The sequence below is a fragment of the Lactuca virosa genome, chromosome 7 (assembly GCF_052849685.1).
Source record: "Lactuca virosa cultivar CGN04683 chromosome 7, Lactuca_virosa_CGN04683_v6, whole genome shotgun sequence".
Classification (NCBI taxonomy): domain Eukaryota; kingdom Viridiplantae; phylum Streptophyta; class Magnoliopsida; order Asterales; family Asteraceae; genus Lactuca; species Lactuca virosa.
The window spans coordinates 261,769,290-261,841,378 of record NC_136432.1 but is presented as its reverse complement, the minus strand read 5'-3'; the positions used below and the strand labels follow the sequence as shown (position 1 = coordinate 261,841,378).

Here is a 72,089-nt window from a genome sequence, read left to right as displayed (position 1 = left end):
TCACCGCTATAGTGGTTACTATAGTGGTTAATTGTTGGTATAACAGATGAACTTCTCTAAACCTAGGGGAACAAGTTTGAATTCACAATTTCTTCATATAAAACCTTTGGAGTGGGTCTTCAAAATTTCTAATTTCACTGCTACATTCAATCACTATATCATATATCAATGGATTGTGCATGCCTATTTCGATAATTCTAAGAATCACACCAGCCTTTCCTTTTTTTTTTTCCAAAAATATTGGCAAGTATACACCATCTAAACCAATCAAATCAAACCATGTATCTGATCATGACATCATAAAAACACAATCCCAACTTAATATGATTGGTCTCCTGTCGGCATTGCTGTCATTGGAATTGGCCACTGTTATCGACATCAATTTCTCCGACACCACCACAGCCGCTGCAAGTACCACCATCCTTACGATTTGGAGTTTGATCCCTTCTTTGTCTGTTTGCGAAATCAATTTGGAACCGTAAACTTCCGACGTCCATTGTTATGGCTGTCCAAAAGGTTTATACAGACTCATCAAATTTGCTGTTTTTTTTCATTTGAAAGGGAAGAAAGGATTCTGCACAACCAAATGTGATTTAGGATTTGATTCGGATGTCATGGATTATGATATGAGGAAGTGGAGATAGTGTCATATTAAAGGAGGCAGAACATCTGTGAATTTGATGACAAGGCAAGGGGTACCCCATTTTTTCTAAAATGACATTTAAATCCAAAAAATTGATTTTATGCCCATATAAAATAATTTAAGGGATCGTTTACATTACCCTATATTCATTTCACGTGTATCCATGCTACAAATATGATCACTCATAATTTAGTTATTAACCATCAAATTATTTTTTTAATCATACATGCTTGTACATATACACTATATCTACATCCCACATCAATTTTGCCAAAAAAAAAAAGTAAAATAATTCAAGAAAGTTACTTCCCTTAATTTGTTTTGTAATTCAATCTTCAAGCCCTGATCTGCCTAATTATTAGGGCTGAGCCTGACCTTCAAACCATGTTTCATCTGGAGTATAATGGAATCGCTTGGACAAACCTTATGACCTTCGACCACCTCGACATGGTAATAACAAATGATTGCTATCGCCACCATTTTCATCTGAATAAAACCCATTTCCTTACCCAAGCATGTTCGTGGCCTCGCATGAAACGCTGTAAACTTATAAGATGGTACATATTTTATCCCTCCTTTTCCTCCGGAAAACCGAAGCGAACCACGTCGCCCTTCCCTTGCGAGCTGCCCCGTGTCCGAGCAAGTGAGTCATCCGAAGCGCAGGTCCAATCCTAACCCAACGCGTGCCCCTCCCCCTCGCCCTCGTTGAGCTGCGTGTCCCTTCCCCCTTCGGTCCGAAGCCTCGCCTATATAAAGGGAGGTCCGAGACCTCCCGGTTTAGTTTGGAAATTTCACACTTTTTACCCCTAAATACATTTTTAAGCTATTCCAACATCCCCGGAAGCCCCGATGTTGTTGTTGTTGTTGTTGTCATCTAGCGGAGTATAGATGACGAGCACGGAGCTTTCTAGACAGTCCAGTGGAACGCCAGCAGGCTCGCAACCTGTAGGTGTTGGTGAACTATATGTTCGCTGGTGTACTCCATCCCCCTCATGGTTTCCTTAAGAACATGTATGGATGATGAATCCCCTTAGCAGTTGTGTCCATCCCGATGATGATCCTTAGGCTAGGTCCCTTGTGATAGGTGTTTAGGGACGTAACGTGAGGATAACGGGAACGGGTAATCATGGTTATTGTTGGTTGATGAAATTAATAAATTTATTATTTGTGGGTTGAAAACCCTATATGCTCACCAGGCTCCCAAGCCTGACCCACTCAGCTTTTTATATTACAGGTAGTGGACCTAGAGCATAGTTTGGATGATGAAGAGGGATTTTTGGGTTATAGGCCAATAGTTGTAAATAACTGTTGTAAGGCTTAGGATGTACTGTTTATGCTTTTGGTCTGTATCGGAACTTGACATCCCGAGGTTTTGTTATATAATGAAAATACATTTCTTTAAGAAATGCTTTGATAAATTTTTATTATATTTTGTTTTGGGAAGAAATTCCGCAACACCTTTTGGAAGATTACTCTGATTTTATTTTAAAAGCATAAACTAAATTGGTCTTTTCTGGCCGAGAAATTTGGGGATGTCACAGCTTTTCATCAAGAATATTTGCGTAAACCTACTCTGCGTGATACCGAGAGATTATATTTGGCTCATGAAGAGAGGCATGGATTTCCGAGAATGCTTGGCAGTCTAGATTGTACGCGTGTGGCTTGGGAAAATATCCAAATGTATGGCGTGGTCAATTCACTCGAGGAGATATAGGTGAACCACGTATAATCCTAAAAGCTGTCCCATCTCAGGATTTGTGGATATAGGCATTTGTTTTCTAGAGTCGCGGGGTCTAACAACGACATTACCGTTCTTGGCCAATCTCCACTTTTCAACGATTTTTGGACCGACAAAGCACCTGATATGACGTTCACGGTGAACGGACATTCGTATAAATACGGTTAATACCTTTGTGATGGGATATACTCGGATTATTCTACACTTATGAAGACATATTCAGTTCCTCGAAGTGAAAAGACAAAGTTGTTCACAAAGAGACAAGAATCAGTGAGGAAGGATATCGAGAGGGCATTTGGAGTCCTCAAGCAGACGTGACATGTAGTGAAATGCGTTACACGACTTTGGGATAAGGAAAGAATTAAAAAATGGTCCTAGCATGTATTATAATGCATAATATGATCATTGAAGATCAAGGTCGAGCGATTTGCACGTATGATCCGGACGACGTTGTCATCCCGCTTGAAGACTTCATACCCGGAACGAATGAATTTTTATAACGAGTTGTTGATATTCATAACAGCGAAACGTGTTTCAATCTTCGAGAAGATGTCGCAGATCAATTATACCAAGTCAACATGAACGAATGTTATTTTATTTTAGGTTATTTAAGTTAATGTAATGTTTTTTTATTCTAGGTTAATTAACTAATGTAATTTGAAGTTGTATTTTTATTTTCATAATTAATGAAAAACTAGTTAAAAAAATTCAATTTTATTTTAATTTTCAAAAGATGTAATCTTATTATACTTTTGAATTAAAAATAATAAAAAAATGATGTGGAATTGAATGGTTAGTGGTGAGTATCTCATAGGTTTAATGGTGGTGAAGTGACACTAACCGCTATAGTGGTTATTATAGTGGTTAATTATAGGTATAACGGATGAACTTCTCTAAACCTAGGGGAACAAGTTTGAATTCACAATTTCTTCTTATAAAACCTTTGGAGTGGGTCTTCAAAATTTCTAATTTCACTACGTTCATTCACTATATCATATATCAATGGATTGTGCATGCCCATTTCGATAATTCTAAGCATCTCACCAGCCTTTCCTTTTTTTTTCCAAAATTTTTTGGCAAGTATGCACCATCTAAACCAATCAAATCAAACCCTGTATCTGATCATGACATCATAAAAACACAATCCCAACTTAATATGATTGTTCTCCTATCGGCATTGCTGTCATTGGAATTGACAACTGTTGTCGACATCAATTTCTCCGACACTACCACAGCCGCTGCAAGTACCACCATCCTTACGATTTGGAGTTTGATCCTTTCTTTGTCTGTTTGCAAAATCAATTTGGAACCCTACACTTCCGACGTCCATTGTAATGGCTGTCCAAAAGGTTTATACAGACTTATCAAATCTGCTGTTTTTTTGTCATTTGAAAGGGAAGAAAGGATTCTGCACAACCAAATGTGATTTAGGATTTGATTCGGATGTCATGGATTATGATATGAGGAAGTGGAGATAGTGTCATATAAAAGGAGGCAGAACATCTGTGAATTTGATGACAAGGCAAGGGGTACCCCGTTTTTTCTAAAATGACATTTAAATCCAAAAAATTGATTTTATGCCCATATAAAATAACTTAAGGGATCATTTACATTACCCTATATTCATTTCACATGTATCCAAGCTACAAATATGATCACTCATAATTTAGTTATTAACCATCAAATTATTTTTTTAAACATACATGCTTGTACATATACACTATATCTACATCCCACATCACTTTTGCCAAAAAAAAAAAAAGTAAAATAATTCATGAAAGTTACTTCCCTTAATTTGTTTTGTAATTCAATCTTCAAGCCCTGATCTGCCTAATTATTAGGGCTGAGCCTGACCTTCAAACCATGTTTCATCTGGAGTATAATGGAATCGCTTGGACAAACCTTATGACCTTCGACCACCTCGACATGGTAATTATAAATGATTGCTATCGCCACCATTTTCATCTGAATAAAACCCATTTCCTTACCCAAGCATGTCCGTGGCCCCGCATGAAACGCTGTAAACTTATAAGATGGTACGTATTTTATCCCTCCTTTTCCTCCTGAAAACCATCTCTCCGGCTTAAATTCCATGCAGTCCTTCCCCCATAGCCATTCCATTCTTCCCATGGAGTAGAACGACAGAATAATCTTGCTGTTCTCATTCACTGCATGTCCGCTTGGAAGGACGTCTGCCTCATATGGCGACTTGTGCTCCAAAGCAACAGGGGGATACAGCCGTAATGCTTCACATAAACCTCCGTGAAGATAAACAAGACTCTTCAACTCTTTTACACCCAAACAATATTTCCAATCTGAACTACCAACTTGGTTCTCAATCTCCGTTCGGATCTTGCTCTCTATGCTAGGATTTTGGGCAAGGAGATAGAAAAACCATGAAAGAACTGTGCTTGTGGTGTCTCTCCCTGCAATCATCAGATTCAGTATCGTATCTTTTAAAAACCTTCTCGAGTCCCCTGAAATCCCAGTTTGTCCTTGGAAACTTGTCATCAAAGATTTTAACAACCCGGTCGTCTCCTCCTTCTCTACTCTTCCATCATTACCAAACTCTTCTTCTTTCCGTGACAAGCATTTATAAATAAATTCATCAAAAACCTTACAAGCTTCGGTCAACTTCTTCTCCTTGCCCATCCCGAATCTCTGTTGCAACTTCCAAACTCTTTCCGGCAACACATGCCTCCACAGAAGAGCTTCTTCGGCATCAGTGAAGGCCTTCTCGCACGCATTATATGGTAAATGGACGGACAGGGTTTCAGGATCATAATCTAAAAGTAATGCACAGATAGCGTCAAAAGTAAACCTCTGAAATATTTCCTGCAAATCAATGGCTTGCTGATTATGGGAGACCAAATCCAGGAGAGGGAGAAGCCCTTTCTCGATCTTGTTCCTGATATTTTTTTCCAGGTGAGAGTTGAAGTCTGGGTGTTTGAGTAGAGACATGGTTGTTTTCCTTTGGATTTCCCATACCTCGTGATCTGAGTTAAAGATCCCATCTCCAAGGATATCAAAAATCTTATGGAATTCTGGCCCCTTAGGATAGTTTGGGAAGTTCTTGCTCAACATGTAGTGAATATTGGTGGGGTCCGAGGTGACAAGCATATCCATATTGCCAAACCGAAGACCTTCAAACATGAAAGTACCATGGTTCTGTTTGAGAAGATCAGTGGCGAAATCATGGACTCGATAAGCATTCAGAATGAGATGGGGGGTCATCCCAAAAACGGGCCAATTTGTAGCAGGATGGGACCTTCTCCTGTAAAGGAATACGAATACGGAAATAGAAACAAACAACAAAACTGAGAGGAGAAGCATACCGAGGCTATAGAGCAAAGCCAGTGGATTCTGTTTAATGTTTGATATCTAGCTCGCTTATAAAGGCAAGGAGATATGACAGGTTCCTGAGATTCTCAATTATGTTCAAGTACTATATGAATTTTCATTTGAACCGCTTTTATTTATATAAAGGTTAGATTATATACCTTTAACATTTAGCATTTTAATTTATTCATTTACTATTTAACATTTAACATTTTTATTTTATTCATTTACTATTTATTTAATTTCTTTAAACTATTTTCATTCTCTTAAGTTTCTATTGACTTATGCATAAAGTTGGTATTATTTGTTCGTAAATTAGACAACAGTATAATTATATTTAATTTTTGTTAACATTCGTCATTATCTTGTATTATATAAGATCAAAAAATATATATAAAAAAAATTTAGTGCAACCAAGAGTGTATGTAAGGTGTGTGTTTTACTTTTTGAGTGAGAAAACATTTTATTCTTTTTTCTTATATTGTGTCCCTTTAAGATAAATAGATATTGAGTGAATGGAATTTTTATTATTTCTTCTTATATTCATCAACTTTTAATCAGTCCCTGTAAATTTAATCAGTCTCTTTTCATTACTAAATTAAATCCAAATTAATTCTTGATCAATACCAATTAACTAATATGATTCCTCAATTAATATATTATACTTATAATATATTAATAAATCACAAATAACCACTTTCTCAAAATTCATCCTATCAAATTGCTTTGGAGAATGCAACCCATAATGGACCATGCTACTATCAGGTCAAGTACATACCAATTATAGTTATGAGCTTAGACATCTAATCCAACTGTCTCCCTCTTGGATAAGTCTAATAACTATAAATGAAAGCACGACTTCAAAATCCGATTAGCAATCATAGTTCTCAAAAGCCATTGTCGATCTCTGACGCGTGCTTTAAGATAATGAATCATATAATCCTCTGTTCTTCAAGATATCATGCGGACAAATACATGGAACATAGTCATACTTATTGTCTAGCAGTTTGTTTCCCGATTTCTGATTTGTTTGACATAGAACTTAATTGAACACATCAATTGAGTCCTGACCGGGGCCGGCACATAAGTCAAAACAAAATCATCGAGGGACTCAAGATATCGCTTTTAGTCCTCTTAGGATAAAAGGAACATATAAAATTCGACTTATATGCTTGTACTAATTACTTGTTAAGTCATACACAACAACACGTTTTATAACATCAAGTTACTGATGCGTTTTCGCACTATCCATGTACAACCAACTCGTAATCAACAACTCATATATCTTGGTTTGAAGACTATACGATATTATCGTCTCACAATCACCCGTGATAAATTCCATGAAACGATTCATATGAGCGTGGGTTTAATCTAATACTCAAATCTTATTTCGAGAACACTCATGAATGTTGCAGCAAACCTTTTCTATGTCTAAACACTTAGACAATCTACAAGCCAATTCATGACAGTCTAATCTCATAGCCTACTTTAAAAGTATGATCGACTGTGGATGGTTTGAATAATCTTATCATTCTGGAAGTCAAAACATGCAAAAAATGAAACAATAGTAAACGATTGACATAAGATAGTAACTTTACTAAAAAATAAAACACATTTTATTTAATTATCAAATGTCAATTACATTTTATCTATTACAAGTTTCTAAACACTATCTAATCATTAAAATTAATATCGTCCTTCAGCCTAATACTCCTAGCATGTTGTAAGAGCTTAATCCTAGTCAGTCTCTTCGTAAGGGGATCTGCTGGGTTCTCCTATGACTATACCCTCTTTACTACGAGGAGTCCTTCTTCTACTTGATATCTTATGAAGTGATATTTTATGTCGATGTTCCCACCATGATCCCTCAGTTCCTTGGTTAAGGCGACCACACTCTCGTTGTCACAGAAAATCTCCATAGGCTCCTTTACATCTGGTAAACTCCAAGGTCTCCGATGAAGTTCTTTAGCCATATCACCTCATTCGCTGCTTCCCTTGCTGCTATGTACTCTGATTCGCACGTTAAATCAGCTACGGTCTCTTGTTTAAAACTTTTCCAAGTTACTGCTCCTCTATTCACGGTAAACACCCAGCCCGACTGAGAGCGGAAATTATCCCTGTCGGTCAAAAAACTGGCATCACTATACCCTGTCACTCTTAAGTCATCACTCCCACCAAGGGTAAGAACCCAGTCCTTAGTCCTCCGTAGGTACTTAAGAATGTTCTTAACTGCAGTCCAGTGAGCTTTACCAGGATACCCTTGATATCTGTAAACCATGCTCAAAGCAAAGGCCACATCAGAGCGAGTACATGTCATAGCATACATGATCGAGCCAACTGCAGAAGCATATGGTACTCGACTCATTTCTGCTATCTCAGCATCAGTACTCGGGCTTTGATTCTTACTAAATTTGGTATTGCTCAGGATTGGCAATTCACCTTTCTTGGAATCCTCCATGTTGAAACGTTTCAACACCTTGTCCAAGTAGGTACTTTGACTAAGTCATATTAGTCTTTTACTCCTATTTCTCAATATCCTTATCCCTAGAATGTAAGCAGCTTCCCCAAGGTCCTTCATAGCGAAACACTTTCCAAGCCAGGACTTAACCTCCTGCAAGGTTGGAATGTCGGAATGTCGTTTCCTATGAGAAGTATGTCATCTACATACAACACCAGAAAGCTAACTATACTCCTACTAGCTTTGACATATACGCATGACTCATACTCGCTTCTCGAAAAACCAAACTCTTTGACTTTCTCATTGAAACAAAGATTCCATCTGCTAGGTGCTAGTTTCAATCCATAAATGGATTTCTCAAGCTTACACACTCTATTAGGGTACTTTGCATTGATAAAACCCTCTGGCTGACTCATGTAAACATCTTCAGCCAACTTCCCATTAAGGAAAGCGGGTTTGACATCCATTTGCCATATTTCATAATCATAAAATGCAGCTATGGCTAGCATAACCCTTATAGATTTAATCCTTGCTACTGGTGAGAAGGTCTAGTCATAGTCAACTCTATGAGTTTGAGTAAATCCCTTCCGCAACCAATCGCGCCTTATATGTGTGTACTTTCCCATCCATGTCGGTCTTTGTAAAGCCCGTTTTTCGAGGCTAAGCATTAATTCGATGATGTAATAGTCAAGGTCAACCATTGTAACCTATTTTAAAATAATAAAGATGAATTACTCGAATATTATGTGAATTATGTGATTTTATGTGATTATATACTTGTTTGTAAAGATATAATGAAAATAAGCGTAAAAAATAAAACAGTAGATAAACCCGATATCTATAAAGAAAGTTGTAGTGGTCGTGACAACGATTGCGAAGATATAAAGAACACCGAAATCCGAGTTGTAACGAAGAAGTTATGACCTGTCGAAGTTTCGCGACAAAACCGGCACGACGCTGTGTGACGTAAAAAGTGAGTTTACGATAAAGTGATTTTTCGCCTTAGTAATCTAAACGAAAGTCGTAGTATACGTTAAACCGGGAGCATGCATAAAAAGAACGTCCAAATCTGACTTCGTGTGAGGAAGTTATGAATTTTCTAAAGATTTGTCATAGCAGTGTACAGCTCGGAGTTCGAATTTTAGATCGAGCGATTTTTATCCGACACAACCTAAATGATAATTTAAGATCTCATTAATAGGAGTTCAACGATAAAAAGACAGTCGAAAACGGAGTCCGTATGTAGAAGTTATGAATTCTACACATTCGTTTAGCAGTGTAATCTTCTCATACTATTAAATTTAAAATCGGTCGAGAATTAGCCGATGGACTCTAAACGAAAGTTGTAGAACATGTTCCCACCTATGCGTGGATATAAAGAACGTCGAAAACGGAGACCTATGCGAAAGTTACGGGGTTTAGAAGTCGGCAGGGTGGTGCAGCGAAATGGGCGACGTGGCGCAATCTGAGCCATTGCATTCTCCGCACCAGATGACGTAACGTGGCACCAACTCGACGAGTTGGACCAGCAACTCGACGAGTTGTGGGCCAGAAACTCGATGAGTTCAGCACTTTTTCAGCCTATAAATACCACCCGAGAGTTCCTTCATTTTTCACACTTTTTACCCTTTCTTTCCCTCTCTACTCACTCTGTAAACCTCCCAAAACATCCCCAAAAGCCTAGGAAACTTCCCTAGCACCTGAAGAAAGCCCTGGAGTGCCCAAAAGCTCCGAGAAAAAGAGTTTTTCCTTCAGATCTAAACTTTTTATTTTAGATCTGAACTTTTTCCTTTTGATCTAGACTTTTCTCACTTCAGATCTAAACTTTTCAGAACTAAAGTATATATATATATATATATATATATATATGTATGTGTGTGTGTGTATTTTACTTGAGATCTATGATGTATGAAAGATTTAAACTTCGTTTTCATATCTGAATTGTATATTTGTTTTATATTTAAAAACATATTGGGTAAAGCATGGGTAGATGTAATAGGTGGTGTGTGATGAAATAAAATGACGAGAGGCCTCGGTTTGACGATGATCCAATCATCTAGCGGAGTATGGATGACGACCACATACTTTTCTAGACATTCCAGTGGAACGCTAGCAGGCTCGCAACATGTAGGTGTTTATATTAAGTACGTGCTCACCAGTTGTACTCCATCCCCCTCATGGTTGCCTTATTTGACATCAATTGTTGAGGTATCCCCTAAGCAGTGTTGTCACCCCAATGAAATTCTTTAGGCTAGGTCCCTTTTATTAGATGCTTTAGGGATGTAAAGTGAGGATAACGGGAACGGGTAATCTGGTTTATTTGGTTTGTTGATATTAATAAACTTATTTATTGTGGGTTTGAAAACCCTATATGCTCACCAAACTCCCAGCCTGACCCACTCAGTTTCTTATATTACAGGTAGTGGCAAGAGCATAGTTGGTTTAACTGACGAGAGATTATGGATTTTAGGCCAGTAGAAAATAAATAGAATGTTGTAAGGCCTGTGTTGTTTTTTAGGCCAATTTTGTTTTGTGGCCTAGGATGTCTTTTGGTTTATGCTTTTAATCTGTATCGATGCTGACATCCCGAGTTTTGTAATACAAAGAAAATACATTTCTTTAAGAAAATACTTTGATTAATCTTTATCATATTTTGTTTTGGGAACAAATTCCGCAACACTTTTCTTTGAAAGATTACTCTGATTTTATTATAAAAACATAAACAAAATCGGTCTTTTATGGCCGTGAAATTGGGGATGTCACAGTTGGTATCAGAGCATTAGTTTAAGCGAACTAGCAATTTGTAGGATTTCTATACTTAAACTTAGAATGCTAAGCGATGATCATGAGATGAATGTCTTCCATATTTTAGACACAAGCCCTAGTTTATTTTAGGAAAGATGTCTAAAATGCTTTTATGTGCTAAATGCTTTATGTTTGCCTTGTATGCTATTATTTGTTAGGATCTATGGTCTGTTGCCGACCGGATCTGGAAACCTTATGTGTTCAGGATTCTAAGCATATGACTACGATATTTGAACTAGCATGTAATGTTTCGAAGTGATAAGGAGGATTTAAACGCCTATCGTAAATAAAGATCTAAATTCACCTAATTTGGTGTATAGATCGAAATGGCAAGAACCTGAAGCGGAGCTGGAAACACGAATGAAAACAGGAATCAGCAGCCTCTTCCCCAAGTGATTGAGCAGGTTTCGATAGTAGGAGCTGCACCTGAGCTAGTCACGATGGCTGGAGTACAAGCCATGATTCGGGCTATGATGGCTGAGCAGAGGGAAGAAATGAGGAAACTGTTGCTGAATAACTGGGATGAACCTTCGATGCCTATTGAACCACCATAATTGAATGACAGACAGTCATACGAATGGAACGACAGTAGGACCGTTGGTCAAGCTGACCCGCCAGTGATTTGGAGGAACAACCATGATGAAGGAGTCGAGAGGAACGAATGCAAATATAAGGACTTCACAACTTGCAAGCCATCAACTTTCATGGGGAAGGAAGATCCAATTAGAGTCATGGACTGGATATCGGAGATGGAGTTGGCCTTCATAACATGTGGTTACAAAGGAAAGCTACAAACCACATTTGTCGTGCGTCAGTTCAGGGGTGGCTCTATTCGCTTGTGGAACACTCTGGGGAAAACCATAAGCCCCAACGAGCCCCTGCAACTGAATTGGGCAAAGTTTTTGGTGCACTTCAAGTGCAAGTACTGCTCGGCCCAAAATCTGCTTGAGCTAGAGAACCAGTTCCTGACACTAAAAAAGGGAAGTATGTCCATTGATGAATACACCAATGCTTTCACTGCAAAATGCAGTCTGCTTTGCGCATCGTTCAAGACGAGCTGACGAAGGTTGATAAGTATGTAAAGGGACTTCCATGGGAGTACGTTGTGCCAGTCCGCCAGGCACCTACTCTGGAGGCAACTATCTGGGCTGCCAAGTCTGTTGAGGAGATGATCAAGGGGAGAGTCGCCAACAAGGTTGAGGTTGGCGAAAAAAGGAAATTTGAGGGATCTGCAAGGTCCAACAAGAAGAACAAGTCTGGTTCAAGGAAGTCTGGAGGAGGAGGAAACGAAGCAAAATGGTGCGATAAGTGTAAAAAGAAACACATCGGGAAATGTATCGAGGAGGTGACCTGCTCCAAGTGTGGGAAGACAGGACATTACGCCAACGAGTGCACCGCCAACAAAAGGGTGTGCTATGGGTGTCACGAGGAAGGGAATATTTCGAAAGACTACACGAAGAAGAAGGAGGCAACAAAGCCCAATGTCCCACTGAAGACGAAGGTGAGAGATTTCCAGATGACCTTGGAAGCCGCAAAGGATGCATCAGATGTCGGTTCAGGTACCTTTCTATTAAATGGATTGCCTGACAATATATTGTTTGATTCCGGAGCAAATTACTCCTTTATATTGTTGCGTTTTGAGCACTATAACACTCCTATGGTGCACATGCAACCCAAAATGCTTTGGATCTATGTTTTCTCTAATTATATGCATATTTTCAATTTTCCAAAGCATATATCCTAACTACCATACAAATTGTCAAATGAACAATACAACTAGTTAGATTACTTACCTCTTAGAAGGAATTGTAGTTCTTGACCTTTGAAAGCTTGAGCACCTCAAGTGTGATGCCTCTAATGGTTCACAAACACCAATATGAAAAAGGAGGCTTGAGAGAATAAGTTACTAGCACACAATTAATATCACTCTTCAAGAATCTCGTGGCAACCGATTTTGGTCATGAGGGTGTGCTTTTATAGTGTAGCAAATGCTAGGGTTACACTTTGTAAACCCTAATAACCTTTCATATTACATAGGATCCATGGGTTAACCTCCATGGATCATCCATGGATTATCTCATTGGTTTAGTCCATCTTAAATAACCATGGATCATTAGCCCACACTATCATTGATTTACACAATCAATCCCCATATGTTTATATAGTCTCTTTTGATCACAAAATTAATTCCAAATTAATTCTTGATCAATACTAATTAAATAATATGATTTCATATTAATATATTATACTTGTAATATATTAATAAATCATAAATAACCTTATTCTCAAAAGTCCATCATATAAAATTGCACTAGTGAAGGAAACCCAAAAGGACCATGCTACAATCAGGACATTATAGTTATGGGCTTAGACACCAAATCCAACAGTCTCCCACTTGTATAAGTCTAATAACTATTGCTGGCAATGTGACTTCAGGATCCGACTTAGCAATCGTAAGCTTTCAAAAGTCGTTGTCGAACTCTGACCTACTCAATGACGAGTCCTTCAGATAAAGGATCATATTATTCCTCTATTCTCAAGATATCTATGCTGACAAATACATGGAACATAGTCATACTTATTGTGCTGTAATTTGTTTCCCGATTTCTGATTCGTCTGACATAGAACATAATTGAAAACATCAATTTAGTTCTGACCGGGCCCGACATATAGTCAAAACAGAATCATCGAGGGGCCCAAGATATCGCTTTTAATCCTCTTAGGATAAAAGGAACAGATAAACTTGGACATTATATGCTTTCACTAACTACTCATCAAATCATGCATAATGACACGTTTTAGAACATCAAGTTACTGATGCGTTTTCATGCCATCAATGCATAAGAAACTCGTAGTCAACAACTCATATATCTTGGTTTAAAAATTATATGATATTATCGTCTCACAATTACTCGTGATAAATTCCATGAAGTAATTCAGGTGAGCGCAGGTTGAATCCGACACTCAAATCTTATTTCAGGAGCACTCATGAATGGTGTAGCAAACTTTTGCTATGTCTAACGCCTTAGACAATATACAAGACAACTCATAACAGTCTTCTTTCATACTTACTTCCAACATATGATCGACTGTGGATAGTTTGAATAATTTTATTATTCTGGAAGTCAAAACATGCAATGTGAAACAATAGTAAATAATTGACACAAGACAGTAAGTTTACTTATAAATAAAACTCCTTTCATTTAATCATCAAATGTATATTACAATTTAGCTATTACAAGTTTCTATTTATCTAACCACTAAAGCTAATATCGTCCGTTAGCCCAATGCCCTTGCATGCTGCAAGTGCTTAACCCTAGTCACTCCCATTGTAGAGGGATATGTTGGGTTGTCCTCTGACGATATCCCCTTTACCACGAGGTGTCCTTGTTCTACTTGATGTCTTATGAAGTGGTACTTTCTGTCGATATGCCTGGATCTACCATGATCTCTCGGTTCCTTGGTTAAAGCAGCCGCCCCTTCATTATCGCAGAAAATCTCCATAGGCTCCTTTATGGATGGTATGACTCCAAGGTCTCCAATGAAGTTTTTCAACCATATCGCCTCCTTCAATTCTTCGGTTGCTGCTATGTATTCTGATTCGCACGTTGAATCAGCTACAGTCTCCTACTTGCAACTTTTCCATGTTACTGCTCCTCCGTTCACGGTAAACACCCAGCCCGACTGAGAGCGGAAATTATCTCTGTCGGTCTGAAAGCTGGCGTCACTATACCCTGTCACTCTCAAGTCATCACTCCCACCGAGGGTAAGGACCCAGTCCTTAGTCCTCCGCAGGTACTTAATAATGTTCTTAACCGCAGTCCAATGAGCTTTACCAGGATTCCCTTCATATCTGCTGACCATGCTCAAAGCAAAGGCCACATCAGGGCAAGTACAAGTCATAGCATACATGATCGAGCCAACTGCAGAAGCATATGGTATTCTACTGATCTCTGGTATCTCAGCCTCTATACTTGGACTCTGAGTCTTACTCAGTTTGGCATTGCCTTGGATAGGTAAGTCACCTTTCTTGGAGTTCTCCATGCTGAAACGCTTCAACACCTTGTCCAAGTATGTACTTTGACTAAGTCTTATTAGTCTTTTACTCCTGTTTCTCAATATCCTTATCCCTAGGATGTAAGCAACTTCCCCAAGGTCCTTCATAGCGAAACACTTCCCAAGCCAGGACTTAACCTCTTGCAAGGTTGAGATGTCATTTCCTATGAGTAGTATGTCATCTACATACAATACTAGAAAGCTAACTATACTCCCACTAGCCTTGACATACACATAGGAGTCATCCTCGCTTCTCGAAAATCCAAACTCTTTGACTTTCTCATCAAAACAAAGATTCCATCTGCGAGATGCTTGTTTTAATCCATAAATGGATTTCTCAAGCTTACACTCTCTATTTGGGTACTTTGCATCGATAAAACCCTCTGGCTAACTCATGTAAACATCTTCAACCAACTTTCCATTAAGGAAAGCGGTTTTGACATCCATTTTCCATATTTCATAATCATGAAATGCAGCTATGGCTAGTATAACCCTTATAGGCTTAATCTTCGCTACTGGTGAGAAGGTCTCATCGTAGTCAACTCCATGAGTTTGAGTAAGGCCCTTCGCAACCAGTCGTGCCTTATATGTGTGTACTTTCCCATCCATGTCGGTCTTCCTCTTGAAGATCCATTTTTACCCGACTGTCTTACGACCCGGTACATTGTCAACCAAGTTCCAAACGTGATTGTCATACATGGACTGAATCTCTCTGTCCATAGCCTCTTTCCACTTTGCAGACTCGGGGCCTGCCATGGCTTCCTTGTAGTTGTTAGGTTCATCCAGATTTACCAGTGTGCTATCACTGATAAATGTATCACCTTCAGTTGTTATATGAAAACCATATAGCACAGGTGGAACACTAACTCTACTGGAACGCCTCAGAGGTACGAACTCGTCGATTGGTTCAACAGGAGTTTTTTCCTCGGGTTGAGTGGTAGTGGTTGAGGTCCCTTCACCGCTTGACTCTTGAAGCTCTTCAAGTTCAATTTTCCTCCCACTGCCCCCTTAGCATATGAGTTCTCTCTCACGAAAGACTCATCTCCTCGCAACGAAGACAACATTGTCACTCATTCAATAGAAGAGATATCCAAAGGAATTTTATGGGTAGCCGATGAAAATACATCGCTCACTACGAGTTTCGAGCTTGTCGTGAGTCTCGTGTCTCACAAAAGCCTCGCAACCCCATAGTTTGATGTGGTCTAACGAGGAAACCTTCCCTGTCCACATCTTGTGAGGTGTTTTGGAAACCTTTTTGGTAGGGACTAGATTAAGGATATGAGCGGCAGTCTCAAAGGCATACCCCCAGAATGAGATAGGTAACGAAGCTCGACTCATCATGGAACAAACCATGTCTAGCAAGGTTCGATTGCGCCTTTTAGCCACACCATTAAGCTGTGGTGTCCTAGGTGGCATCAATTGTGAAACAATTCCACATTCTTAAGATAGTCTAGGAACTCGATACTAAGATACTCTCCTCCACGATCGGATTGTAGCATCTTTCTCTTCCTGCCCAATTAATTCTCCACTTCTTGCTTAAACTCTTTGAACTTTTCAAAGGTTTTTGACTTATGCTTGATTAAGTAGGTATAGCCATATCTGTTGTAATCATCAGTGAAAGTCATATAGAAGCGGTTAGCATCCCTTATGGCAGTTCTGAATGGTCCACACACATCAGCGTGTATGAGATCCAATAGACCTTCACCCATCTCACAAGTACCAGTGAAGGGTGACTTGGTCATCTTTCTAAGTAAACAAGATTCGCAAATATCATCCGACTTCAAGTCGAATGAATCCAAGACTCCTTCCTTTTGGAGTTGGGCTATGCGCTTCTTGTTGACATGTCCAAGACGACAATTCCACAAGCATGCCTTATCCAAATCATTAGAAGAATCAATGTGCAACACATTATTTCCTAAGGTATCTACAACCATTACAGTTTGATATATACCATTGCAAGGTAATGCTTCAAAATAAAATACACCATTGTAATAAGCATTAATACCACCAATTTCATTATTGAAAGAAAAGGTAAAACCTTATTTATACAAACTGTGAAAGGAAATAATATTTCTCGCCATATCGGCCGAGTAACAACAATTATTCAAATCTAAATTTAAACCATTACTAAGCAATTAAGAATATACTCCAATCTTGGTTACATGCGACACCTTCCTATATCCCATGATTAAGTTTATCTTCCGTGCTCTACATCCCTACTTCTTTTTAGTCCCTAAAAATCAGAACAAATGTGAAATTCACAACTTGTATCAAGAACCCAAGAATTAGCATGTGATGAGTTATTAGATTGAATAGTGTAAATACCTACAAAGGAGGACTTAATCTTGCCATCCTTTATGTCCTGCAAGTACTTGGGGCAGCTTCGTTTCCAATGCCCTTTTTCATGACAGTGGAAGCACACTGCATCCTTCGGATTGGAAGAGGGATTAACAGAACCAACTTTGGTACCACTTGAAGAGGATCCATCAAGAGACTTTCCCTTATGGCTCTTGGAGGGAGCCTTCCTCTTCTTTCCCTTATCATGTCCAATTGCCAGAACAGGGGCAGAAGTAGTAGTAGTAGGAGTACACACAACCAACTTGCCTTTCAAGTTGCTTCCTGCAGTTATTAGAAGGCCTTGAAGCATGCTAAGAGTGACCTCCTCCTTGTTCATATGATAGGTCATACGAAACTGATCATAACAAGAAGGTAAAGAGTGTAGAATAATATCTATGGTCAACTCTTCATCAAAATTGACATTGAATTTAAGCAAGCGGTCCACAAATCTCTGCATCTTTTGCAAGTGGGTCGTGATGGGTTATCCATCCTTCATTTTGGTTGTGATCATGGAGGCAATGATCTCATACCTTTCCTACCAAGCACTTTGATTGTATCTTTCCATCAAATATTGATACATTTCAAAAGGATAGTAGTCCTCATAGGACTTATGCAGCTCAACAGTCATGGTAGCAATCATTAGACACGACACCTTTGTCGCATCCCTCTCATGAGTAGTATGTTCAGCGATTTGTTCGGGAGTAGCAGTAGTGATATCAATATACTTAAGCTCTTTATCTAGGGCATATTCTGGTTACTCATAGCGAATAGCCATTCGGATATTTCAAATCCAGTCATTGCAGTTCGAGCCATCGAAAATGACCCTCCCACACAGGTTCATGAGGGAGAAAGAGCCTGAAGGGATTGGGTTGGAAGCATTGTTTGGGATAGACATCTGGAAAAAGAAGAACAAAGTTTAGGTTAGATTATAATCCTTAATATTACACCCCAAATGAAATATTAAGGCTAGGACCCAACACAATATTCTACAATTGCGAAAAGGGATGCCATAATCCAATTGTAAAATATTTGAAGGTAGGTAAATAAGGATTTACCAATTTCCACCATGAAAACCAAAATAAATTATTAATTTTTAATTGGATTGAAAATCCTAGATCCTTTGAGATTCATTGAACTTTTCAATGACATGTTTAAATCTCGATTATGCCCTTCAAGTTTGTGACTGGGATGCCGAGGATCACAAACAAGGTGTGAATAACCATGCAAACTAGCTTGGTATACTCGATGTTACAAGTCACCTAATCAATATGCCGGTTAACCACACACGCTCCATCGATCTATGATTAACATGAAGCTACCCTTTGCCACACATTGTCAGTCCCAGATTAGTGTGCCGGTTAACCACACACGCTCTACTAACGACTTAACAAGGTGCAAAGTGTAATTTCATGGACTAGCACCATTTTCACATTTTCCTAAAGTAATTAAGATTGGGAATTTAATAAAAGTTACTTTTAATGAGGGAGAATTAATGTCCTATCGTACCCGTTCGGCTAACAACCCTCCACCAGTCAAGGAAGCGGTGGGTGAGAGTGTACACCCATTAAACCTCCATTTTATAGGCAGTAACCTTATACCCCCTTATAGACTGGCTTCGTGAATGAGGCCTACTAACAGTAAGACTAACTTGTTATATATATATATATATATATATATATATATATATATGTATATATATATATAAAGTTATAATATTATAAGGTATCAGGGTTGAATTTTAACTTTTAAAACTCTAGGGTTTGGAATTAAAGTTTCATTAGTGAGACTTTACAAATTCCAAAACTTGAGGGCAAGTTTTGAAACTTGTCAAAACTCTTCATTTCTATAACTTATGAGTTTAATGCATTTTTAAAGATGAGACCATTCATTTTCCATAACTTGAGGACAAGTTATGAAGGTTTTTAAAATTCATTTAGATTAATTTATCAACAACTAAAATTATCATATAATTCAAGATTGATCTAGCTAAACTCATAAACAAGATAATATCAAGTCAACAATTTGCAAGCAACTTTGTTTATCATATAAATCAACAATTATTTTGAAAACTTTGACAATTATCTTGTGATTGGATGTGCATAATCACTTCCATATCATAAAAAAATTTAATGATGTAAAACAGTTTGTAGTAGTGATTCCAATCCAATCTAGGCCAAGAAAATTCGAAATTCTGCAACCAGACCATGGACTCGATGAGTGCATGAACTGACTCGTCGAGTTGCCCTTGTTACTGAGTGGACTCATTGAGTCAGCCAGTGGACTCGGCAAGTTCATCAGTCAGAGGCCAAGAATTCGATTTTTTTCAACTTTGAATAACAACAAGCATCAAATATAACATAAAACAATCCTAGGCTCTGATACCACTGTTGGGTTTTCAGCACTATAACACTCCTATGGTGCACATGCAACCGTAAATGCTTTGGATCTATGTTTTCTCTAATTATACATGCATATTTTCAATTTTCCAAAGCATATATCCTAACTAGCATACAAATTGTCAAATGAACAATACAACTAGTTAGATGACTTACCTCTTAGAAGGACTTGTAGTTCTTGACCTTTGAAAGCTTGAGCACCTCAAGTGTGATGCTTCTAATGGTTCATAAACACCAATATGTAAAAGGAGGCTTGAGAGAATAAGTTACTAACATACAATCAATATCACTCTGCAAGAATCTTGTGGCAACCGATTTTGGTCATGAGGGTGTGCTTTTATAGTGTAGCAAATGCTAGGGTTACACTTTGTAAACCCTAATGACCTTTCGTATTACTTAGGATCCATGGGTTAACCTCCATGGACCATCCATGGATTATCTCATTGGTTTAGCCCATCCTAAATAACCATGGATCATTAGCCCACACTATCATTGATTTACACAATCAATCCCCATATGTTTAATTAGTCTCTTTTGATCACAAAGTTAATTCCAAATTAATTCTTGATCAAAACTAAGTAAATAATATGATTTCATATTAATATATTATACTTGTAATATATTAATAAATCATAAATAACCTTATTCTCAATAGTCCATCCTATCAAATTGCACTGATGAAGGCAACCCAAAAGGACCATGCTACAATCGGGTCAAGTACATCCCGGTTATAATTATGGGCTTAGACACCAAATCCAACATATATCACATAAATTTGGTGGAAGAATAGCATTGCCTATAGAAAAACTTGATGATGCTCTAGTTGTAGAAGTTGCCAGTGGCAAATTCATACCTGTTAGCGGTTGCATTAAGAATATCGTCATTGACTTGAACGAAAAAGCATTCCACGAGGAGCTGCTACCCTTTGAGTTGAATGGTTTCGACATTGTACTGGGAATGGATTGGCTTAGCGCCAATGATGCAGAGATACTGTGCAAGAAGAAGATAGTAAGGGTAAACCCGCCTAGAAAAGAGTCATTTGTGGTGTATGGGGACAAACACAGATTAAATTCTGGAATCATTTCCCTGATGAAAGCCAAAAAAATGTTTGTCTAAGGGATGTACATCATACTTGGAATTTGAGATCGATGCTAAGAACGAGAAAAAAGAGATGCAAAGTATACCAGTGGTGTGCGACTATCCGGAAGTCTTTCCCGAAGATCTTCCGGATTACCCCATGATAGACAAGTAGAGTTTCGAATAGACTTGTTACCAGGAACGACACCAATAGCAAAAACACCATACCGATTAGCACCAATGGAGATGAAGGAGCTTATGACGCAACATCAGGAGTTGTTGGACAACAGTTTCATTAGACCTAGTTCATCACCCTGGGGAGCTCCGATGTTATTCGTGAAGAAGAAGGATGGAAGCATGATGATGTGTATAGATTACAGAGAGCTGAACAAGGCAACCGTGAATAACAAGTACCCATTGCCAAGGATTGATGACCGGTTCGATTAGCTGCAACGTTCGAGCTGTTTCTCAAAGATCGATCTTAGGTCAAGTTTGATGCGCTTTAGTATAATATAACATCCTATGGTGCACATACAACCCTAAATGCTTTGGATCTATGTTTTCTCTAATTATACATGCAATATTGTTCCCAAATCATTAAGCTTACAACTAGCATGCAATTGACATAAACAACATAATAATGAGTTATAGAATTATCTATTTGTTGTAGCTTGTAGAACTTCTTGAGTTTGGCCTTTAAGAACTTATTCCCCCAAGTGTTGCACCTCAAATGGAATCACATAACACCACCAACAATGGAGGAACTTGAGAGGAGATTACTTGCACTAAAAATGGGCTAGCCCTCTTGTGTCTCCACTTATGTGCCGATTTTGGTAGCTATGAGGCTTCTTATATAGTGTGACACAACTAGGGTTACACCATGTAAACCCTAATGTGCATGACTTTCCACATTCCTTAGGCTCGATGGGTTTTAACCTCCATGGAGTATCCATGGTTCACCACATGGGTTTAGCCAAACATAAAGAACTATGGATCATAAGCCCGCTTTATAAGAATGAATGATTTACACAATCAATCCTCATATATTTAATTAGTATCTTTTGATCACAAAATTAATTCCAAATTAATTCTTGATCCATACTAATTAAATAATATGATTTCATATTAATATATTAGAACATATAATATATTAATAAATCATAAATAACCTCTTCTCAATTATCCATCCTTCAGATTATTTCGGTGCCATACAACCCAAATGGACCATGCTACTCTCGGGTCAAGTACATACCAAATATAGTTATGGACTTAGACAATAATCCAACAGTCTCCCACTTGGATAAGTCTAATAACTATTATTGCAAGTACGACTCCACAACCCGACAAGCAATCGTAGCTCTTAAACGTCGTTGTCAAACTCTGACCTAGTCAATGACGTGTCCATTAGATAAGGGATCATATATTCCTCCATTATAGATATCATATAGACTAAGACATGGATTTGAATCATTCTCTCTGTCCATCCGTTGTTTCCCGATTTCCGATTTATGACGACTGACTAATTAAACAAATCAAATCAGTCCAGGCTTGGCCAAGCACTTCGGGTGTCATCACTAAATCATCGAGGGGCCCACAGATATCGCTTTTATCCACGTGGGGTGAAAGGAACGGATAAACTTCAACTCAAATGCTTGCGTGTACTTACTCGTCAAATTACACACAACGATATGTTTTATAACACCAAGTTACTGGTGCGTTTGCATATGTCAATGTGCAACCGACTTGCAACTACAACTCACATGTCTCCATTTAAAAAATATAAGATATTATCGTCTCACAATCACTCGTGATAAAATCCATGAAGTGATTCAGATGAGCGTGGGTTGAATCAAATACTCGAATCTTATTCCAGGAGTACTCATGAACACTGCATCTATATCTAAAACACCTAGACAAACTATAGACCCATTCACGACAGTCTTGCCTCAATACCTACTTCCAAAGTATGATCGATTGAGGATGGTTTGAATAACCTAGTTATTCGGGAAGTCAAAACATGCAAAGTGAAACACAAGAATAATCGAATCCAATATGGTCTCAAAACTTATGAATATAAATAAAACACCTTTTATTTAATCACCATATTGATTACACATTATTCATTGTATAATGTTTCGATTTAATCAACTTAATACTTGAATTAAAACAATAGTTATGCCATGCTCCAAGCATGCACACTATGTTTGTCTATGGTCCTGACTTTGTGAAATTGATCAATTGAAAAACATTTCAATGATGCTCATTTCATAATTCCAAATCTTTTTATCGCAAGTGTAAGAATTCCAAATTCTTGTCACTGCTAGGAAGTGTTCGATTCTAAACTATCATGCAATGATTCTTCTGTAATGTCTAGGTACCAAAAGTCACAGAGACTTGACCAACGATATTACACAATATTCCTTTGGAGATTGTTACAAGACAATACCATGAAAATGAAGACTCAAATTCAAAGTACATTCCTTTGAACATCCTTCTTGCATAAAAGTTTCTAACTTTCTCATCTTTTCTTCAACTCCCAATATTGGAACATTCCATATTTTCCATACGACAACTCATTATTAATAGACTCTTGTCTATTCATAATAATGTCAATATGGTCCATCCATTACTATACTTCCAACTATCCTTAAGCGACCAATCTTTAGTGAACCTTAGATTGTCCTTAACAGTTGTTTAACCACTTTAGTCATATTCGGTTCTATTCCTTTTTCCCTCTTGATGCCCTAGGCATTTGAAAAATTAGAACACGAGAATATTATAGAATATGCAATCGATCATATACCCGAAGCATATGGGACACGATACATAATGTCTAACATAAAGAGATGATACTCAATCAACCTTTTGCTATAATATTTCTATTTGCCATGTTCTCACAATTCGAATTATGAAGAGGGATGCCGTAATCATAATCGAATTTTTGAAAATGCAATTAACACAATCTTGAATTATGACTAAATTTGATTAAAATCTCACAATCTAAGATTTTAAATTTAAAATGAAGTATAAATTCCTCTCCCTTAATTATAGCAAAACAACCTTTCAAACCCTGCAACTTTGAAAATTGAAACTTTTGTTTTCTATAATTAAGATTGCTAACTTGAAACACTTACCATAATTGATTATGCTCCCCCTAGCATAATAATTATTGTCTTACTAGCATAACACTTATGCTCCCACTAGCTTTGACATGTACCCAGAAATCAGGTGGACTTCTAGAAATCAATACTTATTGACTTTCATTACCAAAGTTCAGATTTCAGATACGAGATGCTTTGATAAGACTTTATCTAGGCTTCTCAAAATCATACACCTTTCCTTAGATAGCTCACATGTGTGTCTTAACAATTTTAGAACTTACAACAATAAGTCTCAAATGTTTAGACCTTTTGCCATTTCTCACAATTCGAATTATGAAAAGGGATGTCGTAATCATAATCGAATTTGAGAATGCAAATTCCACAATTGCTATCTCCTTAAAACCTTCTTAGTGAAAGCGTTTCCTCACAATCATATTCATGAATTCGAGAGAAACCTTATGACACTTAGATTTTATGGTGTATGTGTTCCTATCCATGTGAATTTGTCATAACCATAATCACAAGACAAGGTTAGTGACAAATCCAAACTCATATGCACTGAACTTGTTCAATCTTAATTTCTTGCCACCTGGCAGCACAAGGGCCTACCATTGCTTGCTAGGTTGTTATGCAAACAACTGAGAACTCATAGAACTCACATGCATAGTTAACTCTTAACGGGAATGGGCACAGAAACAAGAAAATGTCAACACAATAGTTTATAAACCTCAAGACGTGTGCTAGTGATAAACAATAGGTTTTGTTCTTTATTAGTTGTTGAAAATTTTTAAGATCTTTAAGACTCCCACTGACCTCTTGACATATAATATTCTCTTGTGAAGAACCATTCCTTGACAATCAAATATTCAAGAGTTAGTGTGGATTCTTATCAGGACAAACACTTCACACAGTTGGTCTTAGTTGGTCTTTTTCTTATCCAAGACATCACAACTTATCAATTTCAAATGTACAAGAGTAGAAAACATTTTACTCTACATTTGATAAGTGTTATAAACCTTTCTTAAGATTTTGTCACTCAAGGCTCGATCTTGGAGTATAACTCTAAGACTCGATTTTGGAACGAAGTATGACTCATCTTCTTGATTTAACCATTTCAACAATTCACGATTCCTCTTCTTATCCATATAAATGCACTAAGATATCCTTAGAGGATCAATTGTGATATGGTTTTCAGAATCATTAAGATGATCATAAAACACGATACTAAAGTACTCTCCCATCTTTTCTGATTTGAGAAACTTTTATCTTTTTGCCTAATTTGATTCTTGTCATTCGTTCTGCCATACATTGAAACTTTTCCAATGTTCAGAATTATACTTAAACTTGTAAGGATAGCCATATTTAGTAAACTTTAGTAAATCATGACAAATAGTCTTATCGTTCTTTGTGGTGGACCTGACCATCACACAACCAAGTGCATTTGATTCCCTAGTCCTTCACTTGACTCACATATACATGTGAACAAGCAGTTAGTCTTAATTTCCCAATGACGAAAATTCTCATTTATCATACAATACAAGTTGCATGATTCCAAGTTTCTATCCAACTGAAACTTGGGTGATAAGAATCTTTCCTTATTTGGCAAATTCTCGACACTACCACAAACGAAGGAATCAAATCCATTGCTATCAATGGAAACACATAAATAACAATTTTCACAAATCCTATTGTAAGGAAACTTAAAATAAAATAAATTTCAAAAAAATTTCTTTTATTTATAAAATTGCGGAAAAACTTTTCCTTACAATGCAAATACAAATGAAAACTATGTTGTTATGTATTCCTAAGCAATCTATCATAACTCTTAATCAGCAACTCAAAATTCTGATCATCGAACCATGCGATCGAAATCCATCTATTCACGATCAGAATCAGCTTACTCTTCCTTTAAGTTCCCTTTCATTTCTTCGATTCTACACAACATAAAAATGCGACCTAGTCACATCATGTATTAAGAATCTCCAAATAGGAATGTAATAGAGGTAGACAGTGGTCTTTACCTGAAGTAGAGTCATACACTCTGACTTTACCATCCTTGTGGTCTTTCAGGTAAATACGGCAGCTTCGCAACCAATTCCCCTTCTCTTGGTGATAGAAACATATGGACTCTTTGGGAATGGTACACGGGACAATTACAGACTCATCCTTTCCCTTTCCCTTGGAAAGAGAAATCTTTTTCTGGACTTCCAATGTTTCCATTGTCAATGTCCATGGAAGTTTGGGAAGTAGATCTTCCAACAAAATTTTCTTTACCAGTGCGCCAAATCATTGCTGATTCAGCAGCAACAAGCAAATAGGTAAGATCAATAAGGGTCATGTCTATTGGATTAGGTGACTAAGTTCATAACTATTTGTGGAATGTACTTGGCCCGGTTGGCATGGTCTATTTGGGTTGCAACACTTGGATAGACTAAATGAGAGAAAGGACACTTATGGTTTATTAATATATTATAAGTTATAATATATTAATAAGATTATTTAATTAGTATTGATCAAGAATTAATTTAGAATTAATTTGGTGATCAAAAGGAGACTAATTAAATATATGGGGTTTATTGTGTAAATCATTCATTCTTAGATAGTGGGCTAATGATCCATGGTTTATTAAGTTGGGCTAAAACCCATAAGGTGCTCCATGGATAGTCCATGGAGGTTATAAACCCATGGATCATGGAATATGAAAAGCCATGCACATTAGGTTTTACATGGAGTAACCCTACATGTGGAACAATATATAAGAAGCTCCATGGCTAGCAAAATCGGCCACTAAGAAAGAACAAGAGGGCTAGCTGATTTTGAGTAAGTGTGGACTTCTCTCAAAGTTATTCCAAGAGTTGTGGTGTTGTGTGAAACATTTGAGGCATCACACTTGAGGTGCTAGGCTCACAAGGTTCTCAAGGAATCCAAGCAACAAGAAAGGTATGTTCTCCTACTAGCTTTTATGTTTCAAAGTTCCCCATTCCATTCTAATTAGGTTAAGAACCTTGGAAAATTAAATTTGCATGTATCTTAGTAAAACATAGATCCAAGGTTTCTAGGGTTGCATGTACACCTTAGGAGTGTTAGAATGCTCAAAACCCTTCAGTGGTATCAGAGCCTAGGCTTGTTTTCTTGATACTTGATGCAAATTGTTGAAAAAACTCAAGATTTCTGCATTCTGCTGAGTGAACTCGCCGAGTCTGTGGGGGGACTCGACGAGTCCATGTGTTACTTCATCCTACTCGTCGAGTAGGTTCTTTCACTCGACAAGTAGGAGGCCCTGAATGCATATTTTCAAGTTTTGCTGCTGGAAATGGACTAGAAACATTACCCTAAACTGTTTTGGCTTATAAATCTTGCTTTAGATGGTGTAATGGTTATGCTAATCCATTTACAATGGCTATTATCATAATTTCATGTTTTATATGTGTTTATATGATTCTTGAAATGTTCATAAACTTATGAGTTTTAGTAGATCATAGGAATTATTTGCAAATTGTTTGTTAGTTAATTTTTTATCATTATGTGTTTTAATGGAATCCATAATTAGTCCTCAAGTTATGGATTACCAAAAGTCACTCCTTTTAAAGTCCATTAATGAACACATAGGTTACATAAAATGAAGAGTCTTCATTTTAATAAACTAATAACTCATAAGTTATGAAGTTGAAAAGTTTTGAATAGTTACAAAACATGCCCCCAAGTTTTGGAACATGTAAAGTCACTTTAGAAAACTTTAGTTCCAACCCCTAGAATTTTAAAAGTTAAAATTCAACCCTTATACTTTATAATATTATAAGTTAATATATATAAATATATATATATATATATATATATATATATATATATATATATATATATATATATATATATATATATATATATAAGATCAAGTCGTTTTACCGTTAGTAGGCCTCATTCACGAAGCCGGTCTATAAGGGGGTATAAGGTTGTTGCCTATAAAATGGCAGCTTAATGGGTGTCCACTCTCACCCACCGCTTCCTTGACAGGTGGAGGGTCGTTAGCCGAACGGGTAGGAAAATGACTTTAAATCCTCATTAAAAGTATGATGGTTAAAAAGTAACTAAATGGTTTTATTAATTCCCAATCTTAGTTACTTTAGGAAAAATGTGAATACGGTGCTAACCCATGAAATTACACTTTGCACTTTGCTTAAGTCGTTAGTGGAGTGTCTATGGTTAACCGACACACTAACCTGGACTTAACAAGGTAGGCAAAGGGTGGCTTAAGGTTTATCATAGATCGGTGGAGCGCGTGTGGTTAACCGACACATCGATTAGGTGATAAACATTAAGAGTACCAAGTAATTTGCATGGTTAATTCACACCTTGTTCTTTGATCGTCGGCATCCCAGTCACAAAACTAGAAGGGAACATTCGAGATTGAAACATGCCATTGAAAAGTTCAATGAATCTTAAAAGAATCTAGGAGTTTGAAAACCAATTAAAACCTAATAATTTATTTCGTTTTTCATGGTGGAAATTCGTGAATCGTCATTCACCTACCTTCAAATATTTTATAGCTTGGATTACGACATCCCTCTTCTAAGTTATAAAATATTGTGTTGGGTTCTAGCCTTAATATTACATTTGGTTGTCTTATTAAGGACTATCTTTATATCTAATCTAAACTTTTCCTTCTTTCTTTTCAGATGTCTTCCAACAATGATGCTTCTGGCTCAAACCCTACCGGCTCCTTCTCTCTCATGAACCTTTGTAGGAGAGTCATCTTCGATGGTTCCAACTTTATGGATTGGATCCAGAACATTAGGATGGTCACTCGTTACAAGGACAAGGAATATGTCCTCGACAAGGAGCTTAAGGAACTTGATGAGTCGTCTGCTACTCCTGAGGAGATTGCTGAATACCGGAATCATGAGAGAGATGCCACCAAAGTGGCATGTATCATGTTGGCCACGATGACAACCGATCTCCAAAAGTCCTATGAGGAATATTACCCTTTTGAGATGCATCGGGACTTGATGGACCGCTACCATCAAAGTGCTCCTCAAGAGAGGTACGACATCATCTCCTCCATGATAACAACCCGGATGAAGGATGGTGAACCCATCACGAGCCACATGCAGAAAATGAAAAGCTATGTGGATCGTTTGCTGAAATTGAATGTGAACTTCCCCGAGGAGTTGGCAATTGACATCATTTTGCACTCCTTACCTTCGTGTTATGATCAATTTCGGATGACCTATCACATGAACAAGGAGGAAGTTATACTCAGCAAACGTCAAGGACTTTTGAAGACCGCGGAAAGTGGTCTTAAAGGTAAATCGGTTGTTACCACTCCTACTCCTACCGCGGCCCCTGTCTTGGCAATCGGGAAAGGTAAAGGGAAGAAGAGGAAGAGCCCTTCGAAGGGTACCAAGGGAAAGTCCCTTGATGGTTCCTCTTCGAGTGGAACCAAAAGAGGCTCTGTCACTCCTTCTGCGAACCCTAAAGAGGCTGAATGCTTCTATTGCCATGAAAAGTCGCACTGGAAGTGAAACTGCCCAAAGTACCTGCAAGATGTTAAGGATGGGAAAGTGAAACCCAACCATGCAGGTATTTACACTATTGTCTAATAACTCACCCTATTCTAATTCTTGGTTCCTTGATACAGGTTGTGGTATTCACATATGTTCTGATTTGCAGGGACTAAGAAGAAGTAAGAATGTGGAGCATGGGAAGATAAAATTAATCACGGGGAATAGGAAAGCTTCACCTGTCACCAAGATTGGAGTTTATTCTTTGTTGCTAAGTAGTGGGTTAACATTAGATTTGAATAAATGTTGTTACTCGTCTGAAATGGTGAGAAACATTATTTCCTTTCATGGTTTGTACAAACAAGGTTTTACCTTTTCGTTTGATAATGAATGTGGTGGTATTAATGCTTTATTTAATAATGTTCTTTATTTTAAAGCATTACCTTGTGATGGTGTATATGAAACTGTGTCGGTTGTAGATAACCTAGGAAATAATGTGTTGTGTATTGATTCTTCCACTAGCTTGGATAAAACATCATTATGGCTTTGTCGTCTTGGACATGTAAGCAAGAAACGCATAGGCCAACTCCAAAAAGGATGGAGTCTTGGAGTCATTTGACCTAAAGTCGGATGATAGTTGTGAATCTTGTTTGCTTGGGAAAATGACAAAGTCACCCTTCACTGGTACTTGTGCTAGGGGTGAGGGTTTGTTGGATCTCATACATACTGATGTGCGTGGACCCTTCAGAACTGCCACAAGGAATGTTAACCGCTTCTGTGTGACTTTTACTGATTATTATAGTAGATATGGATATGTCTACTTAATCAAGCATAAGTCAGAAACCTTTGAAAAGTTCAAAGAGTTTAAACAGGAAGTGGAGAATCAGTTGGGCAGGAACATTAAGATGCTTCGATCCGATCGAGGTGGTGAGTATCTTAGTACAGAGTTCCTTGACTATCTTAAGGAATGTGGGATTGTCTCACAATTGACACCTCCCAAGACATCGCAGTTGAATGGTGTGGCTAAGAGGCGTAATCAGACCTTATTGGACATGGTTCGTTCCATGATGAGTCGAGCTTCGCTACCAATCTCATTTTGGGGGTATGCCTTAGAGACTGCTGCCCATATCCTTAATCTAGTCCCTACAAAGAAGGTTGCCAAAACACCTCTCGAGATGTGGACTGGAAAAGTTCCCAATCTAGATCACATCAAGATTTGGGGTTGCGAGGCTTTCGTGAGGCGCGAGACTCACGATAAGCTCGAACCTCGGAGAGAGCGGTGTATTTTCATCGGCTACCCACATAAATCTTTTGGTTACCTCTTCTACAGACCCAGTGATAATGTGGTATTTGTAGCAAGGAGAGGAGTCTTTCGCTAGAGAGAGTTCATAAGCCAAGGAAACAGTGGGAGGCAAATTGACCTTGAAGAAATTCAAGAGTCAAATGGTGAAGGAACCTCAAACCCTATCAATCAACCTGAGGAGGAAACTCCTGTTGATCCGACTGACGAGTCTGTACCTCTGAGGCGTTCCACGAGAGTTAGGAATGCACCTGAGCATTACTATGGTTTCCATATTACTGCGGAAGGTGATACACTTATCAGTGATAGCACACTGGCAAGTCTGGATGAACCTAATAGTTACACGGAAGCCATGGCAGGCCCTGAGGCTGCTAAATGGAAAGAGGCTATGGACAGCGAGATACAGTCCATGTATGACAATCAAGTTTGGAACTTGGTTCACAATGTACCAGGTCGTAAGACAGTCGGGTGCAAATGGATCTTCAAGAAGAAGACCAATATGGATTGTAATGTACACACTTATAAGGCACGACTGGTTGCAAAGGGCTTTTCTCAAACTCTGGGAGTTAATTATGATGAGACCTTTTCATCAGTAGCAATGATTAAGTCTATTAGGGTTATGTTAGCCATTGCTGCTTTTCATGATTATGAAATATGGCAAATGGTTGTCAAAACCGCTTTCCTTAATGGAATGTTAGCTGAGGATGTTTACATGAATCAGCCAGAGGGTTTTGTCAGTACAGAATACGCTAATAGAGTGTGTAAGCTTGAGAAATCCATCTATGGATTGAAACAAGCACCTCGCAGATGGAATCTTTGTTTCAATGAGAAAGTCAAAGGGTTTGGCTTTTCGAGGAGCGAAGATGAGTCCTGTGTATATGTCAAGGATAGTGGGAGTATAGTTAGCTTTTTGGTATTGTATGTGGATGACATACTACTCATAGGAAATGACATCCCAACTCTGCAGGAAGTGAAGTCCTGGCTTGGGAAGTGTTTCGCTATGAAGGACCTTGGTGAAGCTCCCTATATCCTAGGGATAAGGATTTTGAGAGACAGGAGTAAGAGACTAATTGGACTTAGTCAAAGTACCTACTTGGATAAGGTGCTGAATAGGTTCAGCATGCAGAATTCCAAGAAAGGAGAGTTACCGATCCAGAGAAACGCCAGATTGAGTAAGACTCAGAGCCCGAGTAAAGAGGCTAATATAGGTGAGATGAGTCGAGTACCGTATGCTTCTGCTGTAGGCTCGATCATGTATGTTTTGACTTGTACTCGTCCTGATGTGGCCTTTTCTTTGAACATGGTCAGCATATATCAGGGGAACCCTTGCAAGGCTCACTGGACTGCGGTAAAGAACATTCTCAAGTACCTGCGGAGGACTAAGGACATGGTCCTTACCCTCGGAGGGAGTGATGACTTGAGAGTAGTGGGGTATAGTGATGCTAGCTTCCAGACTGATAGGGATAATTTCCGCTCTCAGTCAGGCTGGGTATTTACCTTAAACGGAGGATCAAATACTTGGAAAAGTTCCAAGCAGGAGACAGTGACTGATTCAACTTGCGAATCAGAGTATATAGCAGCAAGCGCGGCAGCAAAGGAGGCTATATGGCTAAAGAACTTCATTGGAGACCTTGGAGTTGTACCAGCTATAAAGGATCCTATGGAGATTTTCTGTGATAGTGAAAGTGCAGTTGCCTTAGCCAAGGAACCAAGGGATCACGGAAGATCCAGACACATCAACAGAAAATACCATTTCATCAGACATCAAATAGAAGAAGAACTCCTCGTGGCAAAGAGGGTATCATCGGATGAGAACCCAACAGATCCCCTCGCGAAGGGACTGGGTAGGGTTAAGCATCTTCAGCATGCGAGGCGCATAGGGCTAAAGGATGATATTAGTTTTAGAAATTAGATAGCTTTCAAATTTGCAAAGTGTAATTGACATTTGATGATAAATAAAAGTTGTTGTTTATTTATAGGTAAAGTTTTGCCATCTTCTGTCAATCATTTACTATCATTTCATTTTGCATGTTTTGACTTCCAGAATAATTATGTTATGGTATATCATATTATTCAAATTCTCCACAGTCGGTCATATGTTGGAAGTAGATATGAATCGAGACTGTCATGAGTGCTCATAAGTTCTGAGTATTGGCTTGTAGATGTCTAAAGTGTTGGACATAGCAAGAATTGCTACAACATTCATGAGTGCTCATAAGTTCTGAGTATTGGATTCAACCCACGCTCACTTGTATCACTTCATGGAATTTATCTCGAGTGATGTGAGACAGTAATATCATATAAGTCTTCAAACCTAGAGATATGAGTTGTTGACTATGAGTTGGTTATACATTGATTGTATGAAAATGCATTGGTAACTCGATGTTATAAAACGTGCCTTTGTGTATAATTCAACAAGTAGTAGAACAAGCATATGAGTCGATGTTTATCTGTTCCTTCCTGGATTAGAAGCGATAATTGGGACCCTCAATGATTTTGTTGTGACCTATGTACGGGGCCTAGTCAGAACTAAATTGATGTCTTCGATTAAGTTCTATGTCAAACAAATCAAAAATCGGGAAACAAACTGCTGGACAATAAGTAATACATTGTTCCATGTATTTGTCCGGCTGATATCTAGAACAGAGGATTATATGATCACTTATCTTAAATGGTGTATCATCATCATCTCAGTTCCGCGAGACTTTGAAAGAGCTGCGATTGCTGATCGGTTCCTGAAGTCATTCTTGTAGTTATAGTTATTAGACTTATCCAAGTGGGAGACTGTTGGATTAGGTGTCTAAGTTCATAACTATTTCTGGAATGTACTTTACCCGGTTGGCATGGTCCATTTGGGTTGCATGGCATTGCAACATTTGGATAGACTAAATGAGAGAAAGGACACTTATGGTTTATTAATATATTATAAGTTCTAATATATTAATAATATTATTTAATAAGTATTGATCAAGAATTAATTTGGTGATCAAAAGGAGACTAATTAAATATATGGGGTTGATTGTGTAAATCATTCATTCTTATATAGTGGGCTAATGATCCATGGTTTATTAAGTTGGGCTAAAACCCATAAGGTGCTCCATGGATAGTCCATGGAGGTTATAAGCCCATGGATCATGGAATATGAAAAGCCATGCACATTAGGATTTACATGGAGTAACCCTACATTTGGAACACTATATAAGAAGCTCCATGGCTAGCAAAATCGGCCACTAAGAAAGAACAAGAGGGCTAGCCGATTTGGAGTGAGTGTGGACTTCCCTCAAAGTTATTCCAAGAGTTGTGGTGTTGTGTGAAACATTTGAGGCATCACACTTGAGGTACTAGGCTCACTAGGTTCTCATGGAATCCAAGCAACAAGAAAGGTATGTTCTCCTACTAGATTTTATGTTTCAAAGTTCCCCATGCCATTCTAATTAGGTTAAGAACCTTGGAAAATCAGATTAGCATGTATCTTACTAAAACATAGATCCAAGGTTTCTAGGGTTGCATGTACACCTTATGAGTGTTAGAATGCTCAAAATCCTTCAATGTCGTGGTCTGTCACATAGTAGTCCTTAATGAACTCACTATATGACTCGGGAAGTGATTGAAGAACCCAGTCAACAGCCAATTTCATTTCCAAGACGCGAACACATACAGACTTTCCTTACTGCCAATAGGGCTTTGAGTGACCTTGAACTTGTGGGTTAGGGAGAATTATTGTAGAAGGTAGAGGAAGTGAAGTTCCACTACAGTACAAATAAGGGATTAATCTTTCACCTTGATTGTCTTGTGGAATATCATCTTGATGAGGAAAGCTTTTTCCAAAAGATTTTGGAAGACCATAGTTGTCTGAACTAGACATCTACACGAGAGAAATTCAAGTTTAGTTAAATGACGATTTACCAATTTCCACCATGAAAAACGAAATTGAACATTAGTTTTTAAATGGACTGAAATTTCTAGATCCTTTGAGATTCATTGAACTATTCAATAGTATGTTTAAATCTAGATTCTGCCCTTCAAGTTTGTGACTGGGATGCCGAGGATCACAAACAAGGTGTGAATAACCATGCAAATTAGCTTTGTACACCCAATGTTACAACCACCTAATCAATGTGGCGGTTAACCACACACACTCCATTGATCTATGATTAACATCAAGCTACCATTTCCACACACTGTCAGTCCCAAATTAGTGTGTCGGTTAACCACACGCGCTCCACTAACGACTTAACAAGGTGCAAAGTGCAATTTCATGGGTTAGCACCATATTCACATTTTCCTAAAGTAACTAAGATTGGGAATTTAATAAAGTTTAGTTACTTTTTAGTTATCATTATACTTTTAATGAAAATTATGTCCTGTCAAACCTGTTCGGCTAACAACCCTCCACCAGTCATGGAAGCGGTGGGCGAGAGTGGACACCCATCAGACTGCCATTTTATAGGTAGTAACCTTATACCCCCCTTATAGACTGACTTCGTGAATGAGGTCTACTAACAGTAAGACTGACTTTACTCTTATACATACATATACATATATATATATATATATATATATATATATATATATATATATATATATATATATATATATATATATATATATATATATTAAACCTATAAGATTATAATAGTATAATGGTTAAATTTTAAACTTTTAAAATTCTAGGGTTTGGAACTAAATGTTTCAAAAGTGAAACTTTACAAATTCCAAAACTTGAGGGCAAGTTTTGAACTATTAAAAAACCTTTGGTATCCATAACTTATGAGTTTAATATAGGCTTTATGAAAAGACTTTTGATATTCCATAACTTGAGGACAAGTTATGAAGTTCATAAAAAGATTTATGTAAAAGACTCTTCAAGTTCCATAACTTGAGGACAAGTTATGGAGACTTAAAACCATTTTATGATGACATTTAAAAATGAGGCTTTTCACTTTCCATAACTTGAGGACAAGTTATGGATTTCATCAAAAACATTTAGATCAAATATTGTAACTAACAAAATCAAACAATTTGTCTATGATCTAATTAAACTCATAAGAACAAGACAATTCATATCAAACAAATTTCATGTAATTAGCCTAATCATATAAACTAATACAAAACATGAAACTTTGACAATTATCTTTTATTTTGGATGAGAATCAACATTACCATAACAACAAAATCAAATTTTATGAACCAAAACATTTTGTGGTAATGATTCTAGTAAAAAACAGGCCATAAAACTCGAAAATATGCACACAGGGGCACCAACTCGTCGAGTACATGAACTGGACTCGCTGAGTTGCGCAGTTTCTGAGTGGACTCGGCGAGTTCACTGTCCAGAATGCATAAACTTCGATTTTTTTTATTTGAAAACCAATAAAACATAAAGTATAATGGAAAACAACCCTAGGCTCTGATACCACTGATGGGTTTTAGTATAATACAACATCCTATGGTGCACATACAACCCTAAATGCTTTGGATCTATGTTTTATCTAATTATACATGCAATATTGTTTCCAAAGCATTAAGCCTACAACTAGCATGAAATTGACATAAACAACATAATAATGAGTTAAAAAATTACCTCTTTGTTGTAGTTTGTAGAACTTCTTGAGTTTGGCCTTTAAGAACGTAGTGCCCCAAGTGTTGCACCTCAAATAGAATCACACAACACCACCAACAATGGAGGAACTTGAGAGGAGATTACTTGCACTAAAAATATGCTAGCCCTCTTGTGTCTCCACTTAGGTGCCGATTTTGGTAGCTATGAGGCTTCTTATATAGTGTGACACAACTAGGTTTACACCATGTAAACCCTAATGTGCATGACTTTCCACATTCCTTAGGCTTCATGGGTTTTAACCTCCATGGAGTATCCATGGGTCACCACATGGGTTTAGCCCAACATAAAGAACTATGGATCATAAGCCCACTTTATAAGAATGAATGATTTACACAATCAATCCTCATATATTTAATTAGTCTCTTTTGATCACAAAATTAATTCCAAATTAATTTTTGATCAATACTAATTAAATAATATGATTTCATATTAATATATTAGAACTTATAATATATTAATAAATCATAAATAACCTCTTCTCAATTATTCATCCTTCATATTGTTTCGGTGCCATGCAACCCAAATGGACCATGCTACTCTCGTGTCAAGTGCATACCAAATATAGTTATGGACTTAGACACTAATCCAACAAGGTTATCATCAGTTGAAGGTGAGGGAGCTGGATATTGAGAAAATCGCATTCAGAATGAGGTACGGACACTATGAGTTCTTGGTTATGTCGTTTGGACTAACCAATGCTCCAACAAGACCATGTACTCGATTCATCCCGGCAGCACAAAAATGTATAGGATCTGAAACCCTACTACTGGTGGCCGACGATGAAGCTCGATGTTGCAAAGTATGTGGCCGAGTGTGTAACCTGTGCGAGAGTTAAGGCACAACATCAGAAACCATATGGGAGTTTAGAACCTTTACATGTACCCATGGGTATATGGGAAGACATTACCATGTATTTTTATCACTAAAATGCCCAAAACGAAGGACGGTCACGACATGATTTGGGTGGTCGTTGATCGGTTCACTAAAAGTGCACACTTCATAGTAGCTAATGAGAGATGGTCTATGATCAAGCTCGCAAATGCTTACATGAAGGAGGTAGTAAGACTTCATGGTGTTCCTTTAACAATTGTATGAAACCGTGATAGCCGTTTCACGTCAAGGTTTTGGAGGAGTCTACAAGTGGAATTGGGTACCAAGTTTTGTTTAAATATAACCTACCATCTGCAGACCGATGGTCAGAGCGAAAGGACGATTCAAACACTTGAAGATTTGCTGAGAGCATGTACCCTGTAATTCCAATGTAAATGGGATGCACATTTATTTCTGGTAGAATTTTCCTACAATAATAGTTTCCATTCGAGCATCAAGATGACACCTTATCAAGCTTTGTATGGAAACAAGTGTCGTACGCCGTCTTGTTGGCTTGAAGCTGGAGAAAAGCAGTTTATGGGCCCCGAGATTGTCCATCAGACTGCTGAAAAGCTGAAAATAATTAGGGAAATGATGTTAGCAGCTCAGGATCGTCAAAAGAGTTATGCTGACAAGAAGAGACAACCGATGACATTTAAAGTTGGAGATTCGGTTTTGCTTAAAGTTTCACTGTGGAAGGGGATTATAAGATTTAGAAAAAAAAAGTTGGGTCCAAGGTTCATTGGACCATTCAAAATTCTTTAGAGGATTGGGAACCAAGCCTACAAGCTAGAACTACCAGAAGAACTAGATGGTATTCATAACACTTTCCATGTGTGTTATTTGAGGAAGTTCACGGGAGAAGTTCCCGACATAATTCCAATTTCCGAGTTAAGGATGGATGAAAACAAGAGGCTAATTGAAGAACCGGATGCGATTGTTGACCATAAGACGAAGAAGTTGCGACACAGGATGGTCGACTTAGTGCTCGTGCAATGGACACATTCGAATGTGCCAAATCTCATCTAGGAAACGGAGAGTGACATGATGAGTCGCTATCCACATTTGTTTGCAGATGCATGATTCCGGGACAAAATCATCCTAAGGGGGAGAGAATTGTAACGCCCGTATTTTGGGGCTAAGCATTAATTCGATGATGTAATAGTGAAGGTCAACCATTGTAACCTATTTTAAAGTAATAAAGATGAATTCCTTAAATATTATGTGAATTATGTGATTTTATGTGATTTAATACTTGTTTGTAAAGATATAATAAAAATAAGCGTCAAAAATAAAACGTTAAATAAGCCTGATATCTATGAAGAAAGTTGTAGTGGTCGTGAAAAGGATTCCAAATATATAAAGAACGCCGAAATCCGAGTTGTAACGAAGAAGTTATGACCATTCGAAGTTTCGCGACAAAACCGACATGACGCTGTGTGACGTAAAAAGTGAGTTTACGTTAAATTGCTTTTTAGCCTAAGAAATCTAAACGAAAGTCGTACTATACGTTAAACCAGGAGCATGCATAAAAAGAACATCCAAATCTGACTTCGTGTGAGGACGTTCTGAATTTTCTTAAGATTTGGCATAACAGTGTACAACTCAGAGTTCAAATTTTAGATCGAGCAATTTTTCGCCGACACAGCCTAAATGAGAATTGAAGATCTCATTAATAGGAGTTCAACAATAAAAAGACAGTCGAAAATGGAGTCCGTATGTAGAAGTTATGAATTCTACACGGTCGTTGAGCAGTGTAATCTTCTCATACTATTAAATTTAAAATCAGTTGAGAATTAGCTGATGGAGTCTAAACAAAAGTTGTAGATCATGTTCCCATCTACGGGTGTATATAAAGAACTTCGAAGACGGAGCTCGTATGCAAAAGTTACGGGTTTAGAAATCGGCTGGGTACTGCAATGAACTGGGTGACGTGGCGCAATCTGAGCCATTGCTTTCTCCGCACCAGATGACGAAACGTGGCACCAACTCGACGAGTTATAGACCAAAAACTCGTCGAGTTCAGCAGTTATTCAGCGTATAAATACCACCCAAGAGTTCCTTCGTTTTTCACACTTTTTACCCTTTATTTCCCTCTCTACTCACTCTCTAAACCTCCCAAAACATCCCCAAAAGCCTAGGAAACTTCCTTAGCACTTGAAGAAAGCCCCGGAGTGCCCGAAAGCTCTGAGAAAAATAGTTTTTCAGTTTGAAACTCTGCCCGTGCAGAGCCCGGTTTTCAAGAAAACCTCCCGGTTTCGTCGAAGCGAAGCGCTGTCCAAGTTGGAATCACCACCTTATCAAGTGAGTGTATAGTCACTTTGATCATACACATAGATATGAAGTATTTTATGTAAATTACGTGCTATGTGTATATATATGTTATCTGTTTACTCGAGATCCATGTTGGATGAAATATCTAAACCTCTTTCTTTTCAGATCTGAACTTTTTCTTTCAGATCTAAACCTTTTATTTTCAGATCTGAACTTTTTCCTTCAGATCTAAACTTTTTCTTTTAGATCTGAACTTTTTCCTTCAGATCTAGACTTTCTCACTTCAGATTTAAACTTTTCAGAACTAAACTATATATATATATATATATATATATATATATATATATATATATATATATATATATATATATATATATATATATATATATATATATATATGTGTGTGTGTGTGTGTGTGTGTATTTTATACTTGAGATCTATGATGTATGAATGATTTAAACTTCATTTTCATATCTGAACTGTATATTTTTTTATATCTAAAAATATATTGGGTAAAGCATGGGTAGATGTAATAGGTGGTGTGTGATGAAATAAAATGATGAGAGGCCTCGGTTTGACGATGGTCGAGTCATCTAGCAGAGTATCGATGACGACCACAGACTTTGCTAGACAGTCCAGTGGAACGCTAGCAGGCTCGCAACCTGCAGGTGTTTATTTGAACTACGTGCTCACCAGTTGTACTCCATCCCCCTCATGGTTGCCTTATTTGACATAAATTGCAGAGGTATCCCCTAAGCAGTGTTGTCACCCCGATGAAATTCTTTAGGCTAGGTCCCTTTTATTAGATGCTTTAGGGACGTAAAGTGAGGATAACGGGAACATGTAATCTGGTTTGTTTGGTTGGATGAAATTAATAAACTTATTTATTGTGGGTTGAAAACCCTATATGCTCACCAGGCTCCCCAGCCTGACCCACTCAATTTCTTGTTTTACAGCTCCGCATCATAGTTGGATGAACTGACGAGAGATTATGGATTTTAGGCCAATAGAAAATAAATAGAATGTTGTAAGGCCTCTGTTGTTTTTTAGGCCAATTTTGTTTTGTGGCCTAGGATGTCTTTTGGTTTATGCTTTTGATCTGTATCGATGCTGACATCCTGAGTTTTGTAATACAAATAAAATACATTTCTTTAAGGAAATGTTTTGATAAATCTTTATCATATTTTGTTTTGGGATCAAATTCCGCAACACTTTTCTTTGAAAGTTTACTCTGATGTTATTATGAAAGCATAAACAAAATCGGTATTTTCTGGACGTGAAATTGGGGATGTCACAGTCTTCTTCTTGAAGATCCATTTGCATCCAACCATCTTACGACCTGATACATTGACAACCAAGTTCCAAACTTGATTGTCATACATGGACTGAATCTCGCTGTCAATCGCCTCTTTCCATTTCGTTGACTTGGGGGCCTGCCATGGCTTCCTTGTAGTTGTTAGGTTCATCCAAATTTACCAGTGTACTATCACTGATAAATGTATCACCATCTATAGTATTACGGAAACCATAAAACTCAGGTGCCATTCTAACTCTACTCGAACGTCTCAGAGGTAAGGACTCGTCAATTGGTTCAACAAGAGTTTCTTCCGCGGGTTGAGTGCTAGTGTTTGAGGTTCCTTCATCACTTAAATCTTGAAGATCTTCAAGGTCAATTTGCCTCCCACTGTCCTCTTGGCATATGAGTTCTCTCTCGCGGAAAACCCATCTCCTTGCAACGAAGACAACATTGTCACTCGGTCTATAGAAGAGATACCCACAGGACTTCTGCGGGTAGCAGATGAAAGTACATCACTCACTACGAGGTTTGAGTTTGTCGTGAGTCTCTCATCATACGAAAGCCTCGGAACCCCAAACCTTGATATGTGCTAACGAGAGAATCTTCCCTGTCCATATTTTGTGAGGTGTTTTGGCAACCTTCTTAGTTGGGACTAGATTAAGGATATGTGCACTAGTTTCTAAGACATACCCCCAGAATAAGATAGGTAACGAAGCTCGAATCATCAAGGAACAAACCATATCCAACAAGGTTCGATTGCACCTCTCAGCCACACCATTAAGCTGTGGTGTCCTTGGTGGTGTCAATTGTGAAACAATTCCACATTCCTTAAGATAGTCGAGTGATATGTGCATATTTAGTCATGTATTTTGTATAGAATATTAATACCTTTTGACTATTTTATTGCAAATATGGAACAAAAGGTGCTTAATTACGTTTAAATTGTATTTGCAGCCTAGAAGAAGTGCTCGGAAGCAAAAGGAAGCGGATATAACAATCGGGAGCTCGGGAAGTAAAAAAAGAGGAAAAAGTCAAAAATCTTGAAGCACTCGGCGAGTCAATACCCCGACTCGACGAGTCGGATCGAACATTCGCGAAGCAATAGAAGTCCTTGCCGTACACGGAGTTTTAATGAAGGACTCGGCAAGTCGACCCATGGACTCGACGAGTCAACCCTGTTTCCAGAAGTCTATAAATATGACATGCCTGCCCGAAACAAAGGACTTCTCTGGAACCCTTGGAGGCCAAGCTACGATTAAGAACACGGTGGAAGCTCTGGAAAGTGAAGAATTGACCCTACATTCGATTTTGAGGAGGATTAAGGCAAATTCTAGTTACTCTTATTTAAAGTTTTGATTGAATCATGTTTAAACCAATGTATTTTGTTATTGACTTTGTTTTTGCTGTAATTATGAACTAAAACCCTTGTCTTCTGTTTAGGGTAGATGATTTTGTGAATATCGATTGATTTTATGGTTAGGATTAATTTAATTTGGTGATATTGTTTTGTTAAGCTTGTTAAAGAACCTTATAGGTTAATTACAACTATTTTCAGTTAATTAACCAGGATATTAAGTTGCATGAACATTTCTTAATTGCTAATTCCGTATGATTTATGTGAGAACATTGTTATATGCCTAGGAATAGCGAATGTGAAACTAGGGTTAACTAGAAAATAGAAAAATTAATGTGTGAGCTTGTGTGACGAACCATCAACAAGAGGTTAATTGAACGACCAATTTAATTAACCACTACAAGTCTTACTTAACCCGAATTAATAAACTAGGAAATTCATTAATTTAGACAACTGGCCACTGCTTGAATTAATCTGTTTTCTAAGGACTAGTAATAGCGAACGTGAACCTAATCACCTTAATCGGTATCCAAAGAAAAACTAATCCATTACATTTACCATAAAATCAACCATAGGATCAAATTATTCGAACCTAAACAGAAGTCTCTTTTACTATTTAATTTGGTTAATTTTTTCTTGCTTAGCTGTTAGTTGCTTAGTTTAAGTGTTCGTTAAGTTTCTAGTCTTGTAAAACTAGAGAAAATCCTTATATTTTATTATTGTTTTCTTTAGATAATGTAGTAGTTAGATTAATTACCGTTCCCTGAGTTCGATACCCTGCTTGCTTAACTATAGCACCAATAGACAGGTACACTGCCTTTTGTGTGTCTAATTTACATTAAAAAAGTAGGAATAAAACTAGTTAGTTTCACGCGCATCAAGTTTTTGGCGCCGTTGCCGGGGAACGGTTCAAAAATTAATTCTAATTTCTAGTGTTATCGATCCTTTGTGTGAGATTTATCTTGCACAAAGTTACTGCATTAGTAATTTAGTTATTAGGATTACGTATTAGGTTTGCTATTTTTTAGTTTTTGTTAAATTTTTTTTATGTCTTAACCTTGAACTCGACGAGTGCAGTCGAAGCTACTCGACGAGTCCAAAGCGAATTCCCAGTTTCGTTTTTAGTTCATTTTTGTTCTTTTTAAGCGTGTTTTTTGTTTTGATTGCAGTACGTTTATGACCAGAGGAGGAGGCACACCTTTGATTCCCCCACTTGAAGACCCGAAAGCTACTCTAAGGAAAAACAAAAGCAAAACCGTTGGAGAATCCGCAACATCGAAGAATCCACCGTTGAAGAATCTCAAATCTATTTTTAGCAAGAAAAACGGCAAGAAAGTAGGAGAATCCAGCAACACGAAGGAAAATACCGAGTACGAAACCGAAAAGGAAGAAAGCGAATTTAAAGAAGGAAGCGACATAGATGGCGAACTAGCTAACACCATGGCTAACATCGATGAAGTTCCCATGGGTGAATGGAAGAAAAGGATGCGTGACGACACCGGCCCAGGACTCGTGCAACCCGCGATTCCCGCAACTGCTACCTTTGAACTTAAGGGCCACATAATTGTTCAACTTAAGGAAATCCCATTCTTCGGGAAGAATCATGAAGATGCATACAAGCATCTTGACGAGGTCAATGACATAGCCGACTACTTCAATGTTCCTAATGTGAACCGAGACACCGTATTGCTTCGTATGCTACCAGTCACATTCAAAGGAGCTGCGAAAGATTGGCTGAAATCACTCCCCCCAGGATCCATCACTACTTGGGCTAAGATGCGTGAGGAATTTATTGATCAATTTTTCCCTCTATCAAAGATAGGAAAGTTGAAGAAAGCCATATCAAACTTTGAGCAACAAGCTGGCGAATCACTTTATGAGGCGTGGGAGAGATACAAAGGCTTACTAAGGAACTGCCCACATCATGATCTAAATAGTCAACAAGAAGTCTCCATTTTCTATGACGGAGTAAACGTGACAACGAGGCAGCTCCTTGACTCACAAGGACCACTCAAGAAGAAGCCACCCCCGGTGATAAAGCAACTAATTGAAGAATTCTCTAAGAACTCTAGAGAATATCACAACCCAAGGAATGGCACAACTCGAGGTGTGGTGAACTCAATTACCGATGATATGGAAGCAATGATGGAAAAATTGGAGAGCATGGACCGAAGAATGACTAAGATGGACCAATTCATCCATGCCATTAGAGTGGGATGTGAAAATTGTAGAGGGCCTCACCTTACTACAGATTGTGATCTTGAAGAGAACGGGAACAAGAAAGCTCATGTGTGTTATTCAAGCGGTGATAGATATGATGATGATGGCGAAAACCTAAGAAAGAATGGCTACCATATGATGAATACAAAAAGGAAAAGGAGGAAAATTATAAGTAGAAAGAAAGGGTTTTTTTTTATCAAAAAGTGGAGTCGGTGCAAGAAAGGAAATCTGATTTGGAGGACATGCTCAAAAGATTTGTAGTTGCATCCGAGAAGAGACATAATGAAACCGACGCTGCAATAGAAGAGCAACGAAATATGTTAAGGGATCACCAAGGCATGATTAAAAAACACCACACAATGATGATGGATCAAGAAACTCTGCTAAGGAATCAGCAAGCATCTATTCTGAACATTGAAAAACAACTAGGCCAACTTGCACTACAAATAAACGAGAGACAACCGGGTGGACTTCCTAGTAATACCGAAAATAATCCGAGAGGTGCACATATAAATATCGTGACAACTAGGAGTGGGAAGATTATTACTCCTATGACCCCTATTCAGCAAGAAGATCCGAAACTGGTACAATAGAAGGAAGCAGAAAAGCAAAAATCGCTGAAACACGACTCGACTCGCCGAGTCGAAGACACCGACTCAACGAGTCCCCCACTTGAACAGAAATGAGAGTCTCATGTTAAACTCTATCAGCCTCCGTTACCATTTCCAGGCCGAGCTAGACAGGATAAGCATGATATAGATTATCAAAAGTTCCTGGAACACATCAAAGCCCTTCAAATTAATATACCCTTCATTGAAGCAGTTGCACAAATGCCCAAGTATGCCAAATTTTTAAAGGAGATTCTTACGAATAGAAAGAAGATGGAAGAAGTGAAGGAGGTAGTTCTCAATGAAAATTGCTCAGCCGCCATGCTGAACAAACCGCCTAAGAAGAAAGGTGACCCGTGTAGTCTGACCTTGCCCTGGCAGTTCGGAAATTTAGCAACTATACATGCATTGGCTGACTTAGGGGCAAGTGTAAATCTCATGCCATATTCATTTTTTAAGAAACTAGACCTTCTGGAGCCAAGGCCAATTCGAATGGCAATTCACTTATCTAATAAAACGGTGACGTTTCCAAGGGGGATATGTGAGGACCTATTGGTAAAAGTTGATAAATTTGTGTTCCCAGCAGACTTCATAGTTCTAGACATGGAAGCGGATCCTCAAGTCCCGATCATACTTGGAAGACCTTTCCTTAATACCGCGAGTGCTATAGTAGACATGCGAGATTCTAAATTTACCCTTAGGGTGGGGGACGAATCAGTTACATTTGGAGTTGATCAAGCCATGAAGCACACAAGGTTTAGTGATGATAGGACATTTTCGGTGGATATGTTGGAAGAATTAATGGAAGAATGGAAGGAAGACAAGTCAAACAATTTTTCCACTGCCTTCAAAGACAATTTTGATGCTGAAGGGGACATAAGGGAAATAGAGATACTACTTGAAGAAGCTGAATAAAACGAAATACTCATAAGTGCAGAAAACTCGACTCGCCGAGTCAGATACACCGACTCGACGAGTCCGATAGAGAAATCGCGATCACACGGGGATTTTGGCATGGACTCGACGAGTCACCTACCTGAACTCGACGTGTTTAGTGTACAAAATACGAAATCAGACCTTAAAACTTTACCAGATCATTTGGAGTATGCATTTCTTGAGGATGGTGATCAAAAACCTGTTTTTATAGCTTCTGACCTCTCCAAATCTGAAAAAGAAGAGTTAGTTCATGTCTTAAAGAAAAGAAAGCGTGCCATTGCATGGAATATCACCGACATAAAAGGAATAAGACCTTCTTATTTCTCTCACAAGATCAACATGGAAGAAGGAGGAAAGCCAATAGTGCAACATCAAAGGCGGTTAAACCCAAACATGCAAGAAGTGGTCAAAACGGAGGTAGTCAAACTATTGGATGCGGGGATCTTTTATTCTATTTCCGATAGTCTATGGGTTAGTCCCGTTCAAGTGGTGCCCAAGAAAGGAGGAATGATGGTAGTGACAAACGAGAAGAACGAGCTCATTCCAACTCGAACGGTAACCGGTTGGCGAGTGTGCATCGATTATCGAAAGCTAAACGATGCCACTCGTAAAGACCATTTTCCCTTACCTTTTACTGATCAAATGCTTGAAAGATTATCTGGCCATAGTTATTACTGTTTCTTAGATGGATTTTCGGGATACTTCCAAATACCCATAGACCCAATTGACCACGAAAAGACTACTTTCACTTGCTCGAGTGGGACTTTTGCTTATCGCCGCATGCCTTTTGGGTTATGCAATGCGCCCACGACCTTTCAAAGATACATGAAGGCAATATTCCACGACATGGTGGAAAAGTTTATGAAAGTATTTGTGGATGACTTTTCTGTTTTTGGATCTTCCTTTCATGATTGTCTTGCTAACCTTGACTTGATGCTTGCTAGGTGCGAAAAGACCGATTTAGTTCTGAATTGGGAGAAATGTCACTTTATGGTAAAAGAGGGCATAGTATTAGGTCACAAGGTATCCAAGGCGGGGATTGAGGTGGATCGGGCAAAAATTGATACAATTGCTAAATTACCTCCACCAACTAATGTGAAGGGCATTAGGAGTTTTTTAGGTCACGCGGGTTTTTACCGCCGTTTTATAAAATATTTTTCTACAATAACTAGACCTCTAACTCAATTACTTTTAAAATATGCACCTTTTAATTTTTCTAAAGAGTGTCTAGCGGCTTTTGAAATTTTGAAAGATAAGTTAACAAATGCCCTGATCATTATTGCCCCGAATTGGAACTTGCCTTTTGAAATAATGTGTGACGCAAGCGACTTTGCATTAGGAGCTGTACTTGGCCAAAGGGTTGATAAGCACTTTCGACCCATTTATTATGTAAGCAAGACTTTAAATCCAACCCAAGAAAACTACACCACTACCGAAAAAGAATTACTAGCCGTAGTGTATGCTTTTGACAAATTCCGCCCTTATCTTATTTTATCTAAAACCACTATTTTACTGACCACTCTGCTATTAAGTACTTGTTTTCCAAGCAGGATGCAAAGCCAAGAATGATCCGATGGGTGCTTCTATTACAAGAATTTGACATAGACATCAAGGATAAAAAGGGGATGGAGAATGTAGTTGCTGACCATCTATCTAGGCTAGAAAATCCAGAAAGGGACAAGATAGATAATATGGGTATTGAAGATGACTTCCCGGAAGAATACTTGATGGTGATTGTGGATGAGGAACCGTGGTATGCAGACATTGCAAATTACTTGGCTGGTAATTACCTTCTAAAAGCCCTTACCCATCAACAAAAGAAGAAGCTCTTTTCCGAAATAAAATATTATTTTTGGGATGAGCCTTATCTTTTTAGGAGTTGTGCGGATGGAATCATCATAAGATGTGTTTTTGGCAAGGAAAGTCGGGACATATTAGAGCATTGCCACAATGGACCTGCAGGAGGACATCATGGGGTACAATACACTGCTAAAAAAGTGTTTGATACTGGTTTTTATTGGCCTACTATTTTCAAGGATGCTGCTACATACGTGAAGGAATGTGGTACTTGCCAAAGAACGGGTAATATATCGGCAAGGAATGAAATGCCTCAAATGAATATTCAAGTTTGTGAAATCTTTGATGTGTGGGGTATAGATTTCATGGAACCATTTCCTTCATCCAAAGGCAACAAATACATACTCGTGGCGGTCGATTATGTGTCAAATTGGGCGGAAGCGCAAGCACTACAAACTAATGATGCAAGAGTTGTGGTTAAATTTTTAAGAAAATTATTCTCAAGATTTGGAGTGCCTAAAGCATTAATTAGTGATAGGGGAACCCACTTTGCTAATGATCAACTAGCAAAAGTGTTGTAAAAATACGGGGTACGCCATAGATTTTCAACATCTTACCATCCACAATCAAATGGACAAACAGAAATTACAAATAGGGCACTAAAAAGAATATTGGAGAAATCGGTGGGGCACAATAGAAAAGATTGGGCGGACAAATTGGATGATGAACTTTGGGCATTTAGAACCGCATTTAAAACACCCATTGGAACCACACCTTATAGACTAGTGTATGGTAAAAATTGCCATTTACCTGTGGAGCTTGAACATAAAGCCTATTGGGCCTTGAAAACATGCAATTTTGAGCCCCATGAGTTGCGTGCAAATCGACTTTTGCAAATGAATGCCTTGGAAGAAATGAGGAATGAGTCTTATACTAACTCGTTAATTTATAAGGATAAGACCAAAAGATGGAATGATGCAAGGTTGAAGGAAGGTCAAAAAGTGCTATTATACAATTCAAGGCTTAAGCTCTTTCCGGGAAAATTACGCACTCGTTGGACCGGGCCGTTTTCAGTATAGCATGTCTATCCTTATGGAGTGGTTGAGTTATGGAGTAAAGATGGGTCAAGCTTTAAATTTAATCGGCATCGGGTTAAGAAATACGAAGAAGGAATGCCACAAGATGAAAGACTTGAAGAAGGGCTGGACTTGGAGGCAACCACTGACACGTAGAGCGGGAATGAGTCCAGCTAAAGACTCCTTAAAAAGAAGCGCTTAACGGGAGGCAACCCGTCAATAAAGTTTGCTTTCTTTTATCTTTCTTTTTAGTTTTATTTTGCGTTTTTTTCGTATCTTAGGATTTGTCTATCTAAATCTTCTTAATTGTATAAAATTATTGCTTGAGGACAAGCAAGGTCTGAGTGTGGGGTGTGGTGAATAACATGTAAAATGATGAATTTTTTAAAATAAATGACTCGACGAGTCCTTACGAAGCAGAAAGTTGTAAACGCGATCTGACTCGGCGAGTCCGTTTACTGACTCGACGAGTCGAGTTAATTTACTGAAAAAATATAATTTTACAATTCTATAAAATTAGGGTTTTTACCCTAATTGAAAAACACTTTCATTTTACACAGCCGACACACCCACTCGACGTGCCACATTCTCTCCAAGCAACCATCTTGATTCTCTTGATTCCTTCTACTTTCTTCCAACAAGGTAACATCTTTTACTTTCGATCTTATTAAAGCTCTAATTTTTGGCAGAATAATGGCCTTAGTATGTTGAAAACTCGATTTTTACTTGATTTAGATTCTAGGGTTACGGATTTTTGTTTAAGTAGAGTGTTCTACATGAAATTTTTTGTGAAATAATACTTGATATGCATCCCTAGACAAACCGCTGAATTTTTTTTTTGAGTTTTGTTGGATGATTTGGTCGAAATCAGTCCCTGAATACAGTCTAGTTTTTTTTAACGTTTCTGTGCTTTCTGGTTTGTGTTTGTTTTCATGTGTTGCAGAATATGTTTTCCGGGCGGGGGCAATGTTCTCAAGGTAGCCAAGGGGATTTCCCTTGGTTAAACTTCCCAAGAATTCAATCTAAATCAACAATGTCCCGATGGAAAAAGAAATTGGTGGAGATTAGAAAGAAAGAAATCTATGTACCTAAGGCAATCAATTGGGAGTGGCTGGGTCAAGTTCGGTATGAGAAAGAATTGGCCCCGTTTTTGGTCAAAACATTTATACATAACAGAGTATCCATCACTTGTGATGGATGGAACCAGTTATTCCGTATCCAATAACCGGTGTTTCAGGAGTTGTGTTAGGAGTTCTTCTCAACCATCAATTTTAATGGAGGAAATGATTACTATAATCCGGGAGTCATTACCTTTTGCCTTGGTGGCGAGTTCCGCCAATGTAGCATGGTGGAGCTTGCTTGGAGATTGGGTATATATGACCAACAACTAGTAAACACTGGAGGTTTTGGTACTTTCTTGGAACATGCTCTCAAAACATTTCCAGAGGGCGTTGTGGGTTCCACATGGTGGAACACTATTGCAAACGAAGTCTATATCCCCAAGTCCACTCAAGAAGGGAGCATTAGATCATATACCCATCGAGTGATTCACCGCCTCATTGCTAGTATGATCAATATGCGGAAGGATGATGACAAGGTTCCTAATGTTGATGTCTTTTATTTGTGGAGTATTATTACTCCAAACACATTTTGCAACCTCCCGTACTGTTTAGCTTCTTATTTTGCCGAGGGAGCAGTCAAGGAGAGAAAAAAATTCAAAAATCAATGGCGGAATGTTTGTGATCCGCCTGGCGAAATCATATGGGTTGATGGAAAGAGGAGCATGGAATATGTTGACAATGGTCCCGACTCCTCCTTTTAGCATTATGCTTTTTAGGAGGGCAAGAATAATTGAAGATTTTGGTGGAGGGACCTTTGCTATTCCTCATGATGATGCGGTTATAGGACGCGATGAGTCGGGAAGGAGAGTTAGGCAAAGACAAGAACAAGTCCATGATGACCCACCAGTAATTCCGGTTGATGATGAAGTACCAATGGATTGGTACAATGTGGAGATGCGAAAATTCCAAGATGATTTAGCAAGGGGGGGGGGGGTAAATTTTGGCAACCAGTCACATGTCCAATTGTTTGAACACTTTCACATTCAACACATAGATGGGGGAAATTATCCGCATATGTGTACGTGGGAGGAAAGACTCAATGCCCGTAGTAGTGGAGTGGGAGGAAGTGGAAGAGGAGATGATGATGATGAGGAAGATGAGGACTAGTTTATCCTTTTTATTTTTATTTTGGTTGTGTTGGAACTATTTTTTATTTTGTTTGGTGTTTTTGTTTGGTTAATTTTTGACAACTAGTTTTTAGGATTATCATCAGGATGTTTTCATTTTTATTACTTGTGTGTTGTTCTTTTCCGAATTTCAATGAGGGTTTGCATGAAAAGGGTCTAGAGGATTATCGAATGGTGGGAAGAATCGGGTCTAGGCAAGAAAGAAGGAAGTTTTGAGTTTGAGTATCGAGTCCGATTATAAAGAGGGTTAAAGTGTGCGTAAATACTGAATAAAAGAAGAGAATGAGTGTCATTTTAATGCTACTCAACACACAAAAAAAACGGATTTGAAGCAAAATACTTTTTTCCACACAGCGATGGACTCGCCGAGTGCACGTAAGAACTCGACGAGTCGCCGTGTAGTTTCATGATTTCTGCCATTTTCGCGCTACAACTCGGCGAGTCACCATAATAACTCGACGAGTTGCTCCTTATTTGACCTCTCAAGCTCATGAGTTGATGATGTTTCACACGGCAATTGACTGCATTTTTGAAGATTAATTTCTGAAATTTTCCGAGAGATTTTCCTGCTTTTTTAGAGTTGTCAACCACATGAGATTTGACGCCCGAGGCATGGATGAGCTGTTCCCATGTCTAAAGTCAATTGAAGACGGAGCTTTGAATGAAGACGGAGCTTTGAATGAAGACGATCAACCTCGCCACTACTATCCCAGGGGAGTTTGTTCCAATTCCCTCTTTACTTTATTTTTCTTTATCATGCGTAGTATGCATTAGGGACATTGCATAAATTAAGTGTGGGGTAGGGGGTTGGTTACATTAGTTGAAATTTTAGTTGAAAATTTTGAAATTTTGCATAGAATTGCTAGGGTTAATTTAGAAAATCATGGTAAAAGCAATTAGGATTCCATGCTAGTATTGTGTTTGATGATTCTTTGAGGACCCAAATGTTTAGTTAAGCCAATATATGTTATAATGCATTTATGGCCCCCTTTATTCTAGTGAAATCGTGGGACAAAAACACAACCTCGCTTAGTTTGAGGGATGCAATATGTTTAGCATCGTGTACCAGAAATGTATCTAGGAAAATTTTATCTTTAGTCAATAAAGGTTGAAGTTGAGCGCCCCTGCTTAAGCATGTAGGATTTGAAAAAAAAGTGAGTTACATGTGAGAAAAAAAAGAGAGAGAATTACAAGAAAAGTTGTAAGAATTTTGGAGCTTTCAAAGTGAAGATCAAAAGATCGAAATTACGAAAAATCAAAAATTTTGAAGATACCAAGAATCATAAAGGTGGTGAATTCAAAGAAATCAAGATAAATTATCAAAGAAGTGAAGAATTCCAAATAAGCTCTATAGTGGTATTGCAAAGTTGTAATTTTCTAGATTATGTATGCTTGGGTTGTTTGACCAAAAATACCTTGAGGTTAGGAAGTTTTCTGCGGATGGATTCGGAGGGATGCATAAAATGAGCATTGTTCAACAGAAGTGGGCGAGTGTTTATGAGGATTGTGAGTATTTTGAATTGAGGGGGGTCCTTAGGAAAATTTTAGACACAAATTCATGCGTTGCGGTCTTGGCATAATGGCTGGGTTTGATTGGGATTGTCATATGTGATGCTAATATGTTAAAATTCAGTTTTGCTTGGGGGCAAGCAAAAGTCAAGTGTGGGGTATTTTGATATGTGCATATTTAGTCATGTATTTTGTATAGAATATTAATACTTTTTGACTATTTTATTGCAAATATGGAACAAAAGGTGTTTAATTACGTTTAAATTGTATTTTCAGCCTAGAAGAAGTGCTCGGAAGCAAAAGGAAGCGGAAATAACAATCGGGAGCTCGGGAAGTAAATAAAGAGGAAAAAGTCAAAAATCTTGAAGCGCTCGGCGAGTCAATACCCCGACTTGACGAGTCGGATCGAACATTCGCGAAGCAATGGAAGTCCTTGCCGTACACGGAGTTTTAATGAAGGACACGGCGAGTCGACCCATGGACTCGGCGAGTCAACCTTGTTTCCAAAAGTCTATAAATATGACATTCCTGCCCGAAACAAAGTACTTCTCTGGAACCCTTGGAGGCCAAGCTGCGATTAAGAACATGGTGGAAGCTCTGGAAAGTGAAGAATTAACCCTACATTTGATTTTGAGGAGGATTAAGGCAAATTCTAGTTACTCTTATTTAAACTTTTGATTGAATCATGTTTAAACCAATGGATTTCGTTCTTGAGTTTGTTTTTGCTTGTAATTTTGAACTAAAACCCTTGTCTTGTGTTTAGGGTAGATGATTTTGTGAATATGGATTGATTTTATGGTTAGGATTAATTTAATTTGGTGATATTGTTTTGTTAAGCTTGTTAAAGAACCTTATATGTTAATTACAACTCTTTTCAGTTAATTAACAAGCATATTAAGTTGCATGAACATCTCTTAATTGCTAATTTCGTATGATTTATGTGATAACATTGTTATATGCCTAGGAATAGCGAATGTGAAACTAGGGTTAACTAGAAAATAGATAAATTAATGTGTGAGCTTGTGTGACGAATCATCAACAAGAGCTTAATTGAACGACCAACTTAATTAACCACTACAAGTCTTACTTAACCCGAATTAATAAACTAGGAAATTCATTAATTTAGACAATTGGCCACTGCTTGAATTAATCTGTTTTCTAAGGACTAGTAATAGCGAACGTGAACCTAATCACCTTAATCGGTAGCCAAAGAAAAAATAATCCGTTGCATTTACCATAAAATCAACCATAGGAGCAAATGATTCGAACCTAAACAGAAGTCTCTTTTACTATTGAATTTGGTTAATTTTTGCTTTCTTAGCTGTTATTTGCTTAATTTAAATGTTAGTTAAGTTTCTAGTCTTGTAAAACTAGAGAAAATCCTTCTATTTTATTATTGTTTTCTTTAGATAATTCTATTAGTTAGATTAGTTAACGTTCCCTAAGTTCAATACCCTGCTTGCTTAACTATACCACCAATAGACAGGTACAATGCCTTTTGTGTGTCTAATTTACATTAAAAAGTAGGAATAAAACTAGTTAGTTTCACACGCATCATCGAGGAACTTGATACTAAGATACTCACCACCTCGGCCGGATCGGAGCATCTTTATCTTCATGCCCAGCTGATTCTCCACTTCTTGTTTAAACTCTTTGAACTTTTCAAAGGTTTCCGACTTATGCTTAATTAAGTAGATATACCCATATCTACTATAATCATCGGTAAAAGTCACATAGAAGCGGTTAGCATCCCTTGTGGTTGATCTGAAGGGTCCACACGCATCAGTGTATATGAGATCCAACAAACCCTCACCTCTTTCACAAGTACCAGTGAAGGGTGACTTGGTCATCTTTCCAAGCAAATAAGATTCACATGTGTCATCCGACTTTAAGTAAAATGACTCCAACACTCCATCCTTTTGGAGTTGGGATATGCGCTTCTTGTTGACATGTCCAAGACGACAGTGCCATAAGCATGCTTTGTCCAAACCATTGGACGAATCAATATGTAATACATTATTTCCTAAGTTGTCTACAACCATCACAATTTCATATATACTGTAACACCCGCAGATCCGGGTTAGTCATTTTAGAGACAATAAGTGTCGAAAACGATTTTTCGACAAAATATTATTTAGAATAAATAATCTTAACCAAGTTTTGGAATATGTCACAATGGTTCCGTACATATAAAGAACGCCGAAATCCGAGTTATAACGAAGGAGTTATGGCTCGTCGAAGTTTTACGGCAAAACCGGAACGACACTACGTGACATAAATAGTGAATTTATGATAGATGACTTTTTAGCCTTAGCCATCTAAAGAAAAGTCGTAGTATACGTTAAACCGAGAGTGTGCATAAAAAGAACACCCAAATCTGACTTCGTATAAGGAAGTTATGATATTTCTAAGATTTGGCACAACAGTGCACAACCCGGAATTCGAATTTTAGATCGAGCGGTTTTTGGACAACGCGACCTAAATGAGAATTGAAGATATCATTAATAGGAGCTCAACGATAATAAGACAGATGAAAACAGAGTCCGTATGTAGAAGTTATGAATTTTGACGCAGTCATTTAACAATATAATCTTCTCATACTGTTAAATTTAAAATCAGTCAAGAATTAACCGACGAAGTCTAAACGAAAGTTGTAGATTATGTCTCAACCTATGTGTGGATATAAAGAACGTTGAAAATGGAGCTCGTATGCGAAAGTTAAGGGGTTTAGAAGTCGGCAGAGTGTTGCTGCGAAGGGGTGATGTGGTTGAATCTGGGCCATTGCTTTCTCCCCAAGTCTTGTGACCCTATAAATAGAAACCCTTCCACCCTCATTTCTTCAGACCTCCGCCTTTCTCTTTCTCTCTCTAACTTCTCTCTAAACCTCCCACAACCCCCCTAAAGCCCTAGGAAACTCCCCTAGTGCTAGAAGAAAGCTCCGGAGCGCCCAACGGCTCTGAGAAAAAGAGCTTTTCGACTCTGAAGCTCTACTCCAGCGAAGCCCGGTTTTTAGTAAAACCCGATGTAAGTGAGATACGCCTACCATACTTCAAATATAACTTATATTTAAATATAATATCGTTATTATGAACTTATAAATAAGATTTATCAATGATATAAAGTCGTTATACTGATTGATCTACTTACGGGAATGATGTCTAGGCTGTGATTTAGTGAGGTGTTTAAAGTGGGATTTCCAAACAGTATACTTCGTATACCAAACGAACCCTACCTCCGATATGATCCTACCTGGTTTTTCCTTACTTGATAGATCATGAAGTAGACTTTGATTTAATGATGAATCTAGACTAATAATTAGTCGCAATAAAGATTAGACTAAAACTTAGCGATAATAATGTTAGGTTTCATCGAAGGGAAATAGAATCGTTAGAAGCGAAGCGCTGCCCGAGTTTGGAATCATCACTTTAACAAGTCAATGCATAGTCCCTTTCATGAACATGATTTTAATACAAGTATTGATTGAAGTATTAAATATATGTTTTTGTGCAAGTTATTTGATGTTGCCTGAAATACGCGTTAAAGAACATACCTGATTATATATGATGATTTAGGATAAAGAGTAAACCTAAATTAATTATGAGGAATATTGGGTAGTATCTTCTTACGAGTACGAGTGAGTTATACTCAGAGAATAGAACTTTAATATATGTCATTGATTCAGGAGCATGGATTAGACATAGTCATTGTCCCTACTCCGAGAGTATGGATTGGACATAGTCAAATGTCATTAATCTGGGAGTATGGATTATGACATAGTCAGTCGTCCTTAGTCCGGGAGTGTGGACAAGAGATAGTTATCTGTCATTAATCCTGGAGTATGGATTATGACATAGTCAGTCGTCCTTAGTCCGGGAGTGTGGACAAGTGATAGTTATCCGTCATTAATCCGGGAGTATGGATTTAGATGTAGACACATGTACCTAATCCAAGAGTATGGAATGGGCACAATTATTGATCCGAGAACATGGATTAGATCTAGGAGTAAGAGGTAAAATTTAAGGTCCGAGAGTATGGATAGTCTCATTGTGAGGATTGACGGGGTGGGGTAAGAGTTGATTATAAATATGGGGAAATTGTATATTTTGTTAGTTCTAGATTATATATATGATATAACATTGTGGGATTGAAACCCCTATGTACTCACCAGGTTTCCCAACTTGACCCACTCAAGCTTACTTGTATCACAGGTGTCGATATGAAGTTACATTACACTCAGAGATTAAAGAGATGTAGATCACTAGTGTAAATAAATGTAAGTTCTGTTTATGCTTATGTTTCTGTATTGACGATGACATCCCAAATGATTTAAAATGAATAAAATACATTTCTTAGGAAATGCTGTGATAACGTATTTAACATGTTTTTTTGGGAACAAATTACGCAACACTTTTATTAAAATAGGTACTCTGATTTTTATAAAGCATAAACAAAATCGGTCTTTTCTGGCCGTGAAATCGGGGATGTCACAGTTGGTATCAAAGCATTAGTTTAAGCGAACTAGGAATAAGGATTTATTTCTAGACTTAAACATAGAAGGCTAAGCAATGATCATGACGAGTGTGTCTAATAAATTTAGGTAATACACCTGAATACACACAAGCACTAGCTTATTTAGGGGAAATGCCTAACATGCTTTTATGTGCTAAATGATTTATGATATGCATTATATGATCGGATCTATGGTCTGTTGCCGACCGGATCTGGAAACTTTATGTGTTCAGATTTCTAAACGTTTAATTACGGTATTAGAACTGGCATGCAACTTTTTGGAGTGATAGGGAGATTTACACGTCGATCGTAAATGAAATCTTTCCTATCTTAATTCTCGTCATTACACACTGAACGTCTGAATTGGTGTATAGATCAAAAAGGCAAGAACCCAAAGTGGAGTCGGGAACACAAATGGAAACAGGAATCAACCACCAGTGATTGAGCAAATACATGTTGTAGTAGCCGCTCCTGAGCCAATCACGATGGCTGGAGTGCAAGCGTTGATCTAGATGATGTTGGATTGTCAAATGGAGGCAAAAGGCGTTTACTTTAACAAAATCGAGAGGAACTCATGGTGCCTATTGAACAGCCTGAGCTGAATGACGGGCAATCTGAGGAAGGGAAAGACAACAGAGCCGTTAGTCAAGCTGATCCACCGGTGATTAGGAGGAGCAATCAAGATGACGGAGTCGAGAGGAATGGATGCAAGTACAAAGATTTTCTAACTTGCAAGCCATCGACTTTCACTAAGAAGGAAGATCTGATCGGAGTCATGGATTGGATCTCGGAGATGGAATTAGCCTTCATGACATGTGGTTGCAAAGGCAAGCTACAAACCACGTGTGCAGCACGTCAGTTTAGAGGAGGCGTTGTTCGCTGGTTGAACACCCTGGGGAAGACTCTAAGCCCCAATGAGCCCCTGTAACTGACTTGGGCAGAGTTTTTGGTGCAATTCAAGCGCAAGTACTGCTCAGCCCAAAACCTGCTCGAGCTAGAGAACCAATTCCTAACTTTGAAGAAAGGAAGCATGTCCATCGATGAATACACCAACAAATTCACGGACAAAATGGAGTTTGCTTTGCGCCTTGTCCCAGACGAGCTGACAAAAGTTGACAAGTACGCAAAGGGACTTCCCTGGGAGTATGCGGTGCTAGTACGTCAGGCACCTACTCTAGAGGTAGCTATCTGGGCTGCCAACAAGGTTGAAGTTGGCGATAAGAGAAAGTTTGAAGGATCCACAAGGTCCGACGAGAAGAGAAAATTCTCGAAGTCTGGGGAAGGAGCACAATGGTGTGACAAGTGTAGAAGGAAGCACATTGGGAGATGCTCTAAAGAAATGACCTGCTTCAAATGCGGGAAAACTGATCATTATGCCAGCGAATGCACCACCAAGAGAGAAGTCTGCTTTAAGTGTGGTGAGGAAGGACACTTCAAGCAAGACTGCCTAAGGAAAAAAGAATCCGCAAAGCCAAATGCACCACCAAAACCGAAGGCAAAAGCATTCCATATGATCCTTGACGAAGCAGATGACAATGCAAGGAATCAGGTTTGAGGATTGATACCCAAAGATCAAGTTGTGAAGTAGCCATGCGGATAGTATCAGGAGGTGTAGCCTATTAGAGGCATAGTATAGGTTGAACTTGAACATCTGTGTAATCGTTTCAAGAAGTAATATAAAACTTGGTTTTGTTATCTGGTGTGTTATGTGATTTTGTTTTATGGTGAATTGGAAAACTGCGAGACAATACTTGGGACGAGTATGAGTAGGTGTGAATGGTAGTAGAGGCCTATACTACCGGAAGCACAGGACTCGCACTTGGATCAGGGAAAGTCACAAGGTTACCAAGAAACTAGTAATTGATTTCGTTTTATTCATGTATGTCATTACCATTGTTTCGGTAATGATTAAGAAAATGATTGTTATTTCGACCCTAGTGGTCATATCAAATCGAGTCCGACTAAGATGAGTATGCTACATGGTTCAGAGAACCAAGATCGATGTAGCATCTGACATAAGTCAGAAGATTAAAGTGAAAGATAATCGAAGCGATCAATAGAAGTATCACAACCGTTGTTAAGATTAGAAGCTTGTACCTAGAAGTGCTACAAGATAGAATGTGATTATATCACATTAGAACATGAAGGAAGGTATATTCCGTTATGGAATTTGACTCTAAAAGATCTGAGTCTAAGCGTTGCATCATACGACGAGATGTCATTAGAACATGTCCCATCGGTCTGTTATGGTAACCGAAGTAAAGACTGTTTCCGAAGGAGCAGGAGTCTCCAATAAGAATCGAGATTATGACTTGAAGGTCACGATTGAAAGTCCAACGTGAGATAGAGAGCAGGTGCAAGATCGAGCATCGCCTGCAGTCCGAAAGTCCAAGAGTTAGATACTTATTCGAAGGAACATAGGAGTTACAGTTATTACCTAGGATGAAAAGATAACGTATGAAGTCATTATACAAGCCCTATTTCGTTGATGATTCAGAGATGTAATCATCCTAAGGGGGAGATAATTGTAACACCCGCAGATTCGGGTTGGTCATTTTAGAGACAATAAGTGTCGAAAACGACTTTTCGACAAAAGATTATTTATAATAAATAATCTTAAACAAGTTGTAGAATATGTCACAAGGGTTCCGTACATATAAAGAACATAGAAATCCGAGTTATAACGAAGAAGTTATGGCCCGTCGAATTTTTACGGCAAAAGCGGCACGACACTATGTGACGTAAATAGTGAATTTACGATAGATGACTTTTTAGCCTTAGCGATCTAAACAAAAGTCATAGTATACATTAAACCGAGAGCGTGCATAAAAAGAACACCAAATCTGACTTCGTATGAGGAAGTTATGATTTTTCTAAGATTTGGCATAACATTACACAGCCCGAAATTCGAATTTTAGATTGAGCGGTTTTTGGCCAACACGATCTAAATGAGAATTGAAGATCTCATTAATAGGAGCTCAACGATAATAAGACAGACGAAAACAGAGTCCGTATGTAGAAGTTATGAATTTTACGCAATCATTTAACAGTATAATCTTCTCATACTATTAAATTTAAAATCAGTCGATAGTTAGCCGACGGAGTCCAAACGAAAGTTGTAGACTATGTCTCAACCTATGAGTGGATATAAAGAAAGTCGAAAACGGAGCTCGTATGAGAAGTTACGGGGTTTAGAAGTCGGCAGGGTGCTGCTGCGAAGGGGGTGATGTGGTTGAATCTGGGCATAAACAAAATCGGTCTTTATGGCCGTGAAAATGGGGATGTCACGTATACCATTACAAGTAAATGATTCAAAATAAAGAGTACCATTATAAAAAGCATTAATAGAACCAATTTCATTATTAAACGAAAATCTAAAACCTTGTTTATACAAACCATGAAATGAAATAATATTCTTTGCCATATCTGACGAGTAGCAACAATTATTCAAATCTAACTCTAATCCATTATTAAGCAATAAATAATAAACTCCAATCTTGGTGACAGGCGACACTTTCCTATTCCCCATGATCAGGTTCATCTTCCCATGCTCCACATCCCTACTTCTTCTTAGACCGTGCAAATCAGAACAAATGTGAAAACCACATCCTGTATCAAGGACCCAAGAACTAGCATGTGATGAATTATTAGATAGAATAATGTAAATACTTGCAAAGGTGGGCTTTATCTTCCCATCCTTGATGTCCTGCAAGTATTTGGGACAACTTTGTTTCCAGTGCCCTTTATCATGAAAATAGAAGTACTCTGCTGCTTTCAGATCGGAAGAGGGAGTAGCAGAACCACCTTTGTTCCTACTAGAAGAGGATCCATCATGGGAGTCTCCCTTGTGGCTCTTATAAGGAGCCTTCCTCTTCTTCCCTTTCCTATGTCCAATTGGCAGGATTGGGCCAGTAGCAGTAGGAGAGGGTACAATAGATTTGCCTTTCAAACTACTTTAAGCAGTTCTTAGAAGGCCTTGAATCTTGCGTAGAGTGACCTCCTCCTTGTTCATATGATAAGTCATACGAAACTGATCATAACAAGGAGGCAAAGAGTGTAGGATAATATCAATGGCCAACTCTTCATCAAAGTTAACATTCAACTTCAGCAAGCGGTCAACAAACCTTTGCATCTTTTGCAAGTGGGCCGTGATAGACTCTCCATCCTTCATTTTTGTTGTAATCATGGAGGCAATGATTTCATACTTTTCTTGTCGAGCACTTTGATGACACCTTTCCATCAAGTCTTGGTGCATCTCGAAAGGCCAAAAGTCCTCATATGACTTCTGAAGCTCAGGAGTGATAGTAGCTATCATGATGTACGACTCCTTTGTCTCGTCCTTCTCATGTCCCCTATACTCAACTATCTGTTCAAGAGTGGCAGTAGATTGATCAATCTCCTTAAGCTCTTTGTCGAGGACATATTCTTTTTCCACGTAACGAACGGCCATGCGGATGTTTCAAATCCAGTCGTTGAAATTCGACCCATGAAAAATGATCCTCGCACATAAGTTCATGAGGGAGAAAGAGCTAGAAGGGTTTGAGCCGGAAGCGGTGTTGGAAGACATCTGACAAGAAATGCAAGGTTTAGATTAGATAAAAATCCTTAATATAACACCCAAATGAAATATTAAGGCTAGGACCGAACACAATATTCTACAATTCGGAAGTGGGATGCTGTAATCCAATTGCAAAATATTTAAAGGTAGGTAAATGACGATTTACCAATTTCCACAATGAAAAATGAAATTGAAGATTATGTTTTAAATGAATTGAAACTCTTTTCAATGGCATGTTTAAATCTCGATTATGCCCTTCAAGTTTGTGACTGGGATACCGAGGATCACAAACAAGGTGTGAATAACCATGCAAATGTACTTGGTACTCTTGATGTCATTTATCACCTAATCAATGTACCGGTAAACCAAACACGCTTCATTGATCTATGAAAAACATCAAGCTACCCTTTTCCACCCTTGCTAGTCCCAAATTAGTGTGCCGGTTAACCACACACGTTCCACTAACGACTTGGCAAGGTGCAAAGTGCAATTTCTTTTATAGTTATCATTATACTTTTAATGAGAATTAATGTCCTATCATACCCGTTCGGCTAACGACCCTCCACTAGTGAAGAGTACGGTGGGTAAGAGTAGATACCCAATGGCGGTCATTTTATAGGGCGCTTCCTTAAACACCCCTTATAGACTAGCTTCATGAATGACGCCTACTAACGGTAAGACTGACTAGTTCAATTTTAAATTTTAAAATTCTAGGGTTTAGAGTTAAAGTTTCATAAATGAGACTTTTCAAGTTCCAAAACTTGATGGCAAGTTTTGTAACTCTTCAAAACCTTTTGAGTTCCATAACTTATGGAGTTAATGTTTCAAGAATGAGACTTTTCAAGTTCCATAACTTGAGGACAAGTTATGAAACTCTTCAAGAACCATTTTAGGTCAAATTTAACTAATAAAATTATCATATAAATTTTCATTTACTAACTTGACCTAATCAACTCAAATAGCAAGGCAATTCCAATCAAATAATACAAATAATCAACTTATTATCTTAAAATTTGATAATTTTCTTTTAGCTGGATGACGATAATCATCACCATATAAAAAAAACGAATTTTCTGGCACAAAACAGTTTGTGGTAATGATCCTAATCCAATTCTGGCCAAAAAAAATCAAACAACTACAAACAGGGGGTCCAACTCGTCGAGTTCATGGCATGGACTCGACGAGTTCATCTCATACGATCCAACTCGTCGAGTTCCCTTATGGGTTTTGATACCACTGATGGGTTTTGATACCACTATAAAATCCCTATTGTAACAACCTGTTATTTCGACTTTATGTAATTGTATATATATAATAAAGGCAAATTTTTTGTATATTATGTACATTTACATATTAACCCTCAAAAATGAAATGTTAAACAAACTTTTTTGGGATGAATATAGTGGTAGAAATCGTGTCAAGGATTTCAAAAATATAAAGAACGCCTAATTCCGAGTTATAACGAAGAAGTTATGACATATCGAAAATCCGCGACAAAACCGACAAAACACTGTTTAACATAAAAAGTGATATGTTAATAAAAATGATTTTTAACCTTAACTATCTAAATGAAAGATATAGTAAACGTTAAACCGAGAGTGTCCATAAAAAGAACGCTAAAATCTGACTTCATATAAAGAAGTTATGATTTTTCTAAAATTCGACATAGCAGTACACAGCTAAAAACTCGGAGTAAAGATCGATTGGTTTTTAGCCGACACAACCTAAACGAGAATTGAAGATCTCGTCAATAGTAGTACAACGATAAAAATACAGACGAAAACGGACGTCGGATGAAGAAGTTATGAATTTTTAACGGACTTTTCCTATCCCGGCCTGTTAAAAATATAACTTTAAAAATAAAGTCAAAATTAGCCGACGGAGTCTAAACGAAAGTTGTAGAGCATAGTCTCACCTACGCCTGGATATACATAATGTAAAAAACAGAGCTCGTATTCAATAGTTATGAATTTTTGAAGTTGAATAAATGCGAGTACGCCCAGCGTACTCGGAAACAAGGTCAAGAACCGGCCACGTCGACGCTCCGTCACCCAATCCTCGCATGCATGCCATGCAAGCTCACTAGCTCCGACGCGTAACCTATAGGCTGGGCACGTACGCTACGCCCAACGTACGGGGAGGCTTCAGCCTCCTATAAATAGAAACCGAAGCCTTCAGATTTTGGTGCCATTTTCTATCCTCTCTCCTATATTTTCTCACTTTTAAGCCTCTCGATACTACCCCGACGCCCCAGTGACGTATCCAAGTTCCGACGAAAGCCCGAAGCCCCCAAAACTCTCAAAAAGCTAACCTCTTTCCAGTCGAAGTGCTGCCCGCGTAAAGCCGAGTTTTTCATCAAATCTTCACTCTTACCAAGTGAGTACTGTCACACCCCCAAACCAAGGATGGCGGAAACGTTCGGGGGTGGAGGACTTCATGTATATTATCACAACAACGAGTATAATAGTGCTCAAAGTAAATACAACCATCATAGATATAATTGAAAAAGTTACACCATAGTATGTGTTTACATGTTTCAAATCAATTATACTATGATGACAAAATGAAATGTTTGACGATTTAACGTCCCATCCTCAAAAGCTGTTGATTTCCTGTTTAACTGATTTCCTGAGAATACAAGTAGTTTTGAAAGTGTGTCAAAAATTAAGTTGGTGAGTTCATAAGAGTTTTATTTGAGAAAGAAGCCATTTTCCATGTAAAAAGCGATAGAGTATGATTCCAGAAAATTCAATATTTTCTTTATTAAACGCGAAATAAACGCTCCTATGTTATGCAATAATGTGCCCTAGAAAGACCCGTAGATTCCTTCTATAATCACATAGTGTATTTAAGTTATATAAAATTTATGTTAAATAAACCATCAAATATAATGGGTCTGCCCTAGGTCCACAACCAAACAAGGAACAGGAAGTAAGGCGGGCCCACCAATTCTAAGTCGATTGCGACTAAATTCTTATATAACTCTAACATGTACACTTAGCAATTTATAGCTGAAGTCTAACAATTCTAGATGAAACATAGTTTTAATGTCATGAAAGCCATTTAGTGTAAACCTGGTACATTGTCATGTATACTTCAAGAAAAATCCCTTATTTTCCTTATAAAAAGTTATGTAGCCTTAAATCCCAAGACCGAAAATATGTGTGTGTATTTTGTACTTATGATGTTTATAATAGTAATGTGTTTCCAAGAGAATCCAATATTTTCCTTATAAAAGTCATGTAGTCTTAAACAGCTAAAACCCCTTTTCAAAGTAGAATTTCCCCTGTAAACTTGAAAGATTGTTAACTCCCTATGTGAGTCGTTATAACCATACTATAACAAGAATTAACCTGCAACAACGTTTTTCAGACGTCAAGATCCTATGACTCTTGTCACCCGCAGACCTGCCGGTCCAGCTGTAGCTAGCAGCGAGGTGTGGGGTGTCAATCCCAATATAGATCTATACACAATTATCACGCTCTCCCTACAAGAGACTCTGGTTATAACTTATAGGAATTTGAACCCGTACTCTAAGAGTACGATGGAAGAATTGTCTCACAACTTACATTAACTAGTTTACATATAGTTTGAGTATAAAACCTCTTCTGTGGTGGAAGTGAAATCACCTTTTATGAAATAAATTAGTGATATGAAATCCATAAACTATTACTATTATGGTTTATCATGTAGTATATGAAAAACCCATTTGTTTTGAGAGTAAAACCTTTTTCATGTAGGATGCTTTTATCGAAAAATCCATAAACTATTCTTTATTGTAGTTTATTATATGTGTTCGAAATGAATGGAAAAACCTTATCATGAATGGCTAATTTATTTTTATGATGATAAACTAACAAGAATGCATCCAACATTTAGAAACTTAGTGTTATGCACTTTTCTCAACATACTACAAAGTGTTGTTAATATGACTATGTAACCAGTTTTTAACCTTTCTGCACTGTTTTGAAAACATCCTAGAAAAATCATACGAAGTCGAAAACTAAATCCGTAAACTCTAAGAGTTTAGAAAATGTGTCTAGTTTATTCATAATTTTTATTATGATTTTTAGAAGTCTCCAACTTATGTGAAAGTGTTCATATTCACAGACTGGTCCGAATTCGTTTCTGAAATGATAGGCAGTTTTGTAAAAATCATCATAAATTGTAGAAAAATCGTATGGAGATGTGCAAGTTGTAATTTGAAAGGTATAAACCTGAACTATTTGCATATTAAACGGTTTTGAAAGTTATTAAGATTAAGATGGTCAAAACAGTCCGTGAATGGAACTAAACTTTCCTGTTGAAAGTGGATGTTTGAGTTTAGGTAAGTTTTTGGTGTTTTAACTTGTATTCCCCCCCCCCCTGAAAACTAAATAAAACCGGAAAATGTAGGGGTATGAACTCACCTTGAGTGATTTCTTGAAGAGTGGAAGGTCGGAGACGAGGAGTATCAAGTCAAGAACACTTGATGAACACGTGAAAGCTTGGATGATCCTGAGAACGATTGTTTGGTGTTAAAATGTGTGTAGATGATCCAAAAAAGTTAGGAAAATATGGAATAACACTTGGGTTTAGATGAAATACTTACCAAAAAGTGAAGTACTAGCTCAAGAACACTTCAAAAGTCTGGCTGGAAGTTGAGAGAAAAAGAGGCTCTTTTGATGGTTAAGGAGTGTATATGTGTTTTATGGAGAAGAAAATGATCAAGGAAATCCCAGGCATTTCTTTATATGAAGGATTGCTGGAGCAAGTGGCTAGGGTGAAGGGATGTTTACCTTGATGTGTGTGATGTGGATAAGGGTGGACCAATGAGAAAATGACACATAAGTGCAAGTGGACACACTTGACCCACTTGTAACATAAAATATCCTAAGCTCTTTTCTTTAATGTCAAATATTGATTTATAATTAATAAATCCCTGGGATGTGATTAAATTATGAATATATATATATATAGGGTATTATATGTCAAAATATGAGTTTGGGTGCAAATCTCACGTTAAAATCATGAAAAAGGGGCTTAAAATGAAGTCGGGTCGAAAACTGGGAAAAGGGGACGAAACTGCGAAAATCCGAGGTCAGGAGGCGAGGTTCGGTCCATGGTGCTGAGAACCGAGAGTGGGTTCGGTCCTAGAAGGAAGGTAAGAACCGAAGGTAGAAGACGTGAAACAGACCGAAGCTCAGATGGAGCGAAATAGACCGATAGGCCTGATCCGAACCGAAGTGTGAGTTCGGTCCCATATGTAGTTTCGGTCTTATGCAGGTTCGGTCATCATGGTTCGGTTCTTAAGGCTATGTTCGGTTCCTATAGGAAGGCTTCGGTTCCTAAGAGGTTTCGGTCCTAAAGGGCTGTTTTTCAAGTTATCTTCCCGTTTCGTGTGATTTTTGACCAAGTTAAGGATCGGGATGCCCCGAGTGATTATAAAAAGTTGAGAGATTTGGGAGAGATTTCACATACTTGGAGAGATTTGAGAGAGATTTCATATTCTTGGAGAGATTTCACATACTTGGAGAGATTTGGGAGAGATTTCACATACTTGGAGAGATTTGGGAGAGATTTCACATACTTGGAGAGATTTTGCAGAGATTTAGATAGAGTGAGAGAGATTGAGAGAGGCTTTGTTTGCGACCTTTGCGAGTGTTTTAACTTTGAAATGCAATGTTTATAAACCTCGTTTTGCCTTGATATGAGTGTTATACGACCCCGAAGGGTGTGTATTAATGTTTTATTGAGTTGTTTCATCAGTTACACTGATTAGGGTTTAGATTTTCTGAACACAGGAAGACTTAAAGTGATACTTGCATTACGATGGTGTGTTGAACAATAGTAAGCACGATGTAAACCCTAATATACAAATGTTAATTGAGTTGACCGGTTTGACTTGTTGACTTTATTTTACTTTGACTTGACTAGAATTGACGGTTGTCACATCATCCCCCTGTTAGAAGGAATTTCGTCCCGAAATTAGCACTTTGATCGGGATTTCGAGAGTTGGGGAAAGATGAGGGTATTTTTGTTTCATCTGGTCTTCGCGTTCTTAGGTGAACTCGGGTCCTCGTTTTACGTTCCAACGGACCTTCACAACGGGGATGCGACTTTGATTTCGTTCTTTTGATCTTTCGATCCATGGTTTTTATCGGTTTTTCCACGAAGTGGAGACTCTCGTTGGTTTTGATTTCGTTGGGAGGTATCAAAAGAGTCTCGTCAGACATACATTTCTTTAAATTTGACGCGTGGATGGTTGGATGTACATTATTAGGTTCTCGTGACAGTCGGAGTTTGTATGCTACCGGGTCAATCCTAGCAAGGATTTCGAATGGCCCGCTGTACCTTGGATTTAGTTTCCCATGTTTACCGAAACATATCATTCTTTTCAACGGTGAGGCCTTTAGCAGAACTCGGTCATCAACCCGCAATTCCGAGGGTTTGTGTCGCTTATCTGTGTAGCTCTTCTGTCGGTTTCGAGATGCTATCAGCCTTTCTCGAATTTGTTCTAAGTCATAAGTAATAACTTCTCCTCGGAGCGCTGCATAGGGCCTGCTTTAGTGTTTCTCGTTTGATTAGATCGGTAGGGAGCATATGGGTTCGATTTACGCGACTACACTTATTCGGATGGTAGAACGTTCACTCACACTCCTGTGTAGCCTTGTCCCGAAGTTCCTGGTAGGACTCGTACCTGGTCCATCTATCTTTAACTTGCGTATAAAAGTCGTATGTAATTAGGGTTGGTAAGACAGTTGGATGGGTGACTATGCCCCAAGTCCACAACCAGACAAGGAACAGGAAATAGGGCGGAAACAAACATCCAATGTCCGTAGAATCTTAATTATATATTGTCCTCGCGTATACACTTAGTAGTGATAGACTAACCGTATTCGTCCCAAGCTTCTGTGCTCGAACTTTATCTGCTGCATGCGTGACATTCCCGAAGGGTCTTCTGGAAACAATTGTGGGAGGGTTTCGGAAGGTATAGTACTCCTCTGGTGAGTGTTTTGGGGTTTCGCAGCGAGAGATGACCCGGAGGTCCGTGTCGTATTTGCGTTTATGAGAGACGAGGGTTTCGATATTCAGTGGGTTAGGTGAAGGGTCTTTTCGTAGCCGTTTAATCGGGGAGGTGATACATATGGAAAGTTGTATTCGTAAGAGATATTCGTTAGAGTGATAGTGCATCCTGTGTTTCTTTTCAGTGTGTTCTGTTTTGATCGATGTTATTGTTACTGCAAATGATTCATACCACAACAGCTAGTGCTGGTAGTAAGTGTGTTCTGATAGCTAGTAATGATACTTTATATCATGATCCCCGACAGATCACTCTATGATCGAGCGGTATACGCAAGTCGTATGTAATTTGGTATTGATGAAATCGCCGAGTGAGTGGCTCTACCCTAACCCCACTACTAGACATGGAACATGAATTATTCGGTTTTAGTCTGTAGTATTTTAATTATAATTAAACCTGATGTGTATACCGAGTCATCACAGTTCACCGGTAATGATCCTAAGGTCATATATGAGTGTCTTTGATTTGATTTAACGAGAGAGTATTTTAACTACTTTTTGAAAGACGGTAATTTTAGCAAACATACCAAATTCATTACAAACATATGGTACTTAAACGTTGTTGTTGTTGGAACATTACAAAAGTCCTAATAAGGTTCCTTGTTGCTCCTGCTGGTTTGTTTGTCACACTCCTCCTGCTCCCCCGTCATACCTATCAGTTGGACAGTCTCTCTTGAAGTGTCCCATTTCACCGCATAGGTGGCATACTGGACTTATACTGGTATAGGTGATTGAAACGATGTGTTGGGTCTGGGTCCTGCAGAAGCGGGCAGTATGTCCGTTCTTGTTGCAGTTTTTACAATACGGCACCCGACAAACCCCATTGTGATGGTAGCCACACTTGTTACATTTTGGGAGTGTTCCCATATATTTTCTGACCGGTGCTTGAGTGACAGGCGTTGTGGCTAGTGTCGAGGCATGAGTCATGATTGCTGTCGTAATTACAGGGGCAGCCATAGATTGTTGCCTCTTAGCGAGATTTTGAGGTATATTGCACTTCTTTTTGTCCTGAAACTTTTGTTTCTTGCTCTTTGGTTTGTGGTCTGAGGCGTCTTCGTTGGTAGACACCTGCTGGTGTTCGTGACTGTTACTGCGGTTAGGATTGCCGATACCGCCTTCACATCTGCTGGCATTGTTAGCATTGAGTTGCGCCATGACGGCTGTCACGGCTGCCGTGACCGCAGCTTGAAAAGTAGCAGAGTCTATCTGCAGGATTGCTGCCTTGCTTGTTGGCTGGTTACCTCCTTGTGAAGACATAACTCTGTTGCATGGGGAGAAATGATTTCCTGAGTGGGGATGATTATCTCTAGTTATATCCTTACAATTTATATACACATATATAAATTTTGCACTTTACTGAACTATTCTCGATGTTTCTGCTAACGTTCCTGAGACGGAATTATGGTAGTGGGTAGGAGTAGGTTTTTGTACGGGCGTTAAGTTTTACCCATCCAAGGATTATGTTTGTCCAAACACACTTAGCTGAGGAGTTCTGATGGGATCCGGTGCATTAGTGCTGGTATGGTCGCACCCTATAGGCTTACAAAAAAAGCAACCTTTCAACTATGAGGTTTAAAAAGGTGAGATGATAATGAGTCTTGAATAAGGGCTTATACGTCGGGAGTTATCTCACTAAGTTTATATTAGTTGTGAGTGTATCGTGTTCCAATTTTTATGGTGTTCTGAAAACAATTCATAATGAGAGTCTATATGTAATAAACTAATGAATTCTTAGTAGTATTGCTTCCAATGAAATAATACGCATCCCATTTCGTTTGTATGATTCTATTATATTTAGTTTTTAGGGAAAGGTTTTGAGCCTGATGCAGGTCTACACCACATCATTGCAAGGAAAAGTTTGGACTGCAAATAAATCTCTCGACTAGTGTAATCACTAACTCGCAGGGTCGGGCCTACACATAGAGGAGAGTAGCACCAACGCATACTCAAAGACCTAATCTACAAGGTCTTGTGAGTAAAATGAACTCTGCTCACGACAATACGTCCCCAGTGGTGCTTGAAACGAAGCCGATGCATCTTGTAGTTCTGCCAACGTATGCTCGGCTGTGACCACTCTCTCTTCGAGTTTCGAGTGTCTATCCTAATATTCCTTTGCCTTCGCCTGTGCGGCGATAATGTCCTTAATGAGTTGGTCTCTGAAATAGTAGTCTCTTTCTAAGTCTCGAGTTTGTGAGATGGTAGCGTCCGTAGCAGCGTACAGTTCCCTAACTCGATGTTCGTGATCTGCTGGGTTATCACCGGGAGGGCTATGTTAACCGGTCCCCCATGGTTGAGGTCATCGCAACCTCGTTGGTCTCCAAATGGCGATTGCTGTTGCTGATGGTGACTCCACCCCTCGATCAATGCTGCCCAACGGGGCACAAGTTCGACGTAGTCAAAACGGTTCGCGAGAGTCCTGGCTATGTAAGGAGAGTTGTCGACCTCTGGCTCCACTTCCGACTCTTTTCCTAATCACCCACTAACTCTCTAGGTTCGGAAAGTAGGGGTCTCTTGGTAAGTAAAATCTTGCCATGATGTCCGTGCGAGAATAGGGGTGAGGTAAGAGGCATATAATAATCATATTCATAGAAATACTTATAGGGGTTTGATCCTCCTTCGTTATTTCTATAATGACATGGTGCATACCAGTTGCATATAACAAAAGATATAATAGACCTTCGAATAAGTGATCATACTCCAAAAACCACAACTAAACAAGGAACAGGAAGTAAAGCAATAATCATAGATTCTAAGTCTATGATATCCAAGTTATATATAACTTCAGCGTATCCACTTAGTGATTGTAGATCTACTAGCAAGAATTTGTTTAGTTTTCACATAAGTTATAGTACCACAAAATACTCCAATAGTATTTTAAATGTTATGTTTGGTTCTTAATGATTTTCTGGTATGGGTGTTGGTAAGTTGATAGACTTGTTCTCCACTATGACTATCCCCCGACACATAATAGTCACTTCTCGGACGAATATAGTTGATCAGGCTATATTCTTCCCAGACTTGATTGCATATCCCAGGGCATATTCACATTGCACAACTCCTTTATTTTTAACTTTTGTATTGTCCTAGATATGATACTATACTAGTATGTTTGCATGCACTCATACTTTTAACAAGAAACTATTTATTTCTAAAAGTATAGTTATTTGAAAATGTTTAATCAAAGACTTTAGTCCGAATGCATTTATAGTTTGTATATCTTATGTGGTTCGATATACTTAGTTCACTATAAACAATGCTCCGATACCAATCTGTCACACCCCCAAACCAAGGATGGCGGAAACGTTCGGGGGTGGAGGACTTCATGTATAGTATCACAACAACGAGTATAATAGTGCTCAAAGTAAATACAACCATCACAGATATAATTGAAAAAGTTACA

At 38.2% G+C, this 72,089-nt stretch overlaps 1 protein-coding gene, 1 non-coding gene and 1 pseudogene across 2 annotated transcripts; 1 reads left to right on the top strand and 2 right to left on the bottom strand.

Moving 5' to 3' along the window:
• Window positions 1–4,046: 4,046 nt before the first annotated feature.
• On the bottom strand, window positions 4,047–5,831 carry LOC145123624 (alkane hydroxylase MAH1 pseudogene; annotated as a pseudogene).
• A 37,799-nt stretch (window positions 5,832–43,630) lies between these two features.
• On the top strand, window positions 43,631–45,909 carry LOC145127744 (uncharacterized). Its single transcript, XM_079062880.1, has 3 exons — window positions 43,631–44,471; window positions 44,591–44,970; window positions 45,097–45,909. Exons 1-3 carry the CDS (start codon window positions 43,631–43,633, stop codon window positions 45,907–45,909), a joined length of 2,034 nt encoding a protein of 677 aa, XP_078919006.1.
• LOC145128031 (small nucleolar RNA R71) lies at window positions 43,991–44,097 on the bottom strand. The gene has a single exon (XR_013716634.1). It is a non-coding gene; the product is annotated as a small nucleolar RNA R71 (small nucleolar RNA).
• Window positions 45,910–72,089: the final 26,180 nt, after the last annotated feature.

Excerpts from the sequence above, each read along its gene's own strand:
- LOC145127744 (XM_079062880.1), top strand. The coding sequence starts at position 43,631 with ATGGGTGAATGGAAGAAAAGGATGCGTGACGACACCGGCCCAGGACTC. Across the intron at positions 44,472-44,590 it reads TCATGTGTGTTATTCAAGCG|TGGAGTCGGTGCAAGAAAGG; the intron begins GTGATAGATATG and ends TTTATCAAAAAG. Across the intron at positions 44,971-45,096 it reads AGCAAGAAGATCCGAAACTG|CCTCCGTTACCATTTCCAGG; the intron begins GTACAATAGAAG and ends AAACTCTATCAG.